The sequence below is a fragment of the Pinus tabuliformis genome, chromosome 7 (genome assembly GCF_031772625.1).
Source record: "Pinus tabuliformis cultivar Carrire ecotype Pingquan chromosome 7, CPIR1, whole genome shotgun sequence".
Lineage (NCBI taxonomy): Eukaryota > Viridiplantae > Streptophyta > Pinopsida > Pinales > Pinaceae > Pinus > Pinus tabuliformis.
Genome location: NC_142293.1, coordinates 1,590,230,880 through 1,590,302,968, shown reverse-complemented (window position 1 = coordinate 1,590,302,968; position 72,089 = coordinate 1,590,230,880).

Sequence of the window (72,089 nt, the reverse complement as noted above, 5' to 3'; positions counted from 1 at the left end):
GTCAGGGAAGAGCCATCAAACCTCAGAGAGTTGCAAGCCTCTCATTTGGTTGTCACTTGTTTCAGGCATCTAGGGTGCTATCAGTTTTGTGGGTAGGTAGAGAGAGTTCAACACCACCCTGAGCTCACCAGGCTTTTTGTAGCCAATCTTCGGGATAATAAGGTGACTTTTGCTAGGGTGACATTTATAGTTTCACCCTCCATTATTGCGGATGCAACCAGGATTCCAAATTTAGGGGACAAGTGGTAGAAGTCACAGGACCTGGATGAACACTATTATGAACCTTAATCAAACCCAGGTATAGAAATGAAGCCAAAAGGCTTTTTCCTTTCAGGTTCCTTGAAGACAAGTATGCTCCCATGATGAAAATCATCATGAAATATTTCACTTGTGAGGGCAGATTTTCCAGACTATACACCTATCACATCAGGTTTCTCATGCATTTTACTAGGGTGAGGATGTTAAACCTCCCTTATTTCCTGTTCAGTAATATTGAGAAGATGGCCCACTTTGTGCAAAAAAAGCCATACCCTCAGTAGATGAGTAGTATTTATCATTATTCCATGATCAAGATGATTGTGCTTCATCATCTTAACCTTCTCAACATCTCCTAGGAGACATTTATTTCTCATGACATCCTCAAGGGTCCTCAAATTCCTCCACCAGTGTCCCAAGAATCAGGAGGACCTTCTAGCAATTCTCAGGTGAAGACAGATGAGAAGGCCAAAGAGACTAGAGATACTGAGGTGCCTAGGACCTACATGACATACCAGAGGGGCACAAGAAAATTGTTTGCAGCTGATAGGCAAGTGTTTGTTCCATAGGATGTGGAAGGGACCTTGCCTTCTTCATCAACTCATAGGTAAATTCTTGCTCCACATAATATGGAAGGGGCTTTGCCTTCTTCATCAACACAACAGGTACAGGTGCAGTAGCTACACAAAGGGAAATAAAAGATGCAGGTGGAAGATCTTGATGATGAGGAGGAAAGAGACTTTGATTTGACAGAGCATGATGAGCTAGAACAACATTATATTCATCATGGCATAAAGACAATTGACTTAGAGGCTCATGATGAAGCAACAATAGAGAACATCATCATACAGGAGAAAGAGGTTCAAATCCAAGCATTAATGGACAATTTAGAGAGAGCCAAGTATGTCATCACATATCTGGAACAAGAGAACAAGCAGTTGAGTGATAAGTAGGTCCTCATGGAGCTAGAACTTCTCAAGGTAAAAAGACAAGGTGACAAGGGTAAGTCAGCAATGCAAGAAAAAGATGTACTGGTCACTTTGACTCCAGTTGAGAAGGAAATTGAGGGTGATAGAGAGATTTGGCTTGAAAGAGTCAATTTTCACATAGAGAAGCTATTGCAAAAAGCCAATAGGAACAACCAGATCCTCAGGCATATTGCCTACCACTACAGGACCGAGAACAAAATTTGCAACATGAGGGTCAAATAGATGAAAGCAAGCCTAAGATGGGCTCTAAAAGGAAAAAAAGAGGAGGATAGGCTTAGGTTGCTTGCTGAAGCTTCCTTGGCTCATCAAGATACTTGATGGTGGTCCTGCTCACCAATTTTGGTCAAGTTTCGAGGAGTTTTTATATTTTGCAAATTTTGAAAATTCTAAACACATAAAATCTGGCTCAACGTGCAGTGCTCCTGGCGCTCCGCTTTTGCTAGGGGAACCCAATGGAAAAATGGCTTGCATTTTTAGATTTAGAGTGATGAGTACATGCACCCTATGGATTTTATAACTTCTTGGGGTAGAACTGGTCCACCAAAAAGTCACAAAACACCCTAAAAATGACCTTTCTGCCACTTTTTGGAAACACAGAAGCAGTCTTGGGAGACTAAAATTTTGAGGGGTCAAATGAGCTTCAAACGAAGAAATTATAGGTTTTTTGGAAACTAGACTTGAATATATTTCCAATGAGCTATCATGAGCCCAATTTGGATGCTAGGAAGGCTTCCAAAAGGGACCTGAAATTGGCATTGTGTGTTGGATCGGTGGCATTGCGTGTAGCAAAAATTTTGCACAGGATGGCCATTTTACTGTGTTTTGAATATGTTCATGGACTTTTTCTCATGGAGGATTTTTTACTGATGTAAATGATTACTTTTCTTGTAGATATGATGGATAATTAGTAGTAGAGGGTAGATTCATTAGATTAAAAGTCAATTTGAGCACAAATGAATCAGTTTTCTCACTTTTAGAGGCAAGTTGTTAGGATGCCTAAATTTTAGTTTCTTGTTCAATGTTGGTTAGATTAGCTCCTCATCTTAGGGATTCAACCTCTGAGGATGGGACGAGGTTGAAATAATGCATATATCTTCTTCTTCTTTCTCATTGTAAAGGGTTGGACTCAGTTGGATGCTTATGCCTTTATTGTACATCATTTTGTAGTAGTTTAGCAGGAGATTAATAAAAATTGCATCTATTTCTTTGGGATCCATGTGGTATGAACTTTAGTTCAGTTTCTTCTCTTGTGATCATATGTTAGAATTTTTTGTGTACTTCATTAATCATTTCATTTCTTCTAAGTGAATGTTTTCAAGTTGAAAGGTAGAATTCATAACATCACTGCTATGCTTTGGGGAAATATTCACCATTATATGTTTTTTATAGTCTAGGAAGGATCCATGGTAATCACATGCTCTTCCTAGCTTCTCACCAGTATTAAAACACCTCACCCATCAAGCCCTAGATTTCTAAACCTTTTGCCTACTTGGCCCCATTGAACACCCTGCAATTTTGACCTAATTCCCTAGCCCTAATTGTCTAGCTCATCTTGATCTAGCAAAACCCCTTTAAAATCAAATCAAACCTTGTGCTACTATATGTAGCCTAATATCCTTTTCCTAATCCAGTCATCTTGGCTGAGATCCTTACGAAGAGAGCCCTCTCCTAGCCTAGTAGGGCTAGCTACTTGGCTAAGCGCGGTTTGTGGTTACCCTGGAATTGCCTTCCTTCAGCCTGAGGTTCAATCCAGGTTTTTCTGGTTGCAACATCAATAAAAGTAACATAATAATAAGAGTCACCGAGAGATGATACCTGAGCAGGTCCCCATACATCTATATGCACAAGATCTAATTTTTCTCTCCTCTTTTCTTTCCCAACTCTGAGGAATCTGAATCTCTTATGTTTTCCATAAAGACAATTCTCACAGAATTTTAAATCAACATGCTTCAAACCTAGAAACAAACTTCTTGAGTGAAGAATCTGCATACCCTTCTCACTCATCTTCCTAAGCCTATGATGCCACAATGCCGTATCTTCTCATGTAGAGATTAACGCATTAACAAAATTAGAAATAACATTGCATAAATACAATGTACACACCTTTTCTTCTTTTGCTATTACTAGGGATCCTTTAGTGACCTTCCAGGTTTTATCTATAAAATTAGTCACACAGCCTTCACCTCCTAAATTCCCTGTTGAAATTAGATTTTTGTTCAGATCTGGAACATGTTTTACCTCCTTCAATAGCCATTGATTTCCATTTTACTGGTTTATGAAAATTTAACCATTCCAATGATTTTACATGGTTTACCATCACCTAATCAAACTTGTCTGAAATATCCTTGAACATAATCATGAAAATGTTTCCTATCATGTGTGGCATGGAATGAGGCCCCTAAATCTACCACCCAGGCACCAATAATATTTTCTAATGAAATAATCAAATCATATTGCAACACATCACCTGTTACATTCGCTTCATGATTGTTTTCTTGCTACGCATCTCCTTCTTTTCCCTTTTGAGACTTGCATTCTTTCTTTAGGTGTCCTTTCTTCCCACATTTCCACCACACTATCCTCGATTTGGACTTGGATCTACCTTTCCTTGACTTACTATGATATCCCGGGCTCTTTCCTCTTTCCATTTTTCTTCCCCTAGTCTCTGCAGTCAAACCATTACCTGATGTCTCACTGGAGATTTTCTGTCGCATTTCCTTTGTAAGCATTGCACCGAAAACATCATCAAAATTTAAAGTACTATATCCAGAGACAGAGTTACTAATGGCCATAACTAAACCATTCCAACTTTCTAGAAATAAGCACAGAGATAACAGAGCCCTAACTTCATCATCAAAAGTTACCCCTATAGAACTTAACTGATTGGTAACTGTATTAAATTCATTTAAATGATCAGCAACAGATCCACCTTCTGACATCTTCATACTAAATAAATGCTTCATAAGAAATACCTTCTTTGAGGCCGAGGGTTTTTCATATAGTTTGGCCAATGCTGACATTAAACCCTCTGTTGTCATTTCCTTTGAAATATTAAAGGCTACTGATGCCACTAGGCACAGCCATATTGTTCCAATTGCCTTTCTGTCGAGAATATCCCATTCTGTGCCTATCATAATCATTGGCTTCTTTGTCTTTCCACTCAATGGTTGCTACAGATCTTTCTAGTACAAATAATCTTCCATCTGCATCTTCCATAGCTAGTAGTTTTGGCCATTAAATTTTTCGACCCTAAAATTATCATTTTCCACCATTGCTCCTACTTGAACCAGGAACCCTTCTCTCCTACGAGTTTATCAGTCAAATAGACCTTTGGCTTTGATACCAGTTGTTAGAAAATTATATATTACAGAGAAATAGAACACATAAAATATATTGTAGAAATATAAACACAAAAAACACATCAAACAAGAGAGATTAGATACATGTGGTTCACCCAATATGGGCTACGTCCACGGGAAATAGCCAGTCCTTCCTTTTATATTATCCAGCAAACTGAAGAGATACAACCTACAATAGATCTGTTGTAATTCCCTCTTCGCTCTCACATAATCTCCTCTCTCTTTCTCAATCAGGATAAAGATCTACCTATACGCAATACAATTCCCTCATATATAGCGAGGGGTTTCCTTCTAGGGCAAAAAAACCCTAAATTAAGCATAACTTCTATTGTCATATCTCCGCCTAATGAACGGCCCAGATTGACTATGAAATTACAACATTTTACAAGGTAATTTTACATCTATTTTTAGCTTCGAGGGTGCTGCCCCTGATCCCCTGCCAGGGGGGCTCCCAAAGATCGTGCGGTGATACCTCTGAATAAAGAAGATGATCAGGCTCCACACGCAATATACACCATTGCTACTAGATAAAATACCATTTGAAGGAGAATTTCTTGGAACAATCCCATAGTTTAAATTCGAGGATAACGACTTCAACGACCATAACAAATACCCAATGTCAAGTAAGCGAATACTTGAAGCATGTCCATTACCCAGAGAGTGGAGAAACAAGGTTGGAACCACATTAGTGGATGCAAGGGTTGGAGTCATTAGGCTTACTGAACATGCTAAACATGTCGCACTTTGGCAAAAGTACACCTAACATAGCTTGCGTAAGACAATTTCTCATGCGCGTGCACGACAGATGCCTCTGGATGGGAAAGAGGATCCCCATTGATGAGATGTTAATATCATGGATTACCAGGTTCCCATACCAAGGAAGGGACCCCTCCAAAGAGTTGGTGGGTAAGGATTAGAACAAAGTGATAGCACAAAACATGAAGGAGAATTTCAACTTGGTCAAGAAAATGTGAGGCTATGACATAAATTCGATCAGTGACCAAGGAGTACACTTCACCTATCATATCTTAGCTGAGAATATTATGAAAAAATGTTGAGCTAATGAAGTCCCTGCAGTAGTTGTTTCCTTAGCTGTGCAGTGAAAAAATGGGGTCTAGTACAACTAGGCTAGATATCTAGGTAGAGAATTCCTAGAAGATTGTCAGGAAGCTCAAGAGGAAGGTAAGACCTTTCATTACGCATGGCTAATTTTGATCATAGAATTGTTGGCATGGAAGGAGCTAGAGGATTCGCAGTTTCCTCTAGTATAAGCAGACATGTGTGAAGTCGCACGGTATGCCTAGCTCTAGTATACCAAGATGACATCGCGAGCACAGGAGAACAAAATATTATTTGTCTTGTATCACATGGATTTACACATGTTGGTAAATCAACACCCTAGACTGTCACCAAGTTTGTACCAGCAATATAAGTCTATTGCGAAGTTCAAAGAAGACTTTCATAGGATCTATATATAGGCTCAAAAGGATATAATGAAGACATGGCATCATTTGCCATACTTAGCCACCAAAGATGATCTTATGACATTAATACAACAATGGCCCACAGAATGGATGGCTGCGATGGAGAAAGATGCAAGAGATAGTGAAACAAAGGAAGAAACTTTACAGCATGGGAACCAAGTGGAAAGGATAAAGACAAGGATGAACAAGAGCATGAACAGGAGAAGGAGCATCACAAAGAGTAGACTAGGGACCAGATAGAGACAGAAAAAGGAAGGAGGAAGATGCAGAGCAAAACATCACCAAGGAGCAGAAAGAAGCAGAATGCTGGTAAATACAAGGGTTCAATGGCACTGGTCCTTATCAATGGGGACCTAGATGACATTGGGGAGAAATTTCAAGAAGTCACAATAGAGTCATGGAACAAAATAGAGGATTGCTATGGCACACTCCTAACAGGTGTCAAGCAGAGTATTGTAGAATTGAAAATATTGGCATAAACATTCAGACAAATAGTGCAAATAGGCCAAGAACTCCATCCACAAAGACTTATAGAGATGAAATTTTGGATTAGGATAATGCAGATACCTACCGAAGCTCTGCAGTTAAACTCCGCTAAAGTCAAGAAGCAAGCAAAATGTTGGGATCATGTCAACATGATCATGGCAGCATTGCCCATTCCGATATTACATGACCTGCACCAAGGCATCATAAATGAGTTAAAGGAGTGCAAACAATGCACCTCACAGTTAAATATTTACGTAGAATAAGAGCACGTTGCATTGAAGAAACAACTGGACTAGGCCATCAAGGATAAAGATCAAGAAGAGCTACAACAACAAAGATTGAAAGAGGTGGTCGAAGCCACATGCAGGGAAGTTTCAGACATGGATGTCTACAAGGAGGGATCAGTAGAAGATAGCATCGCGAAGCTCAACCTTACATTCAAGGAATCAAAGAAGAATATTATGGATGTGTAGATTGAATATGAAATAAATATCAGTGAGCTACAAATGAAGTTGTATCCAACCACACTAGTAGAAGTGCATGAATAGAAGGAGATCAACCTAAAGACTGCAGTGACAGACATCTCTGAGACATTGGTAGAGTGTGGAAATTTGTTGGATGAGACCTTGTAGATTTGGACTTCACTACAAGAATATCCGAACATACAAAAGATAGAAGACAAAATCCAGTAGAAGCAGGAGCACCTATAGAAGATGCGGGCAACTTCGAAGACCTTTCTAGTCTCGTAGAAGCTTACGAGAATCAATGAAGGCAAGGCACTTCATAAATAAATAGAAGAACTCATAATGGAGGAGAAAATTTTAACGGAGATAAGTCAACCATGGTAGGATGAGGCTCTCCATCTATCGCAGGAAGTGGATGGGAAGCTCCAGGAGCTTTGACAAAAGGAAGGAGCAGTGTTGCAAAAGACTACAGGACAAGTGATAGAGGCAATACTAGAAGAAGTTTCCAGGGAAGATAAGTAGGCAATAGAGAGACTACAGTAGTACAACGTCGCCTACAACAACATCGCAACAAATATTCAAGGCAAAGTAGCTGAGTGACTTGGGATGAGTCACATGTGTGTGTTGGGGGCTTGTTGAGCACAACCCAACTTGGCCCAGGTTTTGGTCAAAACTCTGCATTTTGGGGAGAAGAGTGCATGGTACCATGGAGCTATATACCGTGCGATGTTTTAGGGGCTTCGAGGTGGGTCTAATTACCTTCTTTTTGTAACGGGTGTGGGCAATAGTTGATTCTTTTTAGGAGTACCATGGTATTTGGAGCATGGTATTTTGATGTACCGGTTCATGTAATTAGTATATATAGGAGAAAGCATGTAAATCAAAGTAATTATAGTAATAATGATATGATAGGAGCATAAGAAATTATCTTTGTAATCTTTGTTTGGGTCTTGAAGGAAAGGCTCCGCAGCTAAGAGCGAAGAGAGCTAAAGTCTATAGGTGAGTGCATAGACACTTGCAATTGGGTGTGTAGGTCGAGGAATTGTACGTTGTTTCAAGGAATTAATATAAGTGTTGTTTTGATGGAGATAGATTATGTATGATTATTATGTATCTTTTGCTTTTTCTTCATTATTTTGGTTATATTTTACTTCCACGTAGTATTGTTTATGTCTATTAATGGCATGGTTAAGTAAATAATCCAACCTTGTGAAGTAATCTATGCCTGTTAAGGATAAAAGAACATAAAAATACCACATCACATCATGCCTCAAGGCTGCATAAACCTGGTTCTGCATCCTCCCATAATCACTTCAGGTGAGAATGTGAGCTACTTACAGGTCAGTTCCAAGAGGGCTAGTGATTGAGGGTTTTGTTGGTGCGCAGTAAAATCTGAACCTAGGTCATCCCAAACTAAGTTAATAATGGTTTTGCTAACGGGGCCGGGATCTGTTTGAAGGATATGTTTATGTGGTCAACCCAAAATAAGCCAACACACCATACATCATGTCATTAAATAATTCATAAACACAATTTAGTTAGCAATGTGTAGCTGAACAAAATATCAATGCCTTAATGATTACCACACAGCATGTGTATCCAAGTGCAATTGATTCTCTACCATTCATTAGCACAATTTCATTAATTATTAAACATTACTTTTTCATCCATGTAGAAGATAACACCCAACTTGAAATTACGTATAAATGGATAGTAACGTATTAGCCACAAATTAAAATGGTTGGATTAACAAAATGTCAAATTATTGGCCCATAATTATATGAAATTAAGAATCAATGGTTGTAGGATAACACTACACATAGGTCCTTGAGTATGAGCAACCCAATTGTCCTTTTGACAATGTCCAAGTGGAAAAAATGATGAATATAGCCATGGTAAGCACCATCTATCCCTAGAAGTAGTAATGGGATGCTATCTACAAAATACTAAGAGAAACTAATTGGAAAATTACGATGTCCGGGCTATTACATCCATTGATATTGTGGACACCATTAAATGGATAATCTGGACTATTTTTCTGATGGGGTCTGCAGAACAATGGGAAAGAATTGACTCAAAAAGAAATTAATATCACAATGATCTAAAATTTATCATAACAATTATTTAAGCCAACTTTGTAAGAAATGAACACCCTCCCTATAGGAGATTTCAAAGCCAAAATTGCACCATATGAAGTAATTCCCACTAACTCCACTAAACAACCAATGTTATGAGAGAAGGTTCATTTCACTCTAGAACTCCTCCCAATATTTTACAACCAAGCACCCAGAACCCTAAACTAGTTGAAATCCATAATACCATCACACAAAAATCTTAGAGGAATTCATGACACACTAACCATAATGTTTACCCTAGAAACCTAGATGAGAAAACTAGTTCCAAATGGTTGTTGAGTCCTTATTTTCAAAAATTATGGGGTTACAACGTAGGCTCATGGCTCTGTGAGCCATGCATCAATTTAAACAAGAAGGATTCTTTCTACATCATCTCTTCTCAGACAAAAGACCCTTTCTAATCAACATCCAAGAATCTCTACGTAGAGCTATGGGTAACTAGAAGGCCAAGCATCCTTGTTTCTTCATTTCCCATTCCTGATCTTTCTTCTCTCCTATTTTATTTTTTCTCATTCACATTTTTCCTCTTTTCTTTCATCTAATTTTTTTTTATCTTTGTATTGTATTTTTGTTTTTTCTCTTTCTAACCCTCAATTTTTGTCGACTACTTGGGTGTACTAATCCTTATCCCATTTTTGCTTCTTTTCAGATCCATTTTAGATCAATCTCCCTCCCTCCAATTACTCTTCAGATGCCTATAGTTATATCCACTAAAGGATATATCAACAAGGTAGTCAAGGATCCCCGACAACTATTGGCATGCATTCACAGCACTCAATTCAACCTACTATTAGACTCTTGGTGCCAACATGAAAGTTTGCAATGGTCTAACTATATTTAATTTAATTGGGTGCAAAGCCTTGGGATCACCCTTAGCCTATTGTAGTTTGGCTCCCACCATCTATGGATCAACATGAACCACCTCATCCATCTTTCCAAAATGATCTAATGACTTAACCATAAATAGTTGATAACATCCAAGGAACACTTTGTTTTCAAGTGCACCAAATACACAATGAGGTTCGGTGATGTTAACTTGTTTTGAGACTCATGAGGAATCTCTTGCGAATTTATTTTGCTACAAATACCAAATATGATTAACCTTATACATATGTAAAGTGATGATACACAAATAGAAGACTTTGAGTGACCTTTATAAGCCCAATACTACCAAGTTCATCACTTCTTTCTTTTAGCATGCCTAAACTAATATATGCAATGTACACCCTCCTGTAGGATATTTCAAAGCCAAACCCACACCATATGAAGTGATTCCTGCTGACTCCACTAAGAGACCAATGTTATGAGAGAAGGTTCATTTCAATCCATACCTCCTCACAAGATTGTAAATCCAGGCCCCACAACCCTAGATGCTCTCCAAAGGACGTTATCAAGTATTACATTGGTCACTTCACAGTGTTAAATAAAGACAAACATACTTTGTCTACCTCTCCTTCCTCTACTTATTTTATTTACAATTATATTTTTGATGTTGAGTTAAGGCTTTAGACCTGTTAGATTTTTCCTCCTATATTGTACCTAGATTTTTCGTCTCAATCTTTTATCGGCAATTTTATCTTTCCATTTTAGTCATATTATTAGCATCTACCATTTTTCTAGACACTTCCTTAGTTTATTGGCAATTGATTGCAACCCCTAATCTCATTGACCTTTTTCTTGGTCATTTGTTGGACATTAATAAAAATGACTTGTCTTATCTCCAAGGAGTGGCAAGCATTGAGAAAGCATGATTGGGTCCCTAGAAAGCCCCAATAAAACCTTCTCTTAAAGACAAGAAGCAACAAGAAATAAATTCTAGATCATATCTTCCCCTTGTCCTTGCGACTACCACAAATTACATGAATAGGGAGATTATATCCCTCATTACAGATTCCCATATCCCTTGTAACTTCTCAATTAATTTATTTCATCACATGTTCATGAACATCAAGAAATACCTTCATAATGCAGTTGAAGAATCATAAAAGAATGAAAATAGAGTTATATTCTTTGGACTATAACTTTCTTGGCTTAATTCTAAATAATTAATCTTCAAATGATATCATACATTTGCAACCCATCTCTCTACAATATGATTTAATATTTATCTACTTCCCTCTAAAATACTTGCCTCCAAAATCAAGCTCCCCATTCCAAATGAAAAATGTGGATTTATCTTAGGTATTTAAAGTCCAAACAACTTTATCATTTCTCAAAATAAACTACACTACCATAGAAAACATACATAACCAAAGACAAATTTAAAAACATGAAAAACAAATCCTTTAACAATATCAATTGGTCCTTACATAGATGCTCCAAAAATTTGGTCTCACCCAAATTTAGCCAAGTCAATTTTAGAGTGTTCCTTCACCCCTTCATTTGTTGTTCAAGACCCACTTTATAACTTGTTCTCTAGCCTAGGAAGAACTAGACAAGGATATCCTCTCTCCCCCTCTCTCATTATTACGACAGTTGAGGCCTTCAAGAGAAGTATCTTATAAGTTAAACAAAATGGTTCATTGAGCTCAATTCTCCCTATGACCATTCTTTCACATTTAATTTTTGGATAACACTGTAATCAAATGGGTAGTGAGTGAAAATAATGAAAAAGTGTTCTTGGAAGATTATGAGGATTTATGAAGAAGTATATGATCAAGAATTATATAAAGTGAACAACACAACACCAATCTTGTTGTTTCAAAAAACTAATTCTTCCACAAGATTTATTGGTTTCCCTATCATTGAGGCTCCCATTGGCTCAAGATATAGATTAAACGTCATAAGAAAAATTCTTAATATCTACAAGTGTGCCTAGTACCTCAACAACATGATATTCTAGACAATATCAACTTTAAAGTATGGCTCTAACCATCCTTTCAACTGACTTAGAAAACTTCAAGAACACCAAAAAGAAATCCCTCCCATGAGAAATCACCCAAAAACATAAATTGTAACTCAACACCTTTACCACAAAGGCTGTAGAGCTCAATAGCAAGAATAAAAAAGCACTACCAAGGTTGTAGAGCTCAACAACAAAAATAGACAACACAAGCAATGTTAAATACTATGGGGATGAGTTCTAAAGAGAAATACAACATTAGCATTGTAATTTTGACACGTTTCTCAAATATAAGGCACCAACAATCCCAATCCAAGAGGAGCACTCAAACAACCTCTGATATTTACCACTTACAACATGGAAAATATATTCAATTTATATTACTTATGGATCCTAGGGAATTCTTGCAACGGATGCTTAGAGTATTGAGGCATTTTGGTCTGAATCATAATCTATTGAACGATTGACCAAAATGTCATAGTTTATGTCAAGTCTCATTGAATTATTTGGAAAACCATGTGTGTAACACACGTGCAATTTAAATAAATATTTTCCTTGACAAGAAAATAATAAAGAGACAAATTAGGAAGAATTTATGGACTAAATAAATGACAAAAAAAAAGTGTTTTAGATTTTCATTGAGGACACTCAAAAGGATGGTTGGAGAATAGAAAAAAATAAATAACAAAAACTGTAAATTATCTACAGATATATATACTTTAGCATAAAATATTAGATTGAGTGAGGAAACAAAGCTGGAGTCAAACAAGCCATAAATGTCCAAAAGAGAAATTCATATAAAATCCTTTTGTAAACCATCTAAATTCATGTAAAATCCAAATCTAGACGTTGGTTATGTGAAATGAAAGTCGACCATAATATAAAGTCATGTAAGAGTGATGTTGGATGTCTATATATATATATGAGCTCCTTCATTGATTGTGACATATTTATCTTGCTCTTGCACACTTGGTTTGGCTCTGTAGTTGCATGGAGAATTTTGCTACATTTGTTCTTGCTCCTTCTAGGGTTTGTTATGTCTTTTTGATGCTCATTAGAGACTCAGTATGAAATGTGTCTTGTCCTTGGAGGCTCACTATGACTTGTGTCATGTCCTTGGAGGGTTTGTTATGGCTTGCGTCTTTTCCTTGGAGGCTCATTATGACTTGTGTATTGTTCTTGGAGGCTCACTATACTTGTGTCTTGTCATTGGTGGCTTGCTATACTTTTGCCTTGTACTCTAGAGGTACTCATTATGCGTTGTCAACCTGTAGGTTTGTTGTCTACGGGCTATGTATTACATGGTCTTTCATCTCTCCTTTGGCCAAGGGATTTTGGCAAAGGACTTTATAAATCCATGGTTGGATATTGATTTATAAGGACTTGATCATAGTGAAAGGTTGGTGATTTATAAGGGTGCTATTACTGATGGGAGCACAAAAGAACTCAAGCTAAAAAAACTCAACACAAAAAATGAAAATTGACATATTAACATAACAATATCCAACTAAGTTATTGAAAGCCAACTAGTGATACCATATTCTCCATCCAGATAATAAAATTAGACAACTTTTTTCTCTTGTATCATATCGAATTCCAATTGTGATGGATAATGGCCATATTGTTGCTCTTGTCAAAACATGGCAAATAGACTAGTTAAATTAATTAATATCCAATCATTAACTTTTTTGTACAAAATTAAAAAAATATAATTTCATACATTAAATATACTTACAGATTTTCATATTAAGGCTTATAAACATGTTTTTCCACTGTGATGTGTGGCATGAAATTTGGTAAGTCTGGCCTTCAAGGCCTTGTCCTAAAACATACACTAATTCAATTTAATTATGCACCAGTAAAATGTAAAAATAATTTAATGAATTTGAAATAATATTATGACCAAATTTAAATACTTGTGTGCTCTCCTCATCGGAATTCCTCTGTGCATCTTCTCTATCATATGATTTCACAAGCTCTTTCCATATTTTCACGCTTACATCAATTTTTTTATCTTTTTCTTTTGTTTACAACAGAATGTCTTGTATTTTTTAGTCATTTATTTTTTTTATTGATTTATTGCCTAGCCTATTCAAAATTCAATCTTTTTGTCATGGATGACTGCCTTCTGAAGGTGCATGGGTATCTTCAATAATGGAAGATGTAGATGCTATTTGAAGCATTGAAGGCATGATTCCTTCAAACTAAAATTGATCAGTTTCCCGACATCTATCATTCTAATATCCTCGGAGACAACATCATATTCTACCTCAGTTTCGTATGTACCAATGCAAGATGCATAACATGTACTGGTGGTGGAATAAATTTGAGCCTCAAGAGTGGCTGAGAAATTAGACATCTCTATTCTTGTTCCACATTCTTAGAGGTTATTGTGATTGGTTTTTTCCTAGATCTTTTTCTTGATCCAGGAGTTAATGGGGAATCAATCAATTCCATTTGACAGGGTTGATTTGGCTTAAATATTTCAGTTTCTTTAGTAGATTGTTCTTCCACCTATTTGGTAAGAATGGACAAGTCCATACCTTCTAGTATTTTCACTACTTCTACCCTCAATATAGAAGCCATTACTTCTTTCAGTTTCTCATTGTCATGTCCCTATATATGTATAATCAATATTATATTTTATATTTAGAAATAAAAAAATAAGCCATATCCATATATATATATGTGTGTGTGTGTGTGTGTGTGTGTGTGTGTGTGTGTGCGTGTGAAATTTCTTCTTTTATAATTTTGAAATTAAAATCTAAAAAATATAATTCAAACAAGCAAATGGAAACATGTACAAATCTATAAATTAAGTAAGAAATACCTAATTTAACAAGAAAGATATAGATCCCCTTTCTTGTTTCCCTCTGCTACTTAACATTTTTTGGTATGCTAGGGCGATTTTTTTTTTCCTCCAAACTATGGAAAATCCCTTCCCTTTGCTCCCTATTTTTTTCTCCATTCCCTATAACTACTTTAAATAGTAGTAGTGCAAAAATGATGGACAAGAGTTTGATTTCCATCTCTAGTATGGGGTGAATGAGATGCACAAATTGATTTCATGACTACTAGAGGTTGAATCATGCCCACAAATCAATTTTTTTTATTGAAATCCACAACAGGGGAGGAGAGGCCTTTAATATATCTACCCACCATCAACAAAGAGAACATTTGGTAGGAAACACAATAATTATAACAAGAAGATCAATGAACTATAGACCTATGATTTTATCTCTTGAGACTTGTATCTCTCTTGATTCTTGCGAACTAGAGATAATGAAATAACTTAGCACTGCTTGTTGGCTTTATGGGCTTTATGAATAGGGATGGATGTTTTAAACTAAATTTGATTGATTCAACCTTATATTTTTGCTCATCAACTGTGATAAGAACCAGGGATGGATTCTTGCTTGCTTTGGCTAGATGGATGTATAAGTGGTAGTGAAGGAAGGCAAGAACAATTTGTTGAGAACCTAACAGATTCAGCCCAGACACAAATTTTTCTTGGAACAAACCCCAAAAAAAATATCAATTCGTAATTTTCATTGATATAAACCTTTGCCCTTGTACCTCAGGAGAGTCCCTCTAGGTCCTTCACATTTGAATTTTTTCCTTTGTCACATGGAAAGAAATGGAGCATTTCTTATTGGAGTTCTTCTTTTGTTTTTTGGAAACCAATGGAGGACATCCTTTTAAGGACGAGTTGGAAACTTTTCATTATCTTACCGATGGAACTTGTTTTTTAAAGTTTCTAAACCTTTTGTTCCATAATTACATATATAATAAAGTGGATAGATATTATATGATCTTAATCATCTTTTAATTACCAATGGCATACCTAGATCAGTAAAGCCTACAATTTCAGGTAGGAAGGTGTTTAGTCATTAAAAATAACCTAACCCCTAAGTCATTTACCTAGCGTGATCTATCTATCCCCTAAGTCATGATTAATCATTTACCTAGCCCGATCTACCTATCCCCTAAGTCATTAACCCTTAAACCCTTAAGCCCTAGTCGCTAAACCATTAAGCCATAAACCCTTAATCATTAATCCCTTGACACAAAATCCTTAAATAACCTACACCCTGTGGGAATTCCCTGTAACTATTATCACTCCTAATTCGTAATACTAAACCCATAACCATTATAATTACTAACCCCATGATGTCCAAGACTTATCACCCCTAAATTGTATAACACATAAAATCTATAATCCCAAGCCCCTATAACCCTTAAAAACTACTAATTTTGACCCCTAGCATATATTATCTAATATATCTTGTAACCATAACCATTATATCCCAAAAATCATAACCCTATCACCCTTAACTCTTGAAATGTAACCATTATCGCCATAAACTCTCATTCATAACAACTATACTTGTTAACTACTAACAGATATGATCCATAACCTAATCCCATATATAAACATATTCTCTAACCCCTATATGCCCTAACCCATAACCTATATGACACACCCAAACCATTTTCATTTTTAACCCTTAAACAAAATAACCCCTATCCCTAAATGCATATGTCCTTTGGACTTGGCATTAATAACCAAAATTCCTAAATTATTATATGCACTATAGCTAATAACTACTATAACTTATAATCCTTAACACTCTTAAAACTCTCAACCCATATCAATTCTCACCTTATAACCCCTTAAAAAAAAACCCTAACCCTGAACAAATAGCATTAATAAACCCTAACACATAATTCAAAACCCCTAGTTTCTAACCCACATAATCCTTAATCCCTCTATCCCATAGCCCCAAGCATATATAAATCCTAATAAACCCCATTGTTTGACCTTATAAAACTTATCCTTGACCCTTATAAATCTTAATAACTAACCCACAATCCTTAATCCCCATACTCACTAAATCTTAACCACTATAACCCATATATGGTAACATATATAAAACATAACCCATGTCAATTTTCCAACCTTTAATACCCATCACCTATAAACCCTAACATATCACCCCCAACATTTATGATTCTTGACCCATGAAACCCCTTTTACTAGCACTTTAACGTATAATTAGTGATCTTAATAAATCATAACTTACATAACCATTGAACCAAATCACATAATCCTTAACCATAACCCCTAATTCCTAATTAGCCATTGTAATCCCTACCTTAATAAAATTTAACCTTAACTTCTAGTCCATGTAGGTTATATCACCCCTTACTCCTATTACCACTAGCTACTAACCCTCAAATATCTTAACCATTATCACCCTTAAGTTATAGCCTTTATATTTTCTAACTAGTAACCCCTAATTATTATATCCCTAATATCTAACCCATAACCCTTGACATGTATTGTTGGGCATGGAATCTGCCCCAGGCATGTTTTGGGGCTTAAAGCCCATGTTTTGACCAAGTCCTTTGTAAAAGCTCCGCGATTTGTGGGCGCAGAGTGCAAATTCATAATAGAGTCACATGGTCGTCCACCCTTGTTTTTGTAATGTAATGTTGGCGTGGACCATGGGATTGTATAAATAGAGTGAAGCTCTAAGTGTAGAAGATAGAAAAGGAATAAAAAAATAGAATAGAAGCATGATGAGTGTAAGAGATTGAGTCGAAGTGTAAAGTGTGTCTTTGCATCGTAGAGTAGGAGAAGGCTCTGTAGCTGAGTGCGCAGAGGCCTAGTAGTCCGTAGCTAAGTGCACAGACCCCTGTAGCTGAGTGCACAGGGCAGGTCGAGTCTCTAACCATTAGAAGCATTAATAAAGAGAAGTTTCATTGTAATTCTATGTATCTTTTCTTGTTTAAAGTATTATTGGGTATAAATTGCAAGTGTATTGCTTATTTGTTGCGTGAACCCATATGAATGTGTTGTATAAATAAATCTAATGTAAGACATCCATTTATGTAAAGGTAACTAACGAGTGTAGGAAGATAAGTAAGCAGAACTTAGGAAATAGTGAAGAGTGCTGCTCCAGTAGCACGGAAGCCCCACAACCCCTGGTTAGGGTTGTGTGAAGGCGAGTATATCAGGGCGCGAAGGCTAGGGAAGTGTACGAAGTAACCTGCACATAGGGACTAGCAGTTAGATCAAGTCGACCCCTCGACATCTCAAGGGTGCAAAATCCTGGTTCTAGCAGCCCCCCCATACTACTTCAGGTGAAACCTCAGTCCGCGCTCCGCAGACTGTTGCCAAGAAGGCTAGTAGTATAGGGATTTGTTTGGCTAATTAACTTCAAACCTGGGTGAGGCCCCAACAAGCCAAGAAATGGTTCCATTTCTAGGACCGGGATCTGCATAGAGATGTCTAATGTCGTATCATTGGAATCCAACAAAGAAAGGAATTGAAGATTGGTTGGATAGGAAGATTCACGAGTTCGCGGCACAAGAGAACAGGAATCTGCAATTATCAAAAGAAGAATGATTAGACTACTACTTATACATAGAGATCCATGAATTTTTCTTTCCCTACTGAGCTATACGAGTGGATCATGAAGCTAGCACAAAGCCAAGGAAGGTGTAAGCTCGACAGACCTATTGTTTGGACTCCATAATTGGTATGCAGATTGGAAGCATCAAAGGATAAGATAGCACACATTGTTGATCACTAGCTCGATCGAATTATAGGAGGATTCATCACTGATTTCATGGTAGATACTTCAGTTAGCTATAGTGAGGTAGAATAATGCTTCCTCAAAGGACCGTGAGGTAAGTACGTTAAATCATTGAACACTTGGATTAAAATGCTACTTTGTGAAAAGCAGGTCATGTGAATAAATTGATGTTTGGGGCTACGCGAAGTGGGAGAATCTATAGAAACTAAGGTAGTACAAAAATAGAAACTAGCCCCTTGATTTCACCTCCACGAGGGGGCGAGGGAGAGCTCGCAAAGGTCTCACCAAGAAGTGAATCAATTTGATAAGGCAGAGGACTCCACGCATACCACCCCCACCCACACCGCCGCCAGTTTCACCATCTTCAACCCCATCTTCACCCATACCACCTCCGCCACCACCGCAAGTCACTATGGTAAGCGCGATACAGTTTCCAATGTTCAAGGGAGTAGGAAGTGAAGATCTGGACCAGTTTTGGTTCATGATAAAAGTTGTATGGGAAGCGCAAGGAGTTATGGATGACAATATAAAGAAAGCGATGTTGGTCAGCACGTTGTAGGATCATGCGCTGACCTAGTACATTAAGAATTCGAATGACAATCCGAATGTGGGGATCATAGATATTCAAACTGTGTTAAACAAAGAATTTAGCAGGCCAAGGTCAAAGTCGCAGTCGATCATCAGGTTCAAGGAAATCACAATGATACCTGGCAAGACCCCTTGGGAGCTAGATCAGAGACTGAAGTGCACAATTCACGAAGCTAACATGATGTCGACTGATGGCCAACACTGCAAATGGTTTGTAGCATTGTTAGCGCCGCATAGAAGGAATGCGCTGTCACAACAGAGGCTAACAACTCAGGCTGAGGCCTTGGAGGTCGCGATGAGACTGCACAAGACCCTGATACATGATCCCAACCTGGGAGTTCAAAAAATTCATGATTAGTTGAAAAAATTTTGCCTTGAGATGTAGAGCTTGAAGCAAGATAGGACAACTCACCCAGAAGTGCGCGACAAGTTATGGTGCATAAAGTGCAAGGTTCAGGGACATGACAAGGACCACTTCCTGGTGTTCACGAACCACCTCATGGGAGGAGGACCAATTCCATTAATACTGGAGGCATAAGCAAGACCGAGCACAACACCCATATTATGGTGCACAATTTGTCAGATAGGAGGAAAGCATGCTATAGATTACTGCCATTTATTGCAGAAGTACACAGAGAATTCACAACAGTTTTTTTGTAATTTCTGTAGATTAGTGGGACATGATGAGCACACATGTAGAAGTTATGAACTAATGATGGGTCAGACTCCTACCTACAGAGTTCAGGCTGAAACATAGCCCCTTAACCAGAACACAGGGATGGCATGAACGAAATTTCAGGGGCATGGACGAGGCCGAGGTGGAGGAGGACTTGGAAGGGGTCGCATACAACTGATATGTTACAATTGCAGAGGGTCGGGACATTATGCCCGCAATTGTATGAATCCAACGTAGCCATCATACTTGTATTGTACATTGTTTGATCATGAGACGAAGGATTGTCCCACACTGATAGTGAGGTTACGTGATAAAGGAGCACTCCAACCTTCCCCGACTCAGAACCTGCAAATGATGAGGTCTGAGCCGTGTGAGGAAGACCCTAATGTGAATATTGTGCTCCGAAGTGGAATTACGACAAAGGATGACAAAGGCAAGTAGCCTAAAGAAAGTACTTGGGTTCACAAGGCTCCAACAAAGGAACCAGAATTTGATTTGGAGTGTGCTAAGGAGACCTTCATGGAAGCCAAGAAGAGCTTCATTGATGCCTCCACTTCAAAAAGTAAAGATAGACCAGAGCCAGAAATGGACCCATCGATGCTCACAACTTTCCTGGAAATGTGCATGAAGTTGCTGCACAACAGCAAGGCTATAAAGGGGCTACAAGAACTCATAAATAGATGCGCCCAGACTGGACCAGGAGAACCGTGCATAGTCCAGAAGCTCGGAAAGCACATGACGTGAACGGGAAGGGAAATGAGATTGATTGCGTAGATTGGAGAATATGAGATGGACCAAGTGAATCTAGACCTAGCATTAGACACGAACATTCTGCCGAAGCAGACATGGGAGTGCATGGGAAGTTGTATGTTGAAATGTTCTCCTATCCAACTGTGGATGGCGTACCAGCAAAAGGTCCTACCTATGGGAAGATTGCAAAAAATCACAGTGGATATTGAAGGAGCAAGTGCACTAGGAGATTTCGAAGTGATAGAGATTGTTGATGACAACAATCCCTACCCTGCACTATTAGGAATATATTGGGCCACTAACATGAATGGGGTGATAAATATGAAGAAGTGTAAGATGATTTTTGAGAAAAATCCGATGCGCATAGTGGTACCTTTAGATCCTGCAGAAGCATCGTGCTACATAGAGCCATTACGAGGCTATGAAAGCGACAATGATTTGGATTGCATCTACAAGATAACCGCACGAGAACAAGATTGGGTGAATCTAACCACGGATGGACGTTTCTCATGGGATTGTGAAAGCTCCTACATATCGAATTCTGACAAAGAGATAGAATGATGGTAGAACCAGTTACATGAGGTAACCACGCTGAATTGTAACATGATGACGAGATCATTGCGCTACATATCAATGGAGGTAAGGGATTTGCCTACGTATGATGGATTAAGTGAGGTGGATGACTTCTTAAATAGATTTGAAAGAGAAGTGTTGAAACAACAATGTTTCGAAGCTTTGAAATGGGTACTACGCGCTACGCCTGCGAGGTGGTGGGGTACACACCAAAGAATCTTTAAGGATTGGCATGAATGTAGGAGGATGATTCACATGTGGTTTGAGAAGCCTCAGATGTGATTAACAGACAATATTGTCGGACGAAACGGTCCATGCACCCACCTTTCCAGATGGATATAGGCATATGGTACAAAACCTACGCGGATGCACAAAGTCTTCGCATTAGGAGACACAGTCAGTAAGCATGTGCGGGAGAGGCAATGGTGCAAATGACCCCTCCAGTTGGAACCACGTAGTATGGAGAGACCAATTGTGCAGATGGTTATCCATGCAGAAGCCTTTAACGAAGTATTTAAAGCACTGAACAAGGTCCACAATGCGCAACAGACTGATTGGGACTTGTGCCTACCAGTGGTTCTATGGGCTTATAGGACCACGTGCAAGAAACTGATGGTGCAGACACCTCTGAGGCTGGAGTATGAATCGAACGCTGTAATCTCCATAGAGCATGAAATGCCTAGTCTGTGCATGGAAGCACCGACCGATACGATGATTCACGGAGCCTTGGAAGAAGGGATTGCACAGCCAAATGAAGCAGAACACTTGGGACCTAAGGAAGAAATCCAACAGGGTAATTTTAGGCTTTAAGAACTTGGGAAAGAAAGGGTGTGATTAACGGAGAAAACAACTCTGGTGGAAGCAGAAGTCAAGAAGCTTGAGGACGAGATAAAGGAATATTTTCTCGATAAGAAGACCAGGATGATAAAATAGGGTGTGCACGATCACGCTGAAAAATTTGGGGACTATTGTCGTGAATTGGTCAGTCTGATGCCTTGGCTTGGACTACATATTACTACTCGAATCAACCATGATGGCGCGCTACAGATGATAAAGTGCGTGACGTCGCCAGTAAAAATACAAGGTGGGTATTTTCCAAGAAACGTGATGGATGACTAGATGAAACCCTAGATAGATGGCACAGCCACCTGACTATCTATGGGAAGTACAATCTTAGTGCTCCTGGCAATTGAAAGGAGGTGTAGGACTATAAACTACTCTACCTGAGAGTTGCACGCAGAAGCAAAGTGTCACAAGGTCCGCAACCGCGCAAAGGTGTTGCACTGCTACACGGGTTGGCTGGAAAGTGACCGTTGGATTCATTATTTACAATGCGATGCTTGACTTGAGACCAAATGGAGCGGGTGACAAGCATTTAAGACATGATTTATTGGCAAGATTTGGGAAAATCTACCACCAAGGGAGCATTAATGAACTGGATTTGGGGGGAATGGTCGAATTCAAATTCAAAAGGTTTTATAAATTACAAAGGGCTGCCTAGAAAATAATAGTTGGTCATTTGCGAATTGAGTTGTTGTATACCCCACGTAGCCTGAGTAGAGCCTTGTTTGACCTGTGTAGAGCACTGATTGAGCCCCTGAGTACATGAGTGATAGATTTCTGGTCAGACACAATGACAGTATCTGAGGAAGTTATGGAAATTGCAGAGATGACCAACGAAGAGGCCGCGTAGGCCCTAACTGTGGGGGGTGCCCCTGAAGGCATCAAGATTGTGGCAGAAATCCATAAATCACCATGCACACTAAGGCTAAAGAAAGACAAATTGTTGATGGTTCCCATACGTATGTCCCCATGGAACCCGTTGCGCACAAGGATAACAATGGAAGAGAAAGGGAAAGTTGTTAACTTGGAAACTAACAAGGAGGAGGAAGACCTAGAGGACCTTATCATCTAAGAAGATGAGGACGAAGGCATGTAGGAAGAAACTGAGCCTATGCACCCTCCAATAAAGCTACCCGCCTACATCCCCCCATGAAAGGGGAAGGTTAAAGTTCCCAAGGATCTTGATGAGAGCAAGAGCTCTCTCCAGACCCTGCTCCTCCCTGACGACATCATTTTTGAAGGCACGCATCTGGTATGGGTGCCAAGCTTGAAATTTGAATATTGGGATCTCGCTGACCATGAGAAGTTCCCTCACCTAGAGACCTTGTAGCTCATGTAACCTAAGCAGAACACCGTGGTGGGGGTTACTGAATTAGAGCCAAGAAAGTGGTTGCACGTAGTAGAAAACATAGGGCTACTAAACCTGCTCTAGGTGTTTCATTTCCACCGTGCCCCAATAACAATTTTCTTCACCAGGCAGTTGCTCTATGTGGTGCATGGTGGGTGTTTGTGGCTGGAGGGGCCCATCCCCATCACGAACCACTTAATTTAGCACATTACCCAGCTCCCATGCAAAGGAGAGGACCACACAGATATCTTGGAGGGAAAGAGTCTTGACTTGGCCATTGCGGAGGCCATGAAGAAGAAATATAAATTGGAGAAGAAGAAAAGGGGCTACGCCATATCCAGCATCAACAAAAAAGTAGTGAGCGTGGAAATCCAAATACTGGCAAGTAAAGTTATGCGCAACTGCCACGCGGATGAGTTACCTGTACCAGTGGTAGCACTTGCTGAGCAGTGCATGGAGGGGGTCCAATTTAATTAGTCTGAGTTCCTCTACAAGGTGTTCTTGGAAAATTTCCGTGAGGCCTGGGAACAAGGCAAAACATTCCACTATGCATGGATTCTATTGTCCATAGTGCTTGTGGCAGGGGAATTAGCAGAGGACAGTCAGTTCCCCACAATTGAGAGAGATCTGCCAGAGGCCACGAAGTACGCTTTGCTTTGGTCCATGAAGGACACAAACCGAATCTGCGACAGCAAGTTATTCTGGGTGTTCATGGAAATGAACCTCAGGATGGGGATTAACCACAAGCTATGGTTATCACCCACTGTCTACAATAGCCTGCAAAGTTTTGCAGAGTTTAAAGCGGACCTCCACAGCATATACATCAGAGCGCGCAAGGACTCGGCTAAGAAATGGAGAAAGATACCCTTTGTAGCCATGGACGATGTAATCTTTGATGTATTGAAGACATGGCCACCAGAGTGGCGTGTGCTAGACATTGCAGAAATGGAGAAGTCTACAGTACAGAAGAAGAAAGAGGAGGCCAAACTGTGCATGGCATAGTTGGCAGAGAAGAGAAGGCAAGAGGCAGCGACAGAAAAAGCGCAGGAGGCACGAGACACTGCACAGATGACAGCAGAATAGAAAAATGCCACAGCAGCAGCAACAATGCAGGAGGTAGCCAAGAAGGCATACAAGGGCCAAAAGTTGCCTTCGCATGGGCACGAAGCAGAAGAAGAGGATTATGGCATAGACCCACAAACCACGTCAACACAACTAAAGTGCCAACACCCAACCAAGCGGATGGGGCCATGTAAGAAGGTCAAGGAATCAAAGTTGTCTATTGACCTGATCACCCTTACTAAGGATGATCTGCACGACATTGGTGAGATGGTGCACGATGTCACCTCCAAGGCCCTCTAGTACTTCACGCAAGAGAACCAGATTATGTTGGGGACCCTCAAAGCATAGTTGCAAGAGTTGCAGGTGTGTACTCCTCAGGTTGGTACCCTTTCGACCAACCTCGCAGTAGGAACAACTGTAGCAGAGCAGATGTTGCATGCCCAAACAACAAACACCATTGTGCTACCAAAAGGGGCACTGGTCACCATAAATGAGGCTGACAAGCCTACGATTAGCGCACTCAAAGGTATCAGGATCAACATGGTTGCGCTCCCAAGTGAGACGCTATACATTCTGCAAGATGGGATTACTGCAGAACTGTGGGCTAGGGAGATTTTTGTGCTGCAAGTATTAAGCGAGAAAAAGATCAACATGGAGCGGTTGAGCTTGCAGCGCGACAAAGTGGTGTCGCAGAATAGGAAGATGGTAAAGCTACTAAAAGAAGCCTATTAGATGGTCCCTGAGTTGGCCATCCTAGCAGAGGCACTAGCAAAGGCGCGCATCCATAGACTAGTAGTAGGGGTGCACAAGGCGCGCGAAAAAATGACCAAGGTTCAGCTGGAGTTGAACATTCAGACAACAGAGCTACGGTTGAAGGCACAGCCGTCCACCCCTCCAGAAGTAAGAGAACAGCGTGCCAGTGCTATTGCATAAGGGTTAGACGAGATTGGCAGTGCAGTAAGGGACTACACCAGAATGTTGGAGGATTCATTTGAAATCCTCAAGAGTCTGTAGGAGGACCCCAACATCCAGTGCTTAGAGACAGAGGTGCGTGAGCTCCAGCAGTATTATGATAGTGTCAAAGGGGCTGCGCAAATAGTTACCCTCACTCACAGGCTCGCTTTCATGCAACAGACTAAAGTGCTAAAAGAGCAGGTCGATGCAGCATGACAAAAAGAAGTAGTCTTGAAGGCATGCATTCAACCTTGGATCGACAAGGCCTTCACCATCATAACAATAATCGAAGGAAATTTCGCACAAATGCAGGGGACACAGGTGTTATAGACATTTTTGTGCCTTACAGCATTGAGCATGAAATGTCCATAATCTAAGGGATCCAAAGTCCCTAAACATGTTGTTCCTACCCCTAGAGGAACAAGGCTAACAAACCACAGCAATTCACAGAAGTTCTCCACCAGAAACTGCTCAAACACAAGTCAATTCAGGATCAATTCAGTGGCTCCACTAGCTGTCTGCGCTGAATGTCAAAGGCAACACTGGCTACCTGCGCTGAATGTCAAAGGAAACACTGGCTACCTGCGCTGAGCTAGAGTTGACATGTTGCAAGTTCATTCCACGAGGTGTCAAGACCCAGGAAGCTTCCAAAATCTTCCTCAATGACACTTGCCTCAGTGAATTCGACTGGTGATGAGTAAGAGGTTCCAAATCTCCAAGTGGAAGCAAGAACCTCCAAGTGGAATCAAGAACTGACAGAGGGAGAGGACACTGGTCAGATCTCAAGCTGACTCATCCTCTCTCCAAACATCTATATATGGATCTCTCCTCCATGAGATCTAGAGGGAAGGCTGGAATTTTGTTATTGCAAAGAATTGCTGTTGGTTTGAGACTGGAACTATTGGGTGCTTAATGCTTTGAAGGAGGTGAAGATAGGAATTCCATCTGCTGGGAAGGAGATGGTGGATTGGAGCCCTCTGGGTTGTATCTCTTCCTGAACCTTGTTATTCATCAATAAAGCTATCTTCATTTCTCCTATATACTGATGTATCTTTGATGTATGATTGCATTAGTATGTTTAGTTTATTTCTAATCCTAAACTAGTTATGAATATGAATCCATGTCTTGTGTAGTGTTCTCTTCTTGTGATCTTGCAGAAACCTCTTGAAGCTGGGCGAGCGAGAAGGCAAGTAGCTGGGAACACTCAAAGAGAAGAGAGACCGGATCGAGGGACAAACGGAAGACACCAGTTAGTCCATCTATCTCTCTTCATTCTTAATTCATAAAGGAAGAATACTAGAATAGCTATCTCTGTTTGTTGCTAAGGCACTGTCACACCTTAGGTGGATAGGATCGTCCTGCATAGGCATTTTTCCCCACAACAAATTGGCAACTCCACTAGGGAGATTTGTTTAGTCATTTTATTTGTGTTTCCATCATTGTTTGTTTCATAGACTCGACAGCAACAATCAAACTGCATCTGCTATTCCCGGATGCAAAGTAGACAGTTGCTGCTTTGATCCAACCACTGGACTTATCTATGATCTGAACAATGGACTCACAAATGATTTGATGATCCTTTGTGATAGATCTTAGTACTCCCTCAAAGCATCCCTTTGATTGTACCTTGCTTGTTGCTTTGATTTGGCCTGAAACAATAGATTAAATAGCAATCTGTGACCCAGAACCCAGTGAGAAACTCTCGTTTCTCCTTCAGCACGACAACTGTGAAGAGGTTCTGCATTTCAACGCAGGTCCCGTGAAGGCTACCTGCGCTGAATGTCAAAACCCCTGTGTTGAGGTTGCGCTAAACCAGTTTGGCCTTGTGCAGCTGGGGTTCTCTGCTCTGTTTTTCCTGGTTTTGATCTCTGATTTTTGCAGCCTGTAACCAACATAGGTACCAGTCTGATAACTCCTTTTCTTTGGTTAAATTCCGCCTCCTTTTGTACAAAAATATTGTGAGTGTTTTTATGTGTTTGTGGCGTCATTCGCAGTTTTCCTTTGCAAAAGTGAAATAGTCATCCTGTAGCCCTTGATTCAGATCTGTTGATTGTGATCTTAGGAGAGAGTTCATTGGCTGTTTATAGTTGATTATACATTTGCTTTTGCTTATTGGTTCGAGTTTGTCTCTTTTAAGTGTCGAAACAAGTGTTCATTTCGGAAATCGTTAAGTGTTGTAATCTCTTCTACCCTCTCTGATTTCGAAAAAGTAAACTTGTTTGTATTGGTCATTTAAAAGCAAATTCAAAGTTGTACAAAAAGCTTTCTTTTGTAGGCATCAATACTAAGAAAGCGGAAAACAAACACCTGCATTGTGCATTTGCATCTTGATAGTTTGCATGTTTGATTTAGGAAAAGTGCATTAGAGTGTGCTGATTGCTCTTTGAGAAAACATGGTGTCTTTCTTTTCCCTTAGTAGCTAGGATTTTCATAAGTTGAAAAGATAAAAAGCTTGCTTATCATCTTTAGACTGCATTTAGGAATTTGTATCATACATCTCGTGGTGAACCTCAAAAGGCAAACTTCTAAAAAGATCAACATAAAATAAATTGAATGAACTTAACAACGCTTTGTAACATAACGCACAACATAGAGGTCTAGGCTAGAGACGTGTTCCGGCGTCGTAAAGCCTGGTGACTGTCGATCTCGCTGATGGTGGGTGATTCCTCCTGAGGGACAATAGCGCCAGTACAGATTGTGCTCCCACGTACCGTCGAGTATATATTGGGAGACCCCTATAGACATAAAACCTTTATCCTTAGGAAGCCGTGTCAGCCGCCCTACTAATCGCAATGCACTGAACACAGCATTCAGGAAGATCGACCGCCCGTACCCTAAAAAGTATTCTGCGGTTTTGCGAAAAGTTTGGCACACCCTCTGCCTAGAACTCCAGAGCAGTTCCTTTTGGCCTTTTTTAGACTCTATAACGGAAAAAGTCCATCCGAGCATTTGTCACTTCGGGCTCGTTAAAACATCGAAGGAGACTAGAGTCATCTTTTGCTTTTTCTCGACTCTTTAAAATTGAAAAAGCAGGTTGTGTCTAAGCGTCGTTAAAATTTATTTTAAACGGAATAATCATCACCATTCCCTCGTTGATCTTCGAAGTTAGTCTCTTTTCATCGTAAGTTCTTGTAGAATCGCTAGAAAATCTTTTGGATAGACTAGATATGTCTGAACAACCGTCGACATCTAGGACTGTGTCATCCGACACAGCAGTGGCATAGCCTCCTACTGCTACTCCAACGATGTTCAATGGTATACCATCTGTCCCGGCAAGTTATCAACAACAAGCTGGGGTCCCACCAGGGACTGCTTCGATGACATGGTTAGTTCCTATTTCTTCATCCGGATTATCATCTGGTATTTCTTATGTTGAAACTCAACAAATTGATCCAATGTGTCTTCAAAGGCCAATCTACCCTTTAAGTACTGGATTGCCACCATATGGAATGCAGTATGCTTTTTCATTGTTCCCTCCCAGAGAACAACCATATGAGAGTTTACAACAAAGTTCAGGTCAAACTGGAATTACATCCAGCGGTTGGGTACCAATACTGCCTCAGCAACCAAGGGTTGTATATTCAATGCAACCAGTCCACCCTGTGTCGAATATTCCCACTATACCTGCTATGGTGACTGCGTCGCAAGTACAAGCGCTACCTGTTGTATGTCAACCCCAAGTTTCTCAGGTTGCAATACAACAGCCTCTTGTCTCAACGACTCAATCACAACCTCAGGTTAGTGACTCCTTATCTGGAGTGACTTAGGCTCAAACAAGTACTATGACTCCTCATCTTGGTCAATCATCCAGTATTGGACAACAGCAAATGGTCCAACAACCAGGGTTGGTTCAATCTCAACAACCGCCATTCCAACAATCATATCGAGGACCTGAGCAACAAGTCTTTGTAAGTAATGGGCAACCATATTATAGTGGTTATGCCCATCAACCTTGTCAAAGTTGCCAGCATTATGCTGGTATGCAAAGACCCACTGCTCAGGCGATTCCATCTTATCCTGGGTATGCTTCGCCTAACCTGAATCAACAGTTGCCCTTTGTAGCAACTCTAGAATTACCAGATCTAAACCAGCTGACGAATGATCCAATTGCTTATGCCCCTTGGTGGCCAGCGATTCCGCATAAACTTCCGTCAGATATTCCTAAATTTAATGGAAATCCAGGTGAAGATCCATCGAATCACGTGATGACATTTCATCTATGGTGTTCATCAAACACCCTAAACGATGATTCGATAAGGCTTCGCCTTTTTCAGAGGACGTTAACAGGTCCAGCGGTAAAATGATATATTGAATTGCCTAGAGCTTCGTTTGACAACTTCAGTACCTTAGCCACGACTTTCTTAACCCATTTTCAATTACCGATAAGGTATGAAACGGGAACGGAACTCCTAACCAACTTCAAACAGACAACGGCCACTCACATATTTGATCATATACATGAGTGGCGACGTCGTCGTAGGATGGTGAAAACGTACGTTCCCGATCAGCTATTAGCTGAATGGTTTATCAAATCCTTACTTCCTACAATCACGAAAGATGTGGCAAAGGGGGGAGTCGTAACAAAAGAGCAAGTCATCGCTCGTGCTCAATATCTGGACTTGGTCTATACTCAGTCTGGCACGCTCTACGACAAAATACCTGACGCCCCTAGACTGGAATTCTCAATTCCTCCTCCTCCTAAATCAAACAATGACTCTCACGCCGGCGATGGCGTGATTGGAAAAACAGATACGAAATCGACAAAGGCTACATCTAAAAAGGTCTGTAAGATTTCTAGTCAAAACGCAAATGAGGAACTTCTTGCCTCGGAAGTAAATGTCATGTCGACCGACAAGGGCAAACAACTGAAGCAACCAGGGGGCAAGAAGAAAAAGAAAGGGAGAAAAAAGAAACCCCCTGCGGGGTGTCATATATGCGATGAGGATCATTGGATGAGAGATTGTCCACATATAGCTGAAGTTAAGAAACTCTTTAAGAGTTCAAAAACCCCAGCGGTATTGACTGATCCGTTTCCAAGCCCGGGAACCAAACTGGTTGCTAATCAAAATGCTTCCCGATCCCAAGTGCTTATGTTGTCTGTCTCAAGGCAGCAAAATGATGCTTTGACAAGGAATAAAGATTACGGGAATCCACGGCTGTCGAATAACAAGGCTAATAAACAACCTAGTAGTTCAACGACAACTTTAACCAAAGTTGTGCCACCCATCATTCCTGAACCAATGATAAAGTCGCCAAAGGGAGTAGTACACAAATCGACATTTAATCCTCGTGCCAAAGTAGCATAGAATTAAAATATAGTAGAGGACCTGGCCGAATCGCCATCCGCTATGTCGACACTTGAGGTACCGCAAAATTGCCCCTCCCAAGAGCAAGCTTTATTATCAGCAATAGGTGGGATTGGCCCAATGGATTCCAATCTTCTGGCCTTTGATCATAAAGAATATGACCCTCAGTTACCAGCTCAACTAGCTTTCCTTATTCAAGTGAAAGCCCTCAACAAAACTGTTCATCGAACAATTATTGATGAGGGGGCATCTACATGTCTTATGTCGATGAGTTGCTGGAAAAATTTAGGCTCACCACCCTTGTCGAAATTTTCAACGACGTTAAAAGCATTTGATGGACGATCATACACTCCATACGGGATTTTAAGTAACTTGCAAGTTGAACTGGGGGGAAAAACAGTAGAAGTTGATGTTGAAGTAATCGATGGAAACCTCGATTACAACATCCTACTGGGAAGGCCCTGGATATATGCCATGGCCGCAGTTGTGTCGACGTACTTCAGGAAGATTGCATTTCCCTTTCAAGGAGGAATTACAGTCGTCGACCAACAAACTTTCCTCCCCGACAGTTCACAAGTTACGGGAAGCACTCCAACGATCCATGGAAGCAATCATTCGCTTCAAAACATTGGAGTAGGTCTCCTAAAAGACCCTGCCTTAATGGGTACTTTTGCCCTACCACCTGCAAGTAATCTGGCGGAAGTAGCCATAGTGGAAACCTACAATATGAAATCTTCTATATCTAATGGATTCGGAAGATTCCTAAACATTTTGTCAGCATGGATCATCGCCCTAATAGAAATACTGTAAATACAATGGGCTCCGAGGACGGTTCTTATCTCGTGTCAACCTCGTTAAAAAATGAAACAAGGATTCATGAGGACAGTTCTTTTACTGTGTCAACCTCATTAAAAAATGAAACAATCCCCTTTCCAAATCTCAAAGGTAAACCTTCATTCCAACCACCAAGTTGAATGCAATGAAGCTTGGGGGCGCATGCACCTCGATTTGCATTATTATGCTGGGGGCATGCAAACTTATCATCGAGCAGTTTTAGCACACAATTCATGCTCGTTAAAAAATAAACACAAGATTCGAGCAGTTTTAGCACACAGTTCATGCTCGTTAAAAAATAAAAGCAAGATCCGAGCAGTTTTAACGCGAACTTCATGCTCGTTAAAAAATAAACATAAGCAATGAGCAAGTGTTTCCACCAGCGTTTAAGCTCATTTTAAAATAAAAAATGAACCTACCCGGTAAATAACCACTGTGAATGTAACCTTATCAACCATTAAAGCCTTGGTCGTGTTTGCACCGTCACCTCCACTTTTCCATTGGCCGATCGTTCACCTCCATATGTTTTTTTACCCATTTTGAGGAACAGCTGCGAAGAGTGATTTCACTAGCCATCCTTGTGACACTGCCGTGATTGGAAAATTCCAACCTATACCTGGAATCAGCTGCTAACCCATTTTATCACTCGTTCCTCAAAAGACGAGTCTTCTTTAAGCTCTTTTCATCTGACTCGTAAAATATGAAAAGATTGCCGAGTCCTTGACCTTCCAGCTTGTTAAAGGGACATGAAGTGCTATCCCTCCTCTAGATTTTAATCTTTTTGGACCTGAGGGATTATTGCACAAAACGATCGAGCGCTTGTTTTATTCGGCTCGTTAAAACTATCGAAAACTCATCCCTTCTGTATTGTTTTATACTTTTTCGGACCTAAGGGATTAGATGACGAAAAAGGACTTTTGGAGTTAACTTTATGTACCTTTTCAGACTCTCTAAAAATGAAAAGGACCGATTTATCCTTGTCGTTAGACTCGTTAAAATCATTAATAGCGACAAACTTGTCTTTAGACAAGAACGAGTTTCACTATCGCTAGGCTCGTTAAAACATAGCGATGGGCTTGCCCGAAGGGCAGGTTATAGAATAAGCATATGTTATCCTCCTCAAGCTTGACAAAAATAAAGAGGTACTGGTCAGTAATGAATGGGGAAAAATTGGGAGAAACTCAAGAAAACTTTGATGGTAGCAAGTCGCTCTTGAACATGACACTTTTCCTCCGTACCACAATCGGGTTGGGTTGTTTCATTCACCGGTCACATCCACGGTCTCGCCATACCATCCATATTTGGGGTAATGCTACCAATCCATCGCATCAGTGTCGCCATATGTTCAAGAGAAGTCGTTAAGAAAAAGTCAACCATGTCCCATCCACTGCCGTACATTATCCTTCATCCTTTCATGACCGCCACCCTGAATCATATGTCACAGATCATTTTCACCTCCATCAAAATCATTAGCTCCGTTCCGTGTCACTGATGTGGGATTCATTAAGGCCCTCCTTTGATGGATCGCTTCTTGTCGACATTAGCTCATTATCCAAGAAGTTGATCTAGGAACAACCCCTTCAGTACTTTGAAGCTTGCATGCCTCAATGGCAAGTTTCTCACTTCCGGCGACAGGTATACATCAATGACCTTCGACCGAAAGATTTTGCGTGGTGTTCGACGCCAAGTCCTTTATTCACACCACGTGAATTGTACTGCAGTACCTTGAGGGTCATTATCATTATCGGTGATTCCTCTCGCGCTTGTTAATGGTTTACCTCATCAACCGGTAATCAAGCGATGTCTTTCCATGTTCGACTTCAGAACATTTCTCACATGGATCGACTTGTACTTAGAGTGAAGATCAAATGAGTTTGAAGACCCCGGATCTAGTTTCATCCATCCGGGCTGCGATATATATTCAGAAAAGATAAAAACATTAACATGTACATCATTGCAGCAGATAATCATCCTACTCAAAGGATGATAATTTCATCAAAATTATCAGTCTACCATCAGACGATTGTCTGTTCTATGTACAGAAAAATGAATTTATAAAGCTGAGCATGGGAATGCCCGCCTCAGCTAGATCATGAAAGCAATATGAAAAATAATGTATTGTATTGTATCTTATTACAGGTCTCCTCCCAGCATTGGATGAACTTCGGATCCCCCTGATAAAGCATTTCACCCGATAAACGACCTCATACTTTAGGGGGCAACTGTTATAGACATTTTTGTGCCTTACAGCATTGAGCATGAAATGTCCATAATCTAAGGGATCCAAAGTCCCTAAACATGTTGTTCCTACCTGTTGAGCTAATTTATGTTCCTAAATTAACACAATTATTTACTATCAATCCGGGTTGTTTATTCTTGGAGGCAAACCACTATTTGTGAAGATCTAATATAATCAATTCTTGAAAGATAAATGATTAAAAACTAAGAGGAAATATATCTTAAAACTCTTGATTCAATCAGCTTAAAAGAGGTAACTTTGGAAGAGTTCTTGACTCAAGAAATCTACTTCCACCTCAAGTATTACTTCAATGAATTAGAGATTACAATCAAAGACTCAAGATGCATAAATCATACATGAAAAAGGCTCTTAACTTAAGAGACACTTAAAGCTTTCCATAATAACTCATTCATCTCAAGATATAAATCTAAATGAAAACAAACCATTTGCATGTAAATGAAAGAGACTAATTCTAATTCACCATTTCATAGAGAGAATGCCCAACTTGAACATTTGTTTTCCAACTCAATTAGATGATGAATAAACCATTAAAAAATGAAATCAATCACTATTCATAACCATGATGCAATCTGAAATAAGACTTTGAAAAACTAAAGCTATCATCAACCAGATTTGCAATGAAATAAAGCTAGTCTAACTTGGAAGTGTACTTAGCTTGGAGTGGGGGCCCTCCACCCTTGCCTTGCACACTTGTGAAGAAGATATCAGAAGCTTTAGATCAGCAAAACATCCATATATTGATCAGCAAAATGAAAGTAACATAAGTCTCCAACTCAAGTTTTCAAACCAAAAATATTACAGCATAATAGTATCATATGTCAAGTGTGTTGAGCCATCAAAATGTGGCTCTTAAATAATGAGTTCATGAAACCAACTGATCTAAAATCACTCTAACAATCATATCTACTTTAGGCCACCTATCCAAGTCGAATCCCACTCCATCATCCCAAGAAATATGACTAATATCAGGGAATCCCAAAACAGCCCTATTTAGATGGGATTTCTGGATGACTAGTCATGATTGACTAGCTCCAAAAAGGCATAAGAAAACTCGTTCTGTTGGAACCAAGCATAGGTGGCTTGGTCCTAGTTCCCAAGCTTCCTATTCATGCATCCCATTCGTGCTTAAGTGGCCTGCATCCATATCCAACATGAAGTGATTACGGGAATTTCTGAAAATTGCCAAAATTGCACTAAAAATCAAACTTTAATAAAAACTTTAGAAATTGATAAATTAAAGCTAAATACCTGATTAGACATCAAATATTCATTAAAATGAGATGGATGAAGTGAAAATGAGGGATAAATGGATAACTAGATAAGTTTATCAAAGCAAAATGAGATCAAAACTGAAGCCCAACATCTCTCCCATGCTTATGATCAAGCATGTCCCCATGCTTGCTTGCTCCTCTTGGACCTTCTGCCCTCTGAAGTAGATGTTGTACCTGTATCTGTTTCCCTGTTCACACAATCAAGTTCTGATTCCTGTTTGGCCTTTAACATTGCTGCTTTAACCTTCTGCTTTTCATACTTAGCTTTCCACATGTTTTTATCTTTTAACCATTGGAATGCTTGTTTGGAAAGTAAATCATTTCTCTTTTTCAACCTGCTTATCTCTTCCTGTAATTGTTCATTTGTTTTCATTAGCTTTGCATTATCCTTTTTCTGTGCCTTATTTTCTGATTTTAATTGCCTCTCAACAATTTTACTTATTTCAAGCTGATCTGCTAAGTCTTGGATTTTGGCCAAATTCAGTTCCTTTTCAAAATCCTGGGTGGTTTTCATCAATGATTCTCCTGCATCATTATCAAATATGGAATCTCTCTCAAGGGGTTCTTGTGCTATTTCCTGTTCTTCTGGTTTCCTAGGAGAGTATGCTTCTACCTCCTTTTCAAAATCAATAGAATGCTTAGTCCTAGGAACAGACATAACAGATGTATCAATCTCATGCATGGCCATATGTCTAGCTCTGGTTCTAGGATATAGGGGAGAATTCATCATGCTTCTGTTGTCTTGCTCTATTTTGTCTTGTATATCAACAAACTGTTCAGTAAAATGGTTTTTATGCATGAATTCCTTCCATTCTAACCCCTTTGATTTCACCTGATATTCTACCAAGATTTTAATTAACCCCTGATGATATACCTGTGTTGCCTTTGGCTTTTGCTCCTGTTTCACTGTTTCAACCATTTTGACAAGACTTTTATATAGAAAATATGGCAAGTTTATTCTACCATCTCCTTTTATGTGTTGCAGCAATCTAACATGGTATAGATGAGCAATGCTATACTGTCGGTCACAAGTCAAAAATTTCTGAATAACCATAACTAGTTCTCCCCATGGTTCATTGAACCATTCCCGGGGTATCCCCTTAGTTCTATCAAAGGTGCCTTTCCTGTTCTTTTCAAGGAAGAAAGTCCATGCTTTCTCCTTGAAATGCGAACCCTTATGATAGTTTTCTCCTATCATAGGCAAGTCTAAGGCTTTGGATAAAAACTCCTGAGTTACGGGAATACTGAGTTCACCTACTTGAGTTTTGTCTTGACTGAAATTATTGATAAACTCCTTGGTTATCTGTTCTGAATGACCATTAAACTTGTGTAGAAATCCTATCATGCCTGCCTGATACAACTTTTCTACAGTTTCTTTGCCCCAACTCTCTATTTGAAATTTTGGTTCTACCCGGTTTGTCATGATTTCTGTGAACCAATAAATATAATCTTCTGTTGTTACTAACTTCATTTTAACAAGGATAATGCGGATTGTTTTTAAATGAAATTGTAGAAGCAATGAGGCTTACCTGCCCTCTCTGACTCAACTTTAAATCTCTGCTGTCTTTCCTCTGTAAAAACCTGTTTCAAACCCCTGTTTCAAGGCACACCACACCTGAATATCCATTATCAATACACTGCCCTCTGTATGTTTTTGAAAAGTAAATACACACATAGCATTAACCATGTTTTCCCAATCAAAATAACATGTGTTACTGTGTATTTAAATAAAAACATAAGGAAATTTTTTTTTTTTGCTCTCGGCCTCCTCAAACATTCTCTGTGTATTTACAATGGAGATTTTTGTTCTCGGGCTCTTAACAGTTCCTCAAAACATTCTTTGTTTATTCACAATGGAAAAACATGACTGTATAATGCAAAAGTTGCTCTCGGCCTCTCAAAAATTCAACAAATATTGACTGTGTTTAATGCGCAAATTGCACTGGCTTTTCAAAAGAAATTTTTAAAAAACATGACTGTGTATACAAACAACTTGCTCTCGGCCTATACCCTCTCATCATTTCACAAAAATATCATGGTATATAAAGATTGCAGACTATGTTTTGAGCCTAGAGGGCTGTTCACATGCGCTCGGCCTCATCTTCTTACAGCTCAAAACAAATGGCAAACAAATTTTTAAAGAAACATAGTCAATGAAACCCTCGGCCTTAAGGCACACAATAATGCAAAGTCGATTTCAACTAGGATTTGCAGTCAATACAACATGTTTGCAGACAATCCCATGCATTTCAATGGCACAAATATATGAATATATAGGCACACAGTGAAACATGAATGCGTTTGACTCGTTTTGACATGCATCTTACAGCATTCCTCTGTTCTATTTGACAATCTTCACAGCATATACCAATGCGCACTCTGTTTACAGCTCATACATATATACAACAGCACTTCAAAAATCTGATTTAATGCTTTTCCCAACGCATATGACAACACTCTGTTCTGGGCAACCACGTATTCACAAACACTTCATGACTTAGGCGTTCTCTGTTTGGCAGCCGATGACAATTGCGCACAATGAAAACGCATTTACATGCATATCAAGACTTGGCTCTCGGCAAACAAATAAATGCAACCATAGTTCAACAATGAGTGCTCATAAATATAACAACCCTCATGCTCAGTCATTCAAACTACCTCTCCGCGTTGGATGCATTTGATTTCTCATTTTCCTCTATCGTGTAATGCATGCAATAAGTGATTTTTAATGCTGGCCGATTATCATTGTTTTCACGCCACAGTCTATGCATTAACATTTAATCAATCCTTCCCTATGTGTTGTATACAGAGAGTTATCCCGGATTTTTAGAGTTACCTGGCTGTCACTGGCCGCGTGGGATGCAAACAAACCTTCGAATCCCTTCTTTCTCGGTCAGTCGCACTGGTGTCAAACAATGAAACCTTGTGAGTAATGGCGGACTCATTCTTATCTACAGTCGCCGAGCGAAAAGCATTCAAGTTCTTACCTTGTTTGCTTGCCAAACTCAGCTTCTTCGCCTCAGAATTTCCCTTTAAAATTCCTCTCAACTCACTCCTTCCGCCTTTTGCTTTGTTTTGGTATCAAACCCGACTCTCTGAGCTCTCGGCAATGAAGAAATGGTGGTTTGAACAACGCAGGGATGGTTATTTCATGACCGTTTCTCCTTGTACCCTGCGGTTCATTGTTGGTAGACATTGGTAGCTGGCCGTCCTCATTGACTCAGTCTCCCGACTGAGCAATGAGGATGGCCGTATGGCTGTTTGAATTACTTATTCTCCGTCGTTTCCATCAACCAATACCCTCTGACTGCTATAACACCGTGTCACCTACCGTATCATGTGCTGGTCTGTGTGGTGCATATGGTTTCCCATTCCATTCACTGCTGCTGTATGGTTGATTATGGCCGCTCCCATACCCTTCACGATAATGATATCACTTGATTATTATCGTTTATTTTACCTGGCCGCAGCACTACTGTGTGATCATTATCATATGGCGTGTGCAATTGTGCCGTAAACTCATTTCCTTCATTCCATACGATGTATACATAAGGTTTATGGCCTAACTATATAACCTTTGCATGCGCAATGTTATATCATAGTTATGTCCATACTTTGTTTATATCTTATTCCTCCCTTACTATCGTATTGGAATGCTTATGGTCTCCACTTATATCATCACATATATCACTTGCACCATTACATTGCCCACGGTCCTTGTATCACTATGTTATATGCTATTGATTGTTTGGATATGCGCCTTAGGGTATATAGATATGTCTTTATATTTTATGCGCAATGCTTTTTATACCCATTTCCTTTAATATATGCGCATTCTTTATGTCTTTTGAAACATTATTAGGTTATGCTCCTTTGAAATAACTTTAGCACCTTATAACCTATAATGTTTATGTTCAATGCTTTAATAACTTTAGCGCATATTCTTATAACATAGCTTTTATAATTTTAAAATGACCATGGGGTCATGTTTAAAATTATAATCATTCTAATGCTTGACTTCATGTGCAGGTGAAAAGAGTGGTCCCAGTGTGATCTTTTTGCATTTAAAGAAAATATCTAGGGAAAGTTTATGTGAATGAAATGAAATGGAATATGAATAGGGAATGTAGGGTATATACTGGGAATGAATATTAATGAATATTTGCAGATACTAACTTCAATTCAATCAAAACTAGAAGTTTCTAAAAAATTTGAATTTCAAGCACAAAATGGCTTATGAATATACTCCCTTGCTGTTGTTTGTACAGGTGGAATGTTGAATGCTATTTGTTCAGGTGGAATGGAATCCAAAATGTTGTGGATAGTAGACTTTTTATTGCTGCTTCTTGTTCACTATGCTCCGCTTCTTGAATTGTTCAGGTCCCTTTGAATAATTTTTCATTTCAGGTCCCTCTGCAATGCTTCGGAAATATTGTGTCGATTCTATTCTGTGGCTGCTGCAACAAGTTTGCTTCAGGTCCCACTGCAATATTATTTTATCTCAGGTCCCTTTGAATACTTCTGGAATGATTTGATCTGCTGCAACTAAGTTTGCTTCAGGTCCCTCTGAATAATGTTTCAACTCAAGTCCCTTCAGGTTCTGTTGCAACAAATTTGCTTCAAGACTCTCCCTTGTTGAATGTTTGACTTGTCCTCAAGTCAATTGTGGAAAGGTCCTGCATTTGAAATGATGTGAGAATAGTAAAACAAGAATAGTGAATTCATAGAGTCCAGGTTTCCCTGGTTTTCCCCTATGAATTCGCGTTTGCTTAGTGCCAGTTGCCTGGTTTTCACCAGCAAACAAATTTTTTTTTCTTTTTGTTTTGTTTTTTTTTCTCTTTTTTTTTTATGTTTTATTGTTTTTTTTTTTATATATATTTTTTTATTCTTTTTCTGAACTGGAAGATGGTTGAGCCATAACTTCCAGTCCTGATTCTTCTACCAGTTGTTTCATGAATGTCTCTTTACTAATAGGCTGATGATAAACTTTCAGCCTATGACCATTTACAACAAATGAAGTGGGGTCCTGGTCAATGGTCTTTATCTTCACTGCTCCATTATCAAAGATTTCCTCGATTTCATATGGCCCAAGCCAATGTGTGGTAAATTTTGCCTTGAAATCCTTGAACTTGGAGTCAAATAATAAGGCCCAGTCTCCCTTCTGAAATGTCTTGGTTTTTATATATCTGTCGTGCCACTTCATTCTTTGCTCTTGTATCAATCTTGTATGCTCTATAGCTTGCTGACGATGCTCATCCAATTGATTCAGCTCCATGATCCTTTGTTGTTGTGCCTCTGTCAAGTCTATGCCTAGTTCAGCTGCTAGCCTAAATGTTTGTATCTGGAACTCAATAGGCAATAAGGGTTCTTTTCCATAGACCAACTGATATGGACTAAACCCAGTTGTATTTTTCCATGTTATTCTCTAAGCCCATAATGCATCTTTTAACTTCTCAGACCAATCTTTTCTATTCAGCTGCACTGTCTTAGTCATGATGTTTTCTAAGACCTTATTTGTGGATTCTACTTGACCATTTGCTTGAGGGTGATATGGAGTAGACTTTCTGTGTTTAATCTTGTATTTTTCTGTCAGATCCCGTACTAACTTTGATGTAAACTGTGTTCCTTGATCTGTCACAATTTGTCTAGGTACTCCATATCTCACAAAAATTTCTTCAAAGAGGAATGTGACCACTGTGTCTTCAGTTGCTCTGCTCACTGCCTTGGCTTCTGCCCATTTTGTTACATAATCCGTGCATACCAGAATGTATCTTTTTCCATTTGACGGTGGATTAATGGGGCCAACAAAGTCAAGTGCCCACTGTTCAAATGGCTCAATAAGGACTTGAGGCTTGAGCGGCATTTCATCTGACATGATAGGTCTTCCTATTCTTTGGCAACTGTCACACTGTTTGACATATGCCTTAGAATCCTTGAAGACAGATGGCCAGTAATAGCCCAGTTGCAACACTTTGTATGTTGTCCGTTTGTCTGCAAAATGACCACCACATGGTTCGTCATGACATGCCTTGAGTATATCTAGTATTTCATCTTCACGCACACACTTTCTAATCATTAGATCTGGACCAGTATAAAACAAATCACCATTCACCCAGCTATATCTAGAACTTTCTCTAACAATTTTCTTTCTTTGCTTACTTGTAAATTGAGTTGGAAATTTTCCAGATGACAAGTAATTAGCAATATCTGCAAACCAAGGTGTTTTGAATGTTATGGCAAACAGATGTTCATCAGGGAAGTTGTCTATCACAGGATTTGGGTCTTCTGGTGATTGGATACGGGAAAGAAAGTCAGCCACTTGGTTTTCTTTGCCTGGCCGGTCTTGGATTGTAATGTTAAATTCTTGCAATAACAGGAGCCATCTTGTAATTCGTCCATTAGTGATGGGCTTGTTCATTAAATATTTTATTGTTGAATGATCTGTGTGAACAAAAACTTGATATCCTGTTATGTAATGTCTGAATTTGTTTACTGCATGTATGACGGCTAACATTTCCTTTTCAGTGACTGTATAATTTGTTTCTGCAGGTGTCAGATTTTTACTGATAAAGTATATTGCATAGTTGAACAAATTTTCTTTCTGTCCCAAAGAGGCACCTATTGCTGTATCTGATGCATCAGTGGAAATATGAAATGGCAAAGACCAATTTGGTCCTCTAAGTATGGGTGCCACTGACAGCTTATCTTTTAAGATTGGAAAAGCATTCTGACAGCTATTTGTCCATTGAAATTCAACATCTTTTGCTAATAATTTAAACAGGGGTTGAGCTATTTTGCTAAAGTTTTCTATGAACCGTCTATAATAGCCTGCATATCCCAAGAAACTTCTGACCTCCTTCTGTGTTGTAGGTGGCATCAGGTTAACTAGGACTTGTATTTTAGCTGGATCCACCTTAATTCCTGAAGCGGAAATATGGTGTCCCAGCACTATACCCTCGGTCAACATTATGTAGCATTTTTCATTACTTAATGACAGATTTGTTTCAATACATCTCTTCAAGACTTTCTCAAGATTGTTCAAGCAATCATCATATGTGTTTCCATACACTGTGAAGTCATCCATATAGACTTCTACACATTCATGGACTAGATCAGCAAATATCGCAAGCACTGCTCTTTGAAAAGTTGCAGGTGCATTGCATAAACCAAATGGCAAAACATTGTATGCATAGGTTCCCCATGGGCATGTAAATGTAGTTTTGTCTTGGTCTTCCTTTGCTATTCTAATCTGATTGTATCCGCTAAACCCATCCAAGAAAGAAAAGTATTTCTTTCCAGCTAAAGAGTCTAACACCTGATCAATGAATGGTAGAGGAAAATGATCTTTTAATGTAGCTTTATTTAGCTCTCTATAGTCTACACATACCCTCCACTTTCCATTTTTCTTTGGTACAACTACCAGTGGAGAAACCCATTGACTATCCGAAATAGGATAGATGAATCCAACATTTAACAGTTTTTGTAATTCTTCTTTTACTATTTCTTTTATCATTGGATTCATTCGTCTTTGAGGTTGTCTAACAGGTTTCAATTTATCATCTGTGTAGATGTGATGGATACATGTATTAGGATGAATTCCTTGCATATCAGTGTAATCCCAGGCAAGCAAATGCTTTTGAGTATTTCTGTAGTAATGCAATTACCTCTTGTTCTTGTTGTGATTGCAGCTGGGTTCCAATATTTAAATGTTTTCCAGGATATATCTCAATTGTTTTAATGGTTGGGTTATTGATTGTGTTTACGGGAAAGATGTCTACCAAAGAGTTTTGCAATGTGAGAATAGTACATGTTTCCTGAAAACATTGATTCAAAAGTTCATTTGCAGCTTCATATTGAACTTTTCTAAGCTACTCTGAAATACTTGGCTCTGAGATAAAAAGATCCATCAAATCTTCATTCTCTTCTTCTTCTCTAAAATCAAAGAATTGATTTATACTTAAAACTGCTTTTGTTTGTTGCTTTTCTTCGGTTTCAAGTATTGATTCTAAAGAAGTGGATTGTGCAGGTGAATAAAGAGTGATATGTTTCTTTTCATCTCCATGTGAAATTATCATGCTTCCAGATCTGCATCCTATGAAGGCATCAGCAGTGGCTAACCATGGTCTGCCTAAAATTAAAGGATGTCCTCCCAAGTTTGTCTTTGGTTGCAGGATCAGGAAGTCAACAGGATATTCCCATGAGTCCAATGAGACTATGATATCTTCTAACATTCCTTCAGGAACAACTTTAGATCTATCTGCTAATTCCAAGACTGTTGAAGTTGATCTAATGTTGTTTAATTGCAAAGTTTTCATTGTCTCCATTGTCATTACGTTGATGGCTGCTCCCAAGTCTATTAATGTGTTTGGTACAGAGAAATTATTTATTGATATGGTAACCATTGGGATACCAGGGTCAATATATTTTTCTACCATAGGTTGAGTAGACATGAGACTTGCTAATTTACCAATGACTTGGACTGTTGTGGGATCCTTTTTCTTTCTTTCTTTTCGAATGCATAATTCCTTTATTGTTTTTGCATATATAGGTATTTCTTTAATGGCTTTTAACAAAGGAATCTTTACATATGCATTTCTTAACTCATCTAAGATATCAAATTCAGGAAGGGTTATTTGATTTTGATTTTGTTGTTCTACCAACCTTTCAGGATAAGGTGGTGTTTGTGTTGTATCATTTGTTCCTTTCTGATTTTGTATCTTTGTTTGTGATGTTTCAAATGACTCTCCTTGTTCATTTGGTTCTTCTACTATTTGAGGAGAATCCTTTTTAACCACTTTTCCAGACCTTAGATGGACATCATTCAAAGGAAGAATAGAATAAGTTGGAAAATATGCTGCTTCTTCTACAATGTATGCAGATTTGTCCACTTTGTTATTTGGATTGGCAACAGGTTGGGCTGGCAATTGTGTTGGTCTGGGTTGATTTGAAGGTAACTGTAACTGTTGTTGTTGTGGGAATAATGGTGGTGGATTCTGCTGCTGGAATGGATATGCAGAATTTTGTTGCGGAAATGGCATGGATGGAGGATATGGAAATGGTTGTTGGTATTGTTGCTGGTAAGGTTGTTGATATTGTTGAGACTGTTGTGGCTGTTGGTTTCCATAACCATATCCTCTCCAACCTTGTGCAGGTTGTTGTGGATATTGTTGTGGAGGCCAAGCTTGCCATGGCATAGGAGGGGCCCAAGGATTATAAGATGGATAAGCATAATTTTGCTGAGGGATTTGTTGCTGATTTGGCTGAGGCATTCTAGGTGGCCATGGTCTTCTTGGTGCAACATAATAGAAACCTTCTGCTCCTTGCATTTCGTCCATTGAAGGATTTTGCAATTCTTTCAATGTTACACAATTTTCAGTTGAATGATTGCCTGTACAAAGACCACACACTTGAATGCTATCTAAAGGACAGTCTCTCAGAGGATGTTTCTTTTTACATTTTGAACAAAATATTGCTAAGGCTTGCTCTTGTTCTTCCTTTTTCTTGTTTGCCTTTAGCACATCTACTTGTGTCCCTAATGTACTCAAAAGATCTGTTTTGAAATTTTCCAATAGACTTCCTATTTCAGCCCTTGTTATCCCTCCTGCAGCTGACTTTGCCGCTTTAGAACTTACTTCTCTTCTTCCGGTTTTTGATCTTCCTCTAGAATATTTCTGACATAACTCGACAATTTCATCAAATGGAAGATTTGAAATATCTCCTTTACCCATTACATTTAAAATGTCAAGGTATTCATCTCTTATACCTTTGAGGAAGATTGTGCGAACAGTTTTTGATTTAGGGAATGTTGTTTAGACTTCTGAAGATTATATGCAAACCGTTCTAAGTATTCTTCTAGATTTTCATCTTCTTGCTGTGTCATTCTAAACACATCTTCCTTTGAATCTCTAGATCTACAATAAGGTTGGTATTTCTTAAGGAAGACAGTTCGCATATCATCCCAAGAGGCTATTGTTTGTTCTCCTAACCCCATAAACCATTTTAATGCTGCTGCTTTTAATGTTGCAGGAAAAAGACGAAGCTTATGGACATCATCAGTATAGCCATATGTTATACATAAGATATCGAATTCAAACATGAATGAATCCGGATCTTCTGTAGACATTCCATAGAAGTTCGGCAACACAGAAGGTGGAATGTTTTTCATCTTTACTTCTTCTCCTAGTATTGCACTTGTATCTATTATTGGGAAACCAAATGTTGATTCTTGGTCAAGTCCATCTTCTTGTCTTTTTCTATCATTTTCTAGCTTCCTATCATTTTCATTTTTCATGTCTTCCTCTCTCTTCCTCCTCCATTCTCTTTCTTGTCTTTCATTTTCAGCTCTTTGTTCATTATCATTAAGATGAACTGATCCATGTCCTTCTGCCATTGTTTGATTTGTTTCAATTTCAGGTGGAGTTTCAAGTGGAGATTCAAGTTGTGGGAAGATAGGAGGATTGATGGGTGGAAAGACAAGTTGTTTTCCTTTCTCTTTTGGTTTTCCGGAAGTGGAGAGTTTTTGCTTTGCTTCCCAAGCTGACAAAGTGTGCCTTTCAATCAAAGTTAATCTTTGGCCACTTCTTTGTTTTTCAATCAGCTCTTCAATGATTGGATTACCAGTAACAGGTGTATGTGATGATCCTATCTCTACTTGTGGGGGGTTTTTGATAAATCTACCTTGAGGATCTCTAACCCTAGGCATAAAGAAACATAATTAAAGAAATGAAATGTAACTAATGTTTTTGTTTATTTTGGATTTTATCTCTCTATTGACTATGTTGATATTTGCCTCCCCGGCAACGGCGCCAAAATGTTGAGCTAATTTATGTTCCTAAATTAACACAATTATTTACTATCAATCCGGGTTGTTTATTCTTGGAGGCAAACCACTATTTGTGAAGATCTAATATAATCAATTCTTGAAAGATAAATGATTAAAAACTAAGAGGAAATATATCTTAAAACTCTTGATTCAATCAGCTTAAAAGAGGTAACTTTGGAAGAGTTCTTGACTCAAGAAATCTACTTCCACCTCAAGTATTACTTCAATGAATTAGAGATTACAATCAAAGACTCAAGATGCATAAATCATACATGAAAAAGGCTCTTAACTTAAGAGACACTCAAAGCTTTCCATAATAACTCATTCATCTCAAGATATAAATCTAAATGAAAACAAACCATTTGCATGTAAATGAAAGAGACTAATTCTAATTCACCATTTCATAGAGAGAATGCCCAACTTGAACATTTGTTTTCCAACTCAATTAGATGATGAATAAACCATTAACAAATGAAATCAATCACTATTCATAACCATGATGCAATCTGAAATAAGACTTTGAAAAACTAAAGCTATCATCAACCAGATTTGCAATGAAATAAAGCTAGTCTAACTTGGAAGTGTACTTAGCTTGGAGTGGGGGCCCTCCACCCTTGCCTTGCACACTTGTGAAGAAGATATCAGAAGCTTTAGATCAGCAAAACATCCATATATTGATCAGCAAAATGAAAGTAACATAAGTCTCCAACTCAAGTTTTCAAACCAAAAATATTACAGCATAATAGTATCATATGTCAAGTGTGTTGAGCCATCAAAATGTGGCTCTTAAATAATGAGTTCATGAAACCAACTGATCTAAAATCACTCTAACAATCATATCTACTTTAGGCCACCTATCCAAGTCGAATCCCACTCCATCATCCCAAGAAATATGACTAATATCAGGGAATCCCAAAACAGCCCTATTTAGATGGGATTTCTGGATGACTAGTCATGATTGACTAGCTCCAAAAAGGCATAAGAAAACTCGTTCTGTTGGAACCAAGCATAGGTGGCTTGGTCTTAGTTCCCAAGCTTCCTATTCATGCATTCCATTCGTGCTTAAGTGGCCTGCATCCATATCCAACATGAAGTGATTACGGGAATTTCTGAAAATTGCCAAAATTGCACTAAAAATCAAACTTTAATAAAAACTTTAGAAATTGATAAATTAAAGCTAAATACTTGATTAGACATCAAATATTCATTAAAATGAGATGGATGAAGTGAAAATGAGGGATAAATGGATAACTAGATAAGTTTATCAAAGCAAAATGAGATCAAAACTGAAGCCCAACACTACCCCTAGAGGAACAAGGCTAACAAACCACAGCAATTCACAGAAGTTCTCCACCAGAAACTGCTCAAAAACAAGTCAATTCAGGATCAATTCAGTGGCTCCACTAGCTGTCTGCGCTGAATGTCAAAGGCGACACTGGCTACCTGCGCTGAATGTCAAAGGCAACACTGGCTACCTGCGCTGAGCGAGAGTTGACATGTGGCAAGTTCATTACACGAGGTGTCAAGACCCAGGAAGCTTCCAAAATCTTCCTCAACGACACTTGCCTCAGTGAATTCGACTGGTGATGAGTAAGAGGTTCCAAATCTCCAAGTGGAAGCAAGAACCTCCAAGTGGAATCAAGAACTAACAGAGGGAGAGGACATTGGTCAGATCTCAAGCTGACTCATCCTCTCTCCAAACATCTATATATGGATCTGTCCTCCATGAGATCTAGAGGGAAGGCTGGAATTTTGTTATTGCAAAGAATTGTCGTTGGTTTGAGACTGGAACTATTGGGTGCTTAATGCTTTGAAGGAGGTGAAGATAGGAATTCCATCTGCTGGGAAGGAGATGCTGGATTGGAGCCCTCTGGGTTGTATCTCTTCCTGAACCTTGTTATTCATCAATAAAGCTATCTTCATTTCTCCTATATACTGATGTATCTTTGATGTATGATTGCATTAGTATGTTTAGTTTATTTCTAATCCTGAACTAGTTATGAATATGAATCCATGTCTTGTGTAGTGTTCTCTTCTTGTGATCTTGCAGAAACCTCTTGAAGTTGGGCGAGCGAGAAGGCAAGTAGTTGGGAACACTCAAAGAGAAGAGAGACCGGATCGAGGAACAAACGGAAGACACCGGTTAGTCCATCTATCTCTCTTCATTCTTAATTCATAAAGGAAGAATACTAGAATAGTTGCCTCTGTTTGTTGCTAAGGCACTGTCACACCTTAGGTGGATAGGATCATCCTGCATAGGCATTTTTCACCACAACAGCAGGAACAGTTTTAGGGAATTAGTTCTGACACCGCGGTCTCAGAACAACAGGTACATGAGATTTAGCAGGAAACTGCTCAGTGCACTGCTGACCTTGTAGCAGTTCGAGTAGAATTGGATGGACCCCACATGAAGATATCCGCATCGACAGAGTGACTCGAGGGCGAGTCACAATGTTTGTGTTGAGGGCCTATTGGGCATGGAATCCCTCCAAGGAATGTTTTGGGGCTTGAAGCCCAAGTTTTTACCAAGTCCTTTGTAAAAGCTCCACGATTTGTGGGCACGGAGTGCGAAGCCATAATAGAGTCACAGGGTTTTCCGCCCTTGTTTTTGTAACGTAATGTCAGCTTGATAAACCTACCCATGGTCCGCGAACCATGGTATTTTATAAATAGAACGAGGCTCTAAGTATAGAATATATAAAAAGAATAAAAAAACATAATAGAAGCATGATGAGTCTAAGATATTGAGTCGAAGTGTAAAGTGTGGCTTTGGGTCGTAGAGTAGGAGAAGGCTCGCAGCTAAGTGCGCAAAGGCCTAGTAGTCCACAACTGAGTGCGCAGACCCCTGTAGCTGAGCGTGCAGTACAGGTCGAGTCTATAACTATTGGAAGAATTAATAAAGAGAAGTTTCTTATGCGTATCTTTTCCTGTTTAAAGTATTATTGGGTATAAATTGCAAGTGTGCTATTTATTTGCTGCGCAAACTCACAAACTCAAATGAATGTGTTGTATAAATAAATCTAACATAAGACATCCATTTACGTGAAGATAACTATTGGGTGTAGGAAGATAAGTAAGCGGAACTTAGGGAAATAGTGCAGAGCACTGCTCCAGTAGCGCAGAAGCTCCACAGCCCCTGGTTAGGGTTATGCGAAGGCGGGTATATCAGGGCACGAAGGCCATGGAATTGTGTGAAGTAACCTGTGCACAGGGACTAGCAGTTGGACCAAGTCAACCCCTCAGACATCACAAGGGTGTGGAAACCTGGTTCCAGCACCCCCCCATACTACTTCGAGTGAGACCTCAGTCTGCACTCCGCGGACTGTGGCCGAAAGGGCCAGTAGTTCAGGGATTTGTTTAGCTAATTAACTCTGAACCTGGGTCAAGCCCCAACAAGCCAACATGTATAACCTTTATCCATTATAAGACTTATCCCTAGACACTTAACCATGATAATTCCTCATTAGTAAGCCATGTATCTCATAACCCTTAATCCCTTATCACTCCTAATTTCTAACCCTGAATCCCTAACCATTATGACCTCTAACATCCTCATGACATCCAACCCTTATCACCTTAGACCATGTAACATATAACATCTTGAATCCCTAATCTATATAAAATATAACCTCTAATGATTAACACCTCTACTTACTAATCTTATATCCCATAACCCATATAATATTTAACTCTTGTAACTCCCAAACCATAACCCTTATCACTCATATTCATTAACTCATGTAAGGTGACTTCTATAGCTAGTAACCTTAACAAGCCCAAACATATAACACCTAACCCCTATAATCACTAACCATTATATACCTACTAATTAACCCCTCAACTTTACTAACCCTTAATTTAATATAATCTTTAACCAATAACTTGTTTATGCATAAACCCCCTTTCCATTAACTTATGTAACCCATAAACTCTATAACTACTCACCCCCACTTTGTAACACTTAATCCCTATAATTCCCAATCACTTATATGTATCATCTTTAATTCCTATTGTATATAATTGTCATAATTTAAAACCCCTATGACCCTTAATCCCCATCCAATTATTATAAGACCCAATAACCCATAACTTTTATACACCAAATCCATATAACTTTGGTGCCTATCTTCCAACTAGTATAACCTATGACCCCCATAACCCTTAAACCCCAATCCCCAATGATCCTAATTACAAAATACCTTAACTTCTAAAAACCTTAACCCATAACCATTTTATTCCCGCACTTCTAAAATATCTAACCTTTAACCCTTAATCATTATAATCTCTTATCCATATATATCATACCTAATTAACCCTTATTTCCCTTAATCCCTAATATGAATCCAAACTAGAATCTAAAAGTCTAAATTGGATGCTAAAAATGATGGAAATGAAAACCATCATGATGGCGATGATAATGAGAATGATGTCCCCGAGCCTTAAAACCCTCTCATACAATTAATGCATGTTCCTAGACTAACCATGTCAAATTTTGATGCATACAAGAACAATTTGGATAAATTTCAATGTTGGACCCATTCACTGCTCAACGAGCAGCGTCAGTGGATGATATTGGTGATGGTTTGTTGGAAGATGTTCCATGACATTTCAAGAAATTTTTGACAAATATTCCATAGATGAGAAGGAGGAATGATGAAATTGATATTACATGATGAATGTTAATGCAAACGTTGATGATCTCAAAGACTATGTGGGGATGTCAGGCATCCTTGAGTCTTGAAACCCTTGCATGTTGTCAAGGCGTGTGCCTAGTCTAACCATGTCAATTTTTTATGCATACAGGAATAGTTTGAAGAAATTTCAATGTTTGCTCCATTCACTGCTCATCGTGCGGCATCGGAGAATGACATTGGTGATGGGTATGTTGGAAGACATTCCATGGCATTTCAATATAGTTTCAACAAGGATCCCATAGATGGGAATGAGGAATGATGACAATGAGATTGCATGATGAAATTTTATAAAAACATAGATGATTTCAAATATTATGTGGGTACATTAAGCATGCTTGAGTCTTGAAACCCTCGCATACTCTCAAGGCATATGTCTAGTCTAACCATGTCAAATTTCAATGCATACAAGAGTATTTTGAAGAAATTTCAACGTTGTCCCCATTCACTGCTCACCAAGCACCATCGGTGGATGACATTGGTGATGATCATGTTGGAACATGTTCCATTATATTTCAAGAGAGTTTCAAAAAAACTCCACAGACGGGAATGAGGAATGATGAAAATGAGACTACATGATGAATGTTGATGCAAACATTGAGGATCTCAAAGATTATGCGAGGATGAAAAGAATTCTTGAGTCTTGAAACCCTCCCATACCGTTAAGGCATGTGCCTAGTCTAACCATGTCAAATTTTGATGCATACAGGAATAGTTTGAATAAATTTCAACGTTGGCCCATTCACCATTCACCATGTAGCGTCGGTGGATGACACCAGTGATAGGCATGTTGGAATACATTCCATGACATTTCAAGAGAGTTTTGACAAAGATTCCATATATTGGAATGGGGAATGATGACAATGAGACTGCATGATGAATGTTGATGAAAACATGGATGATCTCAAAGATTATGTGAGGACATCACACATCCTTGAGTCTTGAAACCATAGCATATAATCAAGGCATGTGTTTACTCTAACCATGTCAAATTTCAACACATACAGGAACAATTTGAAGAAATTTCAATGTTGGCCCCATTCACTACTCACTATGCAGCATCTATGGATGACATTTGTGATGGGCATGTTAGAAGATGTTCCATGACATTTCAAGAGAGTTTCAACATTCCATAGATGGGAATGATGAATGATGAAAATGAGATTACATGATGAATGTTGATGCAAACGTGGACGATCTCAAATATTATGCGAGGACATCAAGCATCCTTGAGTCTTGAAACCTTCACATACAATCAAGGCATGTGTCTAGTCTGACTACGCCAAATTTCGATGCATAGAAGAAAAGTTTGAAGAAATTTCAATGTTATGCCCATTTTCTACTCACAGTGTGGCATCAGTGGATGACATTAATGATGGGCGTGTTGGAAGAAATTCAATGACATTTCATGAGAGTTATGATAATTCCCTAAATCCCCTAACCCCTAAGCTCGAATTGACCTTTAAATCCTTAAGCCCTAATCCATAAAGTACCCTTAATCCCTCAAACCTATTTAATCACTAATCCATTAGAGAAAAATCCTTAAATCCCCTAACCCCTAAGCCATCGACCCTTACACACCTAATCCATAATCCCTAATTCCTTTATCCATAAACCCCTATGCCTTAAGCACGTAATCATTAATCCATTAACCCATAATCCATAAGCCATTAACCATTAACTACGTAACCCATAAGTTCCAAATCTCTTAGCTCTTGACCCTTTGTAACATCCCTGGTGAAAATTCCATGTAATAAAAGTTAAAAACAATAACCACAGTTGATGGGAAACTTATTCCAAGTTGAATGTTGGGTAGAATCCTAGTGATGGGGATCACTTGTGATTGTTTATGGCTAAGGGAATTAGAAAAGGTAATGGCTAAGGCTTTGGAAGGAAAAATGGCATTTTTGGCACAATTATTTATGAAAATAATGGAAACTAGGAGAAAAAGGAGGTGGAAGGTTAGAGGTTGCATGTGAGGAGGAAAATGAAGGAAAATAATGGAAAATGAAGAAAATAGAAGCCTCATTCATAAAAAGACTTATGAGGATCAGTTGGTAACCTTTTGTCAATTGAGTTTTGGAGCTCTCTCTCTCTCTCTCTCATACTCTAGACACAAATTTTCTTGCAGCACTTTGGCATTGCAGCAAGAAAGGCAAAGAAGGCAAGAGGAAACAAAGATCAATCAAGGAAAGGTAGGATCAAGAAACTACAATAGGCCTCATTACATGTACCAAATTTCATGTGTATTTTCCTTGCTAGATTTGGCATGCATGGGATTGCATGTGTTTCTTTTCTACCATGGCATGAGTTTTTCCAAGTGTGCCATTATTTTCAACTTAGCCTTGCCATTTCTTGATAGCTTTGATGAGATGGGTTCTCTCATATAGTTTATGTGAGATGGTCAGATTAGATTCGAAGCTGAGTGGGGTGGATCTTCGAATTGAAAGACAAATGGTCTGAGTGGTCTTTGAACCATATTGAGGATCATGAAGCCACTTTCCTAGTAGCCCCTAAACTGAACTGTGGGTTGCGGTAAAGCCAGATTTTGTCCCTTGGTGGGCCTAGGAATCCTTGTCAATGAATGGAAATATATACGATAAAGCTAAGAGGTAGATTTTCTCTCTATTGGTCCTAGTGGTCCCATGATGGGATGCATGTTAAATCCTAGAGAGTATGTCTCGGTAGGGCCTAGTGATCCCTAGATTAGACTGTGCATGCACATTAAAGCTTGAGAGATTAGGAGGCACTCAAATTCCTCGAGATGTAGGTGAAGAACTCCGGTGGCATCCATGTTGATTGGTATTTTTGATGCGTTCTATGATTCCCACGTTCATGATTGGAATATGACATGGGGGTGATTGGTTGAAGAGAGACTTGGCTCAGCCAATCTATGGTCGAGTGGAATGTGGTAGTCCCATCTCTGGTTGGTTCAATGCATTCATTAATGAGAAATTTCTTCCCTTCATTTTCATTTGTAAATGTATTGATGTATATGTGGATTTTGATGGCTGATATGTTTATGGTATGTCTATTCCTATTATGTTGGTTATATGTACATATTATGATAGTAGCTATGTATGGCTCCCAGCATGTTTATACTTATATATGAATGGATAATGTGTCTATAACCTAATAGAGGATAATGCATAAAATGACATGAGGGAGAAATTCTTCATGGCGATTCTCAAATAAGTATGAGATCTATAAACTTACTTTTGTTATTTACACCTGTAGGTTACATGTTGATGATATGTTTGATGAAATACATGTCATGGCTAGTAGGGGTCTGGTTATTGTCTTGTTCAGTTTATTTCTTTTTCATCATTGTTTCCCTATATTTTTACTGATTCTAAGCTACCACTTCATTCTAAGTAGTGGCCTAGGCTCTGGGCCTGAAAAGGTGGCTTAAATCCTAGGGTCGCTGGCACAAAACTGGCAATTTTGGTCTCTGGTCACTGGTAAGAAAGCCGGTGAGAGTGACTTTAGGTTGTTGGTCACTCCCTTGCCCATAGGATGAGAGAAAATATCACCTAAGAGATCCAGAATAATAGTGAGACCTAGGGACAGGATGTCTGAGTGGCTGACTTCCTTCCTGAGGCTTTTGTTGATGATTTTGGATGACTCTGTGTGATGTTCCATTGATTCCACTTCCTTAATGTCACATAGGAGGTCGAATCTGATCATAGTAGCCTCTTGTCTCATTTTTACCCCGGTTGGCATGGCTACTTGGGTGGATGTGGGGGGAGGGTGTTACAGAGTGGTATTAGAGCATGGTTCAACTCTTGGACTGGATGGGCGGTGTGTGTTGGTCATGCATGCATGTTAGTTGCATGTGTGTCTCTTACACTTGAATTTCATGTGCTTGTTGCATTTGATTGATGATTGATTATGGTTGTAGTATGGTTGATATGGAGAATTTGATATTGAACTTTGGGAATGTATTTTTCATGAGTATGTGACTGGTTGCATATGGATTATATGTCGCCTTCTAGCATCCTTTTATGTTAGGTTACATTCTTGAATATGTTGATTACATGTATCAATATTGTAGGTTGATTACAATAATTGATTGCTTATGTTCAACTACATGTGTTTATGCATATGTGTAGTTGATTAGGCATTGCTTATGCATGTTGTTGGTTGCATGTGGCAATGTGTATAATGGAGTAATGGTTTTTGTCATGCATGAGGTCATAGCATGCATTGTTTATATGGCCTTGCATTGATGACTGGACCCTAGCTAGAATGATGTTTATGCATTGATGCACTTACTTGTTGTATATCTATATGTTATTATGTCTATGTTATACATGTATCGGGCTGATTTGGTGATCTTGTAGACAAGATATCCTCCCCAAGCTATACTGAGGTACGTTGATTTATTGTGATTTGGTTTATTTGACATATTATGAATTGCAAGAAGAAAGGAAAAATGGCTAGAAATATGGTTGACTACAAAAAATATCCCTATGAATCCGAAGAGTAGTATGGTGTTGGAAATCCTTCTGATTTGGTAGTTACACTATGGAGCTTAAAGGAAGAGATAAGGATTTGTAAGGTGGATAGTGACTAGATCATCTAGGAAGAAGAGAAGCAGGTAGAGGCTAATTGTATACTTCTTCAGAGTTTGCCGAAATTACAGTGACAAGGGTCACTTCAGATCAGCCATGGACATGTGGATGGAATTAATGGGGCATATGGAAGTAGGTCTCCTAGTAGACACAGGTCGGATAGATTTGATGTAGTGAGAGATGGCAGGTTGTTGGACACTCTGGATGGGAAGGGTGATGAGTACAGGTACTATTCTAGTTCTAGTTCTGATAGACATCATGATCGTCATCACTATTGTCCTTATAGGAGAATGATAGGGGATACTTGCCAGATGAATTCAAGAAATCAAAACCACCTACTTTGATGGAGATGTGAAGAATCCAGAAGATTCAAAGGTTTGGATACTTGGGATGAACAAATTATTTGAGTTGCATGAGTACATAGATAACACGAAGGCTGGAATATATATCTTCAGTTTGAAAGGTAAAGCAGACATCTGGTGGGAATATGTTAAACGGGTTAGATACATCAGGATAGATGACTTGATCTGGCGGGAGTTCAAGAGGATTTTCAGGAAGGATTACTTGGAATAGAGGTACGACGACAGTAAGGCTAAAGAATTCTATGAGCTAAAGATGGGATCAATGACAGATGAAGAGTACACGACCAAGTTTATGGAGCTATTGAGGTATGTACCATATCTTACTAATGAGAAGGATAAATTTCATAGATTTTTCAGTGGTCTGCCATTAGCATTTAGAGATCGGATTAAGGATGATGAGCCTCAGTCACTTGAGGAAATTATTAGGAAATTGAAGCATTTCTAAGAGCAGTCAAAGTGTAAGAATGATTCTTAGCATGGATGGAAGGGAGAAGATAAACGTAGAGGTAAATGGCAGCCTAAGAGCACAAGGCCTCAGAATGTAGACGGGAAAGAGAATGTGGAACCGCAAAAGAATTTTAATGTAGCTAGATAGGGGCATGGGTCACAACAACAAAAACAACAACATAGACGTGAGTGAATTGGTCGGTTGGATTCTTAGACATGTGGTGAGGAACACCTTATGAGAGATTTTCCACAGCATCAGGATGGAAGCCCTAAGATATATAGTGCATAGGAGGCACAGACTATTGAGGATGTTGGTTAGAGTATTCCATGTATCTATGTAGCAGTGGACAATAGGCAGGAAGAACGCTAGGCATCTATCATTGAGATGGACAGTAAACTTTGTTATCAAGTTATTTCTATTTTGATTGAACCTGGATCTAGTTATAGCTATGTTAGTCTTGACTTGGTGGATAAGTGTGGTTTGAGTAAGGAATTGCATGCAAAATCTTGGTTAGTGTAGTTGGATATAGGTACAAAGAAGTGAGCTCATCATTGGGTAAGAGCTTGCACATTTGATTTGAATGGTATGCCTACTGCAGCACATCTAAATGTGTTACCATTGGGATCATACAATATTTTTTTGGGCATGGATTGGTTGTACCTTCATAGAACCAAGGTAGGTTTCTATGAAAAAGTTATCGAGTGTGTTGATGACAATGGGGAACCAAGACTCTTACAGGTTAAGAAGAAAGACACATCAGTTAGGGCGTTGATAGTTATTCAAGAAAAGTGTAGTTGCAGGAAGGGCTGTAAGCTATTTGCAGTACAAATTTCTAGTGATAAGGATAAGGAGGGTGAGGATGCATATGTGTTGAACAAGTATCCAGTTTTGTAGTAGTTCAAAGATTTATTTCCTGAGGAAATTACAAAGTTTCCACCTCACAAGGAGGTAGACGTTTCTATTGAGTTAGTTCTAGAGGCAGTTCCAGCATTAAAGGACCTTACAGGATGAGCACACCTAAGTTGGTTGAGTTAAAGTTGCAGTTGAAGAAAATGTTGAACAAGGAATACATTAGGCCAAGTGTATCACCTTGGGGCAAACTAGTCTTGTTTTTGAGAAAGAAAGATGGTACTCTCAAATTATGCATTGATTACAGGCATTTGAATAAAGTGACTATCAAGAAAATGTATCCTTTTCCAAGGATTGATGACTTATTTGATCAGCTGAAGGGAGAAGCAGTGTTCTAGAAGATTGACTTGAGATCCAGATACCATCAGGTATGCATCAAAGAGGAGGACATTTACAAGACTACGTTTAGGACCAGGTACGGGCATTATGATTTTTTTATTGTTCCGTTTTCCTTAACTAATGCTCCAACTATGTTTATGTTCCTCATGAATAGTGTGTTCTGTCTTTATTTGGATAAGTTTGTTATTGTGTTCATTAATGATATACTGGTATATTCTAAAAATGAGGAAGAGCATGTCGATCATTTAGTAGTAGTGTTGAGGTTATTTAGGGAGCATTAGTTGTATGCTAAGCTCGGTAGGTGTATTTTCTTTCAGATTGAGGTACACTTCTTGGGACATGTTGTCTCCAAGGAAGGCATTGTAGTAGATCGAGAGAAGATAAGGACCATCATGGAGTGGGTAGCTCCTAAGAGTGTGGATGAGGTAAGATCTTTAATGGGTCTAGGAGGATATTACAGGAGGTTCATTAGGAACTTCTCACAGATTTCTTATCCCATTAAATAATTGCAAAGGAAAGGTAAGAAGTTCGAATGGATAGAGGAGTGTGAGTCTAGCTTTGAGCAACTTACGTAGTTATTGACACATGCACCAATATTATAGATTGCAGATCCAGAAAAAGAGTTTGTAGTGTGCACAAATGCTTTCAATAGAGGACTTGGTGGATTCATTATGCAGGATGGATAGGTGGTATGCTATGAGTCGCAAAAACTAAATGAGCACGAGCAGAACTACCTGACACATGATTTGGAATTAGCATCGATAATACATGCATTAAAGATGTGGAGACACTATCTTCTTGGTAGGAGGTTTGTACTCATGAGTGATCATATTGGGTTAAGGTATTTTTTTGACTACCTGAATCTGAATGCCAGGCAAGCTAGATGGTTGGCCACAATCAGCGAGTTTGATTTTGAGATCAGGTACATCAAAGGTAAAGAGAACAAGGTGGCAGATGCTCTCAGCAGACATGTATAGGTACATCACTTGGTAGCTATGAGCTCCTATGAGACAGAATTATAGGACAGGATATTGCACACAGGTCAGCAGGATGTCAGGTATATGGAGATTGTGAACATGTTAGAGCAGGATCCTAGTATAGGTACAGGTACAAGTAGCAGTACAGGCATAGGTATAGGCACAAGTGCATAGGGTATGGATTATCGGCTTACGATCGATGGATTGGTTAGGTTCCAAGATAGGATATATGTACCAGATATTAGTAAGCTCAAGAAGGTGATCTTGAGGGAGTTTCATGTGAAAACTTATTTAGGTCACCCATGTTATCAGAAGACACCGACAGTGGTGAAGAGATTCTACTATTGGATGAATATGAAGAAGGATGTAGTAGAATTTGTGGCTAGGTGTTTTGATTGTTAGCAAGTGAAAGTAGAGTGTAAACATCCAGGTGGACTGCTACAACCAATAACAATTCCAAAGTGAAAATGGGAGGCCATTTCCATGGATTTCATCACAGGGTTGCCAAAGAAAGTGAAACCACATGATTCCATTATGGTTATTATGGACAGATTGACGAAGGTTGCAAATTTTATTCCGGTGAAGTCTACATTCTCAGCTAGCTATGTAGCATAGATATTCATCCGAGATGTGGTTAGAATGCATGGTATTCCGAAGAATATTGTGTAAGGCATGGATGCAAATTTCACTTCCAAATTTTGGAAGGAGTTATTTGCATGATTGGGCACAGATTTGGCCTTCAACAAAACTTATCATCTGCAGACAGATGGACAGATAAACGGGGTCAACAGAATATTAGCAGACATGTTGAGGATGTATGTGATGCATCAGCAAAGGAAGTGTGAAGATTATCTCCCTTTGGTAGATTTCGTATACAACAACGGTTATCAGGAGTCATTGAGGATGATTCATTTTGAGGCATTGTATGGGTGAAGTTGTAAAAATCTTATAAAATCGAGTGATTTGGTTAGCAGGTTATTGATTGGAGGAGATATGTTGGTGGCCATGGGACAAGAAATGCACATGATCAAGAAGAATCTAAAGGCAGCACGATATAGGCAAAAAAGTTATGCATATAGAAATAGTTTGTTCTAGGTGTTCGAGGTTGGGGAATAGGTGTACTTGTTCATCAAATCGAATAAGAGCTCCGTGTGCATTGGATCATGTGCTAAGTTGGCACCACAGTTTTGTTGACCCTGTTAGTGTCGGTATCTTCATCCCTCCATCAGTGATCAAATTCTCTTTTTTGCATGAATTTTAGGTGTCCCATCCGATCAGCTGCATTCCATTAGGTCATGGATCAACTGATGGTAGTGGTTCATTATCAAATTTCCCTCATGGTCTTTACCTGCTAGCCTATTTTCACAAGTTCAGGTCATTTACAGTCATTTTTTGTCATTACATTTGCAAAAGCCATTTTTAGGGTTTTAGGTCTCATTAGGTCTAGGGTTTGCCACCATAGTCTTGTAAAAGCTCAATAACGGTCAGCAGACACATGAGGAGGTCTAACAAGGTCTCAAGATCAAAATTTCAATGATGATATACTCAATAAGTGATTTTTTTCCTCAAAACCCTGTTTTGAGGTAAAACAAAGTTTTTATTTTCTATGTATCAAAATTTCATGTAATTTTAATTTTCCTATATGTAATAAGTTCAGAGCTATAGCCTTTGGTCACCTTGCCAACTCCAGCCCCTGCAAGCAAAAACACAAGCATTAATGCATCAGATTGTCAAATGATTAAGAAAAGTCAATTTCAATGGAAAAACAGAGTTCAAAACCAAAAGTGACTTTAACATTAGCAAAGTGGGTTTGAGATGAGTGAAAATTAAAATCATTCATATTTAAAGTGAAAAAGGTCCTCTTTGTCATTTCATTGTGAAAATTCACTCTTGGAGAGCAAAAATTGGGTTTGTGGGAGAAAGAGGCAAAATCAGGAAAAAAAATCATGAAAATTTGGTGGTGCTATGCATCTGGGCACCAGCGCTACGTACCTGCCTAGCGCTACGCATCTAGCGCAGGTTTTGAACTGCAATTTGGTCATGCGCTACGCATAGAAAGTGAGCTACACACCTGGGAGGTAGCACTATGCATCTGCTGTTTGAGCTCCAAAACCAATTTATCACCCTCCTCTGCCACCAAATGCACAAATAACCTCTTGGCAAGTAAGTACAGCCTCTCATCTGGTCTAGCAAGGGATTTTTCCATCTTTGGTGGTGTTTTACGTGTCTAAAAAAACAAACCCTAACTGTCACTAAAGTTGTCTTGCCGAAGATGCTTAGGGTTTTTTTTTCTACTGCTAATTCCCCTTTGATTGTCTTCCACACTCCATTCCCTTTCCTTGCTACTAAATTTCCCTAAATCCCTTCCTTTTTCCCCCTCCCAAAATCATTGGCACTGACTCCCTATACCAAACCCTAAACCCTATACATTCCCAAAACCCTAATTTCCATTTCCTTTCCCTCATTACATTCCTCCACCATCAAAACCCTCATTCACAGTCATATTATCAGTTAATCCCACATTTCCCAAAAGGAAAAATAGCAGTCACATTATTCATCCTCATACTAAAAAAAAATCTCTTCATACTCATCATTTTTCACCCCAAATTTGCAAGTATGGAGACAGATTCAGCATATGAAAGGAATGATGAAACTATCAGTGATTCTTCCCAAGAGGCTCATGCACCAATAAAACCAAATAAAGGAGGAAAACATATCCGGGAGGAGCCCAACACTCTTACAAATTTACTTGCTTGCTCTCTTGCAGTAGCCTGTTTTAAACATCAGTCTTGTTACCAGTTTTGTGAAATGGTGGAGAGGGTGCAATATCATCATGAGCTTGTTAGGTTATTTTCTCTTAATCTTCACAATGGCCAGGTGAACCTAGCTGGTGTCTCTTTCACCTTGACACTTGAAACCATAGTAGAAGAAACAGGCATCCCTAATGTGGGTGAACAGTGGAATAAGGGGCAACATGTGGGCAGAGACCACTATGAGCCTTACATCAAGGCTACTTATCAGAGGCAAATCAGTAGGGTCTTTCCTTTCAAATTCTTGAAAGATACTTATGCTCCACTCATGAAACTCATTATCAAATATTTCACCTGTGAGGGAAGGTTTTCCCATCTATATATATACCATGTCAGATTGCTGATGCATTTCACGAGAGTGAGGATGATGAATATTCCATACTTTATATGCCAGAATATTGAGAAAATGGCTCATTATGTGCAAAGGAAACCTCTTCCTCAGCAGTTCAGTAGCATTTACCATTTCTCATTGATTAAAATTGTTTTTTTGCATTAGCTAATCTTGCGGAATATTTCATGGGATACTTTAATTGCACATGAGATATTCAAAATCCCTCAGGTGACTCCATCGGTGCTTCATGAGGAAGGAGGCCCTTCAAACTAGCTAGATGTTCATGAGACTGAACCTATAGGTGTGCCAGTGTTTATCTCTTATGAGAAAGGCACAAGGAGACTATTTGCAGCTGCCAAACGAGTATTATCTCCACCAGGGGTGGAAGGGGTCTCATTCTCTTCACCAGACAATAGGCAAATGCTATCTTCACTTGGGGTAAAAGGGGCTTTGCCTTCTTCTTCAGTAGAGTAGGTACAGGACAAATGAAAACAACCATTGCATGATGAAGGGCATTCTGAAGGCCAAGACAGGGATTTCATTTTGATTGAGGAAGAGGACATTGATTTGGGCTCCCGAAGCTCTAGGCTTAAGGATGAGATCATCAAGGAGAAAGAAGCTCAGATCCAAGCCTTATCTCTTGACCTTGAGAGGGCTAAATGGGTCATTAACTACCTTGAGCAATAGAAAAAGCAATTGGAGGACAAATAAACAATCATGGAGCTGTAAAACATAAGGGAAAACTGACAATTGGCAAAGAGAAGGAAAATCAAGCTAACTTCACTAGAGCAAGAAATAGAGGCAGACCGAGAATCATGGTTGGAAAGAGTTAATATCCACCTTGAGAAGCTGCTGGACAAGGCTAATAAGGAGAAGAAACTGTTGCGCCACATGGCTTATTACTATTTGGCCCGGAACAAAATTTGCAACACTAGGATAAGAAGCCTAAAAGCCAAGTTAAGGAGAGCAATGAAAGTCAAAAAAGAGCAAGACAAGCTCAAGATATTGGCTGAAGCAACATTTGCCCAGCATAGCACATAAAGAGAATCATTCATTCCAAATTTCAAGAAATTTGGTGAAGTAATTGTCATTTTTGAATTTTTGAGGCAAAAAATAGGTTTTTTTGGCAGGTGTGTAGCGCCACCGGCGCTACGCTTTTGATGGAGGCATCTTCTTGCAAAATGGCTTGCATATTTGGAATCAGCATGAAAAAATATGCATACTCAAAAATGGATGGGAAGTTTTGACAAGTTTTGGACCTCCAAAAGGGCCAAAAACACCCAAAAAATGCCCTCTCTGCCACGTTTTTGCCACACAGGAAGCAATCTTGGGAGATTGCACTTTTGGAGGGGAAAATGGACTCCAAATCAAAAAATTCAAGTTGTCCCAAAAAGTAGACTCACCAATATTTCCAATGAGCTATCCTACACCTGATTTGGACTTCGTGAATCCTTTCAAAATGGAATTGGAAAAAGTGCTACGTATACAATAGCGGCGCTACACATAGGAGAAAAAATTGCTTTTTTGCCTGTTTGCTCAAAATTTCGCCTAGTCTTCTACCATTTTGACTTTTTCTCTCTCATAGTAAAATTCGTTATGTAAATTGATGTAATTTGATGTAAAAATGATGAAAATTGACTTAAGGAGGTAGATACATCAGTTTTAGGTGGTTTTGAACTGAATGAATCAGTTTCCATAATTTTAAAGGCAAGCTATTCCACTGCCTATTTTTCAGTTCCTAGTTTAGATATTGTTGAAACAGCTCCTTGACTCATGGATTCGAACCCTAATGGCTAGCATAGGTGGTTTGATGCCTATATCTTGTACTTTCTTAGTCATTTGTTAAGGTTGGACTCTTGTGGATGCATTGAGCTCTATTGTACATCACTTCTACAGTTTGGCAAGGAAATAAACCAAGGTTTTGCAACATTTTGTGGGATTCTTGTGGTAATGTGATTTAGCATTGTTTTCTTCTTTGTAATTCAGTTGATCTTATGTTTATGTGTGCCATCATCTCTCTCTTTCTGCATAGCTAAATGAATCAAGTTTGAAAGGTGGAATTCATTGGTGTTTTAGTGCTCTACCTTGGGGTTTATTTAATTTTACATGTTTTCTACTATTTGAAGAGGACTCATGACATTTTCATGCCCTATCCAGCTCCTCACTAGTCTTTAGACTCACCATCACACTCATTTAAAAGTGCTAGAACACTTGCCTACCTCGCCCCATAGAAACCTCTGCAAATATGTGTTCATTGAGATTGACAAGGAGAGATCCCTCTCCCCACCTGGTAGGGCTAGCTACTAGGTTAAGCATGGTTTGATGTTATCCTAGACTTGCCTTTCTCAGCCTGAGTAGATTTAGGCAATAACATAGTGGCGACCATAGCGGGGAACGAAAAGTTTGTTTGTTCGTTAATGTTCTTCAGTTTATAAACTACAGACGAAGCCTGAAGTTAGCCAAGTAGCCTTTGAACTACTCTTGTGTTGTGAGTGCATAAGTAGATGAATGATGCTTCAGTCAATCTCTGGTTTGGTTCTATAAACTGAACATCTGACTTGCAAATTTCCCCAGTACATTACATAATTCTAGACTTTTGGATGATGAGTTTAGAATTCAATAGGCTGACAAGATTGTAATGTCACCTTGAATTTTGGGAATAATTCAACACATTGGCTTCCAGACGATACACCAGAGCCAATCCTGATCCTAATCCTCCTCCCGTATATGAAAACCCAAATCTCATTCCAAAAATTCTCCGTTAAGAAAGTTCTGTAATCCCTGTGTTTAGATCTCATTCATGCCCGATTGGTTTTGAATATCTTGAAGATCTTCCATTTGATGAACATTTTGATCTATCATTGTTTGAAACTAAGTTTGAAAGTGCAGTTGGTGTTACTATTCTAAATCCAGAGTTTGTGCAATATCTTGAAACTAAAAGAGCAAATAGATCAATTGATGCTTACATTCTAAATCTTCAAAATTCAATTGTGGCTACTAATATTCATGAGTTCTAAGAATCTGCGTCTACTACTCTTGGTTCATCCGTTGTTGTGTCTGGTTTAGAAATTCCTACTAAGCCTCCTGTTATTCCCACCATTCCTATGTATCCCACCATATCTGATCCGAGATTTGCAGTCTCTTCTCCTCCATCAACCCCGTCAACACCTCAAACATCAAAAATTTCTCCATCCCCTTCAACACCTCATACACCCGTCACATTGACTGCTATCATTGTTCCTACTCCTCCTACATCCCCAAGGCTAGTTTTAAATCCACCTCGAGCAATGGCTGCCAGATATGCACCTCTTGTTTTGCCACAGAACTTGGATGCTATGCCAGCTGATTACCAAAGTAAAATCCCATTGTTTGATGCTTCCCAAGGTGTCACAGCACAACAACATGTTGATAGGATGAGTGATTTCTTTGATCTTCACGAGATAGATGCAGAGAATGTGACTATGAGATTATTTGTGCAAAATTTTGGAGGTGAAGTGCGGAAGTGGTTCAGAGAATTGCCTTCTAGAACTATCAATTCATTGGCAGCTCTTCATAGACAATTTTTGGATCGTTGGGAGGTGTTGAAGCCCCGAAAATGTGGTCTAGAACAAGGGGGATAACCGCCCGGTCCAGACCTTGTTTGGCAGCTCCTTATTCGTTTGGTATAGCGGGTCCGACTGGGGATATGGGACCAGTTTCCCAATCTATGAGTCTGTGTGTGTAGAATTTGATGTTCCTGATCTAACAGTTCCTAATTGAGATATTCTAATTTTAACTTTAATCTAATGCTATGCTATTGTAATCTAATAAGCAGCAACATCTAAGTCTATACTAACCCGGGACGTAATTCTTCTATTATGCGATCTAAAAAGATTTCAAATAACAACTGGTAATAAATATCATTCAGCTATTATGAGAAAAGAAATTAATAAGGATGAACCACTTCGCATAAAAAGTTAGACGAAATAGTTGTGAAAAACATATCGCATAATGAGTTATTCATACATTAAGCATAAACAAATAGCTATCACCATACAAAAGTGCCAAATGATAACTCAGGCATTCATGCAATAATACATAAACAACTAAAAACTGTATATCACTTTAACACATAAGCAGAAATGGTTAAGAGATAAAAGTACCATTTATAACTAGTCCTCCTCATGAGCTTCAAGCGACAATGATTTATCTCTCCTTGCTCTAACATCCACTAAGAGTACAGAAGTGAAACATTAGTAGCAGATATTAAAAGCAAACATCAACAAATCCTGTTCCATTCATTCATCAAAACCTCCTCAGAGGGTGCAAAAGAGCATGTTCTGAGGACAAGTTTTTGATAAATTTCTGGACCCCTCTCTAAATGCATGATAAGGGTTTAAATACTACTAACTAAATAACTTATTTACAAAAATTCAGGATACGGTTTAAATGACCGTCCTTCTTCTAAGCAAAAATAAAGCAAAAATATTTCTAAAATTAAATCTAATATCTAACTATTTCTGCATTTGCTCCTTAACGTTGCAAGCATTCAGTGTTTGCTTAAGTAGAGTCGATTGACTGTCTTCCACTTTTGGTTGAGCTAAGCAAACAGAATTGGCAAGAGCTGGCACCACCTTCTCAGCAAAATTGATGATATACTTGAGAGTCATCCACTGACTATGTGGGTTTACCGTGTATGCCCAGTAATAATCCTAGTTCAACTTGCTTAACCCTTTGGATTGCTTCTGCCTTTTCTTTTGCTTTATGTTTCCAGTTTGTTTTTTATCATTGCTTTCTTGCAATTTTCAGGCTTACAGGTGACTGAGCAATTAGAAGCTTTCCTTCTCGAGCAATTTTCTCAGCGATGCACGATTAGCACTAGGCGCTAATCGTGCATCGGAAACTGCCTCTGTTCTTTGATCCGGGCTTCTCTGATGCATTTTTTGCCTTTTGTGCCTCTTTATTTATCAGGTATAAAGCAAAAAAATTGTAAAAATAATTCTTTTGTGAGCTCTCTACCCTGAGCATTAAACTGTCTGTTTTTGATATCAGCATCACTCAGTACCCATTTAACCATGGTTGTATATGAAAGATCTATAATGGATGGCTCAACAGCATTTTGTGAATCTGCGGCTCTGTTGCATGCGGTGTCTGCGTATAAGGGCACCTTTTCTCTGTCTTTAGACATTGGATCCTTACCCTTTTTCCCCATAGCTTCCTGCACATTGCTTTGCGTAACTTTTGTTCTTCATTCCTGCAGTTCACAAGTGAGGAGAGAGTAATGATAATAAATAACGACACAAAAGATTTGAATGCCATGGATATGCAAAAACATGCCACCTTATGTGAACTGGCTCTTCGAAAAACACAAAACCATATTTTATTAACAACTGGCATGTAGTTTATTAATTATCATTAAAGCACATAACCAGCTCTTGGTTTATGGAAAAAAGCTTTTTCTTGAATATTGGGCCAGGAAAATCTGCGATGGAATGTTTCTGCGATTTGCATTCCGGTATCGCATATCGCTGTATCGCATTACTGCAATATCTTCATGCTGTTCTATCGCAAGGTTGTTTGATCTCAATATCACAAGGATCGCAGATCACAATATCGCAAGATCGCTAATCGCTTTATCATTATGTATATTTTATGTAATTTTGCAACATGTGATATGCGTTATCGCATATCAGCGATTTTAAGGTTTTCCAACGTGAGTGTTCATTAATGGATTTGATGCGATGGAGTTCGCATCGCAATCTCGCATTTTATCATTTTGACTCATAAGAAAATGCCCTATCATTCTTTGCGCGATGTGATATTTCTTAAGGAGTGACATATAAGCACTAATTGACTTTTTTAAAGTTTTTGACTAAGGGTCCCCACTTATATAGTGTTATTGCTAATACTAAATAAGGAGGGGGGTTGTTGGTGGCCACAACAATTGGCGATTCACTTTGAAGAACCAGTTATCTCTGTTTTTCTATTGAATTTTCTAAACTTCCAAAACAGAAATTTTTTCAGAAAGTTAAACTTTATTATGGAAAGATAAAGTACATTATGCTCCAACCTGTCAATCACATTTTGTTTCAACTATTTTCAACTTTGATTATTTGCTTCCTCAGGCTAGTCCTTGTATTTACATCAGTCATTACCTGGTCTTGTAAGGATAAAACAAAGTCTTCTCTGTAAACTAGTTTTAAATATGCTCATTTGTCGTAGGTAGAGCCTCTGCTGCCAGCAGGCGTTTATAGCCTCGACAGGGTTACCTTTTACCCAGCAATGATCTTGTATCCTACTTAAAGCAGCCTACAACTTTCAAAGAAGAATCCATATCCACACTTATTGCTTTGATTTTCTTTTTACTCTTAAAGAACAATGTCTTGGTTTGGTAGCCAATTTATGACACAATCATTCACTTGATTTATAACTTTGCTAAACAAGTTGGCTCGTGATGAGACCCCTTGTCTTTTGATTGCAACAATCTTGAGTCATTTCCCTGTTGGAGTGTACAGTATTTGAAAAATTTAGCAAGTTATAATATCTGTGATTATGATAAGCCGGCTCGTGATGAGACCTCTTATTCTTCAAGATGAATTGTATCCTTGGGTTGTTCCTCTGAAAGTTGTAATTTCCTTAGCAGGGAGGAAGTCATTGTTTCCTTAAGATAGCTCTGGACGACAATAATAGAGTTTTTGGAAACAGCTGTTCTACAGAGAATATTTATTTTGTTATTGATACCTTTCATTTTACTGACATAAAACAATTTCTTCACAAAAGGTTGTTTTCATCAAACTTTATGAAGTTGAAACTATTATCATATTTAGGCTAGAGTCTTTAACTGTATCTATCAATAATAAAGATCAATTTTCCAAAAGATTTTCTGTTTATACAAGCGAAAAATCAAAATCTGAAAGAGAATTTGTGTCTTGTTCGTAAATGCCTAATGTAACCACTCACAACTAGTTTTATTATGAAAAGAAAAACAACTACTCTACAAAAATAGAAGAATAATCTTCTATGGAAAATATTTCTTGAGAATTTGTTCGTTAATAGGCAAAGAGTCTCTCTTACCTGCTAAATCCTGTAAAACAAACATTGATGGACCTATGACTTCTACAATTTGAAAAGGACCAAGCCACATTCTTTGAAATTTTGTATGTTTGCCTTTCTCTTCATGAGCCTTGTCCCATTTTAAAACTAAGTCTCCCATCTGAAAATCTTTTCTGGTAATTATGTTTGAATCAAAAGAGGATTTTACTAGTGCTTGATGATGAGCATGGGTTTTCTTAGCCCGTTCTTGTTGTTCTTCTAATTTGATTATTTCCATTTGTCTTAGCTATAAGGAGGAAGTTGGTACTTCATCAATGTATTGAACTAGAGACAAATAGGGAACTGCTAAATGAGTCGGAAGAACCACTTCTTTCCCATAAACTAAATTAAAGGGAGAAGTGTCGATAGAAGCTTTTTGCATTATTCGGTCTGCCCATAAAGCATATATCAAAGCCTTATGCCAATTTTTATGATTTTGGTCAACTGTTATTTTGATAATCCTGATTAGGTTTTTATTTGTAGACTCAGCTAACGCATTGCCTTGTGGGTAATAATTGGCCGAATATTTAATTTTGAATCCTCTTTTAAGTGCAAATTCAGTCATTGCATTTCCAGAAAAGTATGATGCATTATCAAACATTAAAGTGGAAGGCAATACAAACCTGGTGATTATAAATTGATCTATGAACTCAATGATATTTTTAGCATTAGCTGTCTTGAGTGGAACTGCTTCTACCCACTTAGTAAAATAATCTGTTGTTGTAAGGATATATCTATGCTGCTTAGAAGAGTGAGGAACGGTCTCACCTATTATGTCCAATCCCCACTAACTGAAAGGTTGCTCAATGTTAACCGGCTGTAGTGGCAAGGATGGCTTCTTTTGTCTCCCAGTAGTAGTTTGGCAGATTTGACATTTCCTCACATAACTGTGTGAGTCTTTGAATAACATGGGCCAGTAATAGCCTGCGCACAAGATTTTATGTGCAGTAGCATCTCCAGCATAGTGTCCGCCTGCTGGCCCATCGTGGAGTTCCTGCAAAAATTTTTCAGCTTCAGATTTCTCAAGACATCTAAGAAGAACAGAATCATAATTTATTCTAAAAAGAATATCATTTATGAGCTGATATTGTTTGGCTTTCAACCTTAGAGCTCTTTTCTTAGTATGATCGAGGTGTGAAGGAGCATACCCGTTCTTAAGATAATAAATGATATCAGCGTATAAGTATTCTGCATCGTTTAGGCTTACCTCGCACATTTGTACCTTTGCAGATGGAATTTTAGAAATTTGCGACGCTCCAGCCAGCATTTTGTAAAAGCCTTGACCTCTTACAATGTTTGCTGGTTTAATATCAATGTCATATTCCTGTAAGGCAGTAACCCAATTGGCCCTTTTCTCACCCACATCCTTCTGTACTAGAATATTCCTTACCGCTGGAAACGGTACTATAATTTTAGTATGGGTTTTGAGTAAAAAAGGTCTGAAGTATGTGATTGCTTTGAAAACAGCATAAGCCTGTTTCTCCACATTTAAATAATTTAATTCAGTGCCCTGTAAATTCGAATTGAAAAAAGAAATTGGGGCTTCTACTTTTTCTTGATTTTCTTGAGTAAGTATCGCAGCATGTGACCTATCTGAGGCAAATGTATATAGAATAAAAGGCTCTGAAAAATTCGGAGTTGCTAAAGATGGAGAATTAATAATAGCTTTTTTGATCAGGTTGAATGCTTCGTGTTCATCTTGGCCCCATTTAAAATTTGAGTTTTTTTTAATCATGGATTGCAAAGGAGACACAATTTGTGAAAAATCTGGAACGAATCTCTTTACAAAGTTAATCTGACCAAGGAAAGATTGCATGGCTTTTTTGTTGTGAGGTAGGGGTATTTCAGAAATTTCTTTGATTTTGTCGGAATCGATGTGAATTCCGGATTTTGACACTATGTGTTACACTAAAAAATGTCACCTTGACTACTTACAGTTAGTATGGCTCAAATCAACAGTCATGCTACCCTCTTAGGCAAGTCTCATGCCTCTGTTATCCATCTCAAACTCAAAGAAGAGAGAAAGTCTTGTAAAAACTATGTTTATCTCTGGGGTCGCAGGTTCTCTCTAGCCTTACCTGCGGGGACGTTGCCCATGTTCACAAAATCTGCGTCCATGGACGCTCTGTATGTTAAGGGACAGGTGCGTCCCTCTGTAAAAGGCAAAATGCGCGAGTTTTATCTTGAAAAAGTTACTTGTGGTTACTTCTAGAACATTCTAGAGGTCGGTTTGATGAAATGGATGCGCCTCCAGTTGGTTCATGTATCTCTATTAAGGGGGAACTTATCCCATCAATAAGGGAGCTATCCCACCCAAAGAGGGGGATGATCCCATTGATAGTGGACCTGAATAACCTCTTTACAGCACTATAAATAAAGGCATTGAGCCAGAAGGAGAGGAGGTTGAAGCTATACATTTGCTTTGGGTAAATGCTGCAGGAATTAGGACTCCCATTTAGAACCTTGTGAGGAGAGATTGTCTTTGCTTGATTCTACTTGGAAGTGGGTGAGCTTTGTCAAAGTAGAGGAAAACCCTTGATGGACCCTGGGAGGAACTTGCACAACACCAAGGCCAGGTTGTAAGAGTTTCTTTGTTTCGTTATTAATACAAACTGGTTCATTTTTCTCAATAGCTTGTGTTAATGAGTTATTTCATGTGTTCCTTGGTCTGCATGTTGAATATATGTTTTATTATATGAGATGCAAGTGCTTGGTAATTGTTTGATTGTTTGTGGTTGCAGGAATTGATGTGAAGGAGGAGCTCATCCGGATCGGCAAGGACGGACTACAACAACAACGTTTTGGAATAAGGTAAGCCTAAACACTTGTAGTTTTCATGTTTTAAAAGATGTATTTAGAGAAAGATCGCTCCATTTTGTCTTGTTTGTTGCTAGAGAGTTTAGACTCCTAGGGAGGTCAGTCGTGTCCGCACCCTTGATAAATTCTGTGTGACAAATTGGCGACTCCACTGGGGATAGATTCCATTGATGAGAAAAGTCTTTTCCTTTATGTGAACTTTGCTTTGAGAAAATTGGTTTATTTTTCTGGTTTTGGCTCTGTGATTCTGTCTCTGGGTGGGTTAGCTTAGGATTAGTTTTATTTTGGTTTTTCTTGAGTTTTTCAGACGGACGCACCCTCTGAGTGCTGCACAGTGCGTCCCTGGACGCACTTTTGCTGTTTGCACAGAGCGGGCCCGCGCCTGTTCTAACGGGTTGCCTGCGTCTTCCTGTAAAAATTTAGGAAAACTCCATTTTTTTTGCTTTAATTGCTTTTAGATTTTGTTTTTTCTTAGTTTTTTCTACCCAGATTCATTAGTCCCTTGTCCAGAATCTTCACCTAAGCTTGTTCCTGCTCTTAGCTTTCATCAATTGGGTGTTTTGAGTCTCTTTCTTGAGAAATTCTTGATTTGATTTCCTTTGATCATTACTTGGAGGTTTGTCTCAGTCTTTTCACAATTTTGCATCTTTTTGCTTTTGTTTTTGCAAAAAAAAATTTCCCCCTCATTCGCCGGGGGGGGCTAAATTGTGTATGAGTGTTAATCGCCTTTGAGTGTTTTTATGTTTTGATCTTTGGAACTCTCACCCAATTTTCTCGACTTGCACTTGATTGGTTCTTAGATTACATTAGAATCATCTTGTGTTTGAGAATTCTCTTGCATAGATCACATTTGCATA